Source organism: Trichosurus vulpecula, chromosome 8, assembly GCF_011100635.1.
Source record: "Trichosurus vulpecula isolate mTriVul1 chromosome 8, mTriVul1.pri, whole genome shotgun sequence".
In the NCBI taxonomy this organism is placed as follows: domain Eukaryota; kingdom Metazoa; phylum Chordata; class Mammalia; order Diprotodontia; family Phalangeridae; genus Trichosurus; species Trichosurus vulpecula.
Genome location: NC_050580.1, coordinates 76,737,620 through 76,809,708, shown reverse-complemented (window position 1 = coordinate 76,809,708; position 72,089 = coordinate 76,737,620). Strand labels below are relative to the sequence as shown.

At 39.9% G+C, this 72,089-nt stretch overlaps 1 protein-coding gene across 1 annotated transcript; it reads right to left on the bottom strand.

Moving 5' to 3' along the window:
* Positions 1 to 32,853: 32,853 nt before the first annotated feature.
* On the bottom strand, positions 32,854 to 71,173 carry PYROXD2 (pyridine nucleotide-disulphide oxidoreductase domain 2). The gene is made up of 16 exons (XM_036735608.1): positions 70,998 to 71,173; positions 60,470 to 60,489; positions 59,412 to 59,505; positions 59,255 to 59,328; positions 52,959 to 53,114; positions 51,007 to 51,160; positions 49,356 to 49,417; positions 49,110 to 49,207; positions 45,744 to 45,885; positions 45,281 to 45,415; positions 44,579 to 44,651; positions 43,994 to 44,150; positions 38,036 to 38,190; positions 35,495 to 35,601; positions 34,519 to 34,639; positions 32,854 to 33,604 (listed from the first exon to the last, which is right to left on the bottom strand). The coding sequence occupies exons 1-16, from the start codon at positions 71,122 to 71,124 to the stop codon at positions 33,534 to 33,536; spliced, it is 1,746 nt and encodes a 581-aa protein (XP_036591503.1). The 5' UTR covers positions 71,125 to 71,173; the 3' UTR covers positions 32,854 to 33,533.
* Positions 71,174 to 72,089: the final 916 nt, after the last annotated feature.

The window sequence follows — 72,089 nt, the reverse complement described above, 5'->3', positions numbered from 1 at the left end:
ATTTCTGAAGGACTGACAGCTTTAAATATGTTAAAAGACATTTCTTGATCTAGCAAGACTATAGAGAGAAATTAATTAAATGCAACAAATCATGTATTGAGCAACTAGTATATACCCATGACAGTACAGAGTTCAGTGGGGAATACAGAAGAAATATGATAGTCTCCTTTAAGAAGCTTATCATTTCGTTAAGGAAAAAAGACTTGTGTATAACATGAAACAATGAGGGAACAATATAGTATAGAATCAGGCCTAAAATTAAATATAATCTAGTCCCACAATATAGGTCTCAATGGGTCTCAACACTGTGGGTCCCCCTCCCTCCACACCTTCTCATTCCACCTGTAAGATTCTTGTCCATATCTTTCCATAAATCCTCTATGGAAAAGTGACCTAATGAATGGAACCTTTCCTCTGGTTCTGTTAGTCTTTTGTGTATACAGGGCAACACTCAGGCTGTTTGTTCATCCATTATCCTTCACTATGATACTGTTTTATCTCCTCTTGTGTCCTCAACATTGTCAGATTACACAAGGTCTGTAAATGCTTCGTAAAGTACTCTATGCATGTTATTTATTTACAACACTCCTCAAACACAAGAGACTATAGTGATACAGCAAAGTCTACTTCCATCCTTTGCCCTTTGGTCCCTGGTTCACAGATATATAGCATCCCTTGGGACACAGTGGTATTTAAAAGATCTGCTTTTGTAGTGTTGAACAGCTTGGAATCATAACATGTTTCATACGCATCATAGGCAGTTTCCCTAATGCAATTTAACTTGACCTCTTCCTTCTTATTCGATTATGATTGTCTTTCTCAAGTGCATGTCATCTGTGTGTATGTACGTAAATCTATGACTGGACATATATTTCATATGACACATATGTACACATACATCTGAAGTATAAGTCACATTGTGTGATGTGACCAGGCACACATTTTCTAAGAAATATATGTGCATATGTTTATATTGTGTACATGCATAGGTAAAATTGATTTATATACATACATGTATATATGCATCAATATATGCACGCATCTATACACATACACGTATATAGAAATTCTATCTACCAATTAATATTGGACACCTGCTTTGCAGCTTAGTCTTGGAGAGTTTCCTGGGATAACAAGAGGTTACACAACAAGTATATGTCAGATCTTGAACTTGAATCCTGATTTTCCTGACTTCAGAGTTGGGTCTCTAACCACTAGGGTTACACAGCCAATATGTGTCAGATGTGGGACTTGAATTCAGGTTTTCTGATGTCAAAAGCCAGGCTTCTATCCAAAATGCCTCACCTTCTCTAGATATAGAAATAGATATTCATAGCTATAGTGATATGTATGTCTATACACATACATCGATGGAATCAAACTGACTGCATATTATAAACTGGGAAACATGCATTTTTTTATCCTTTTAGGTTTTCTTGTTTTTGTTTTTTTGGTGTAGGTGGCTCTTTTGAATGACCATGCACTTCACTAAGGTGGTCCCAAAGTGTTCCAGGGATTGATGCTACCAATATAAGGTCATGTACAGACAGGATGAATTAGAAAAATCTTGATATCAATATTCTGTTCTATTCTACCCTATTCTATTAGGACTCTGTGCAACATATATGGCTTGACACTGATGAATACCATCAGTGAGCCTATGTCTGTCTCCCTGTTTTATGCCTCGCTCAATGTTGATCCTATGCAGATTGTTGAACAAAGGTCCAAAGGTCCAAGATCACATCTGTTATACTATTATATGATTTTAATGTGTGGGGGAGACATCTTGCTTTAGGAAATACTTTAAGGCTGCATTTTTTCTACCAAGTCAAATACTTTTCAAAAGTCAACCAACAATAGCCATAATATCATCTTATATTCTCTGCATCTCAGTTGTGTGACTATGAGGATATATTATTTGTTGTAGAAAAGAGTCAGTGAAAGTTTACCTATTCCCATTATCTTAACAAAGGATAACCTGAATGAATGTATAGACCATTCACATAAAGATTTTAGAGAGATGAGAGAGCAGGCATATGTTCAAGTCTTCTCAGGTTTTTTGGGGGGGGTGCAAAAGTATAATCCGTAAGAATCAAGTGAGACAATGAATGTGAACTCACTTTGTAAAGTGTAAAATGCCGTATAAATGTGAGGGAGTAGGAAAAGGAGAAGAAGGAATAGGAGAAGTAGTAATATATGCTCTGGGAGCTTAGGTGTAGAATGACCTTGTTGGCCAGAAATATCCATGTTGAACATAATTCCTGGGGAAGATTCATAGGACTCATAGATAAGGTGAAACATGATGGGCCTAAAAGGATTGGTAAAATTTGGATTGAAATACGTAGATCATCCAGGGGTAGATGGTGGTGAATTCATGAGCAAAGACACAAAAGTGAGTTAGGTGGTGAAAAAGGTATCCAGTATATCACATGATCACAGAACTATGTAACATTAGAGCTAAAAAAGACTTTACCCAGTATAAAATCATATTGTGCCCTTAAGAGGCAACAGCTTTGCTAGGAGCATAATAGGATGCTGCACACCAGAGCTGAATTGCCAAATGAACCTCATTGTTGTAGGACATTAGCTCCACGGTCTTTTAATATCAAGGTTAGGTAAGAGATTAGCTGCTATACAGCAAATATGTCCATCATTTTCACTTATTTATATTTTTTCCTATTCCTTTTACTTCTAATTGAGAGTGAAAGGTTTAGAGAGGAAGCAAGGTTTCCTTTAGCCTTTTTTTTTGTATTATAGACCCCTAAGGCAAGCTGGTGAAACCTAGTCTGGGAATAATGTTTTTAAAATGCTCAAAATAAAATACATAGGATTATAAAGGAAACCAATTATATTGAAACAGTTAACCAATTATATTGAAATAGTTATCAAAATAGTTTTTTAAAAAAAACAAGTTCAGGGACCCTAGGTTAAGGACCCTTTCTCTAAACTGTGTGGTCATTTGGATATATTCAGCAAGGACAAGAACAGTAGTAACTGGAGGTAGAAGACCAAGGAGGCTATTTAGAGTCACTGGAGACTTGAAAAGGACCACAGAAAATTAATGGAGCAGGATGGCATGGGGACTAAATAGTTTCAAAATGTGCGCAAGATGAAAAAAACTGTAGTTGCACTGCAATCTTTTTACCTCTACACAGAAGACAACAGATATTGGTTTATATAACAAAATTCACTTTATAACCAGAAGAAAAAGATGAGATGGAACACTGGGGTTATCAAGCCATATCATATTCAGGTAGGCCTTTTTTTCTAATTCAATTACAAAACTACAGTCCCAATAAATCATAAACTAATTTTATATCCTCTAAAAGGACTCCTATTGACAGGTTGTAAAAAATATCAAGCATCAAACCCAGGTGTTCAGGAGTCTGCTAAATCAAATAAATATGAATAAAAAGAGGGCAGAGAAAAAATAGTATACCTAAGGCCGCCAATTACCTCGACCAACTAGGGAATGACTCTGGATATTGTATTTTCCTGGTAAATACATTTCTCTTCTACTAGATTTCCCCTCTCTAACTGGATCTTTGCCATCAGAACTTAAAGTTAACCTCAACCTTTCAAAGGTTCTAGTCATGGATTGTGATCAGAAAATGATACCCCAAAATCAGTATCTAACAAGGCATGAATGGAGGAGGAGTGGCATATGGGGATGGAAGCTATTTTGCCACTCTGGGGACCTAAATCTATTCTACCACTTTTTTTGATTCCTAAGATACTTGCCTCTCTCCTTTAGTTTGGTGGCTGGAAAAGGGAATGGGAAACCAAGAGGGTAAGACTGATGGTTAGGGCCTGTGGCTAGGATAAGGTGGGGGGTTTAGTGGTTAGGATAGAGGAAAATAGAGAGAAAGACTGTTCTCAAAACACTACTGTTCCTCCCAATTGTTCCCCTACCCTAGTCCTGACCTCATACATTGCTCTTTGGTGTGGGCACAAGTCACAAAAGTACCTACCTAGGCTTTCACCTGGGGTCAAATAAGCAATGGGCACAAATAAAACACTAAACCAAACAGGTTGTGAAATTTTCAGATGACTCTTGAATAGTTTAAAACCTACTGATACAGGACTTGAATTTTAGCATTTGCTTCGGTAAACTCAACTATATGTACAAACTACTGACATGAAAATTAACTGGCTGCAAGGCCTTGAAAATGAAATAATATCCAAATTAGCTATAAACCCTAAATTGACAAAGGACACAATAAGAAGAATTTAGATTCCTAAAACAGCATATGAAAGATTTGACTATATTTATAAGCAGAAAGAATAGTATGGAAGACACATTTAGAGGAATTAGCCTGGGTAAAAGAAGGATACTTTTTTCCCTTTCACATCTACCTATAGCAGCTATTTGAGTTCTTGTCTTATCTTCCTAATAAGATTATGAGTTCTTTTACAGCTGTGTCCCCTTTGTAGCTCTAACATAACACCTTACACAATGCATTGTACTTAGTAGGCACTCAAAAATTATTTGTTGAATGGATAACTAAGGGAAACATCAAACAACTTGACATTCCAAGCAAAAAGCTTAGCTACAGCTATAACACAGTTCTTTGGATTTAAGTCAACTTTTAATTAAGAACTTAGAAAAACAGCAGTATCAAAGTAAAATAAAAGAGGAGGAAGTAAAAAGCACCAAATTATTACTGCTTAAAACAACAGAAAGGGGGCAGCTAGGTGGCACCAGCCCTGGAGTCAGGAGGATCTGAGTTCAAATCCAGCCTCAGACACTTGACACACTTACTAGCTATGTGACCTTGGGCAAGTCACTTAACCCCAATTGCCCTTCCTTCCCAAACCCTCAAAAAAAAAAAAAAAACAACAGAAAAAGGAGTTAGTGAAAGGCAAATGGGAAGATAGTACCTTTTTATTTCAGAATTGTAATAAACCAGTCACTGAATTTTTATCATACTTATTTGCTTCTTTATGTATAAATATAGCACTTTGATCAACACATCATTCCAGACAATCCACAGGGGCAAATATGCAGTTACATGTGACAACTCCTTCCACACATTTAATGAAACATAAAATGGCTGAAGAACAGCAAAAATCTACTTAGTTTAATAGCCTATCCACTTGGAGCCAGCCCAATGTAACAAGAATTTCCTACTTCACCTTAACCTGCCTCTAACCTTTTCACACACAGTCCCTTCTTCATCTCAAAATAAAGACAGGGTAGACTTGTCTGCCACACCATGTTTGCTCTTCTTTGTTGAAATTATTTCTACTCCTATTCCCTATGTATTACATAGTACTTAATATAATCCTCGACACTCAGTAATCTCAATAAATACTTACTGAATGAAAGATTTCAGATATTGCTTTATTTCAGCTTTCCTCCCCTAGAAAAAGAAGTTTCTCTATCAACGCTATGAATTACTTCTTTAAACTTCAATCTTTATTTACCTTAGACCAAGGTCTCTTTCTGATGAGGAAGCTACTACTTTTGATTTATTTGAAGGGGTATGGTCTAGCAATGTAGAACAACAGAATAGTTGGAGTAAACAGGGCAGACTTGATCAGGGAAGGTTATTTAGAGGAATTTAAAGATGCCTCTGGAAGAAGATAACTGACTGATGAGCACAGGTGGTGGGTTTGCATGACTGGAGTGGGGGTCAGGAAGAGAAAAATCACAGGCACAGAGGTGGAGATGAGGAAATGAAAGAAGTAAAATGATGCTGAAAAGGTATAGAGGTCTGACTGATAGGATTGTCTGGAGCAGTCTGGAACTTCTTTTAATTCAAGTGACTAAGCCTTTAAGCACTTACTGTGTGCCGAGCATTTGGGGAGACAAAAAACGATTAGGAAATACAAGGTTTCTGTTCTCATGAAACTTACAGCGTAGTACATATGCCGCAAGTAGCATTTTGCCTAAAGAAGACCTAGAGATTTTACTGGGTAAAACTTCAATGAGCCCACTCACTCCTACCTTGCCACAGGCAGTAAAGAGAGTAGTGAGGAAGTAGAATTATCAGGGGTAAATTCCTTTTTTAAGAAGTTTGTCGATAAACGTAAATAGATGGGAAGGTCTTTCAATGGAGTAGAAGGATAGAAGAAAGAGAGTTTTAGAACTGGAGAAACTTGAACATGTTTCTAGGCAGATGGAAGGTGTATGAGAGGGAAATGGAATCAAGGACTCAAGAAAAGGGATTAGTTTTATAAAGCTAGGGTCGGGATAACTCTTACTCTAAAAAGAGAAAAAAATCAATCATAATATTGAAAAGTTTTGAGGAGGATAAGCAAGTAGTTAAAGGAACTCCCACTGGATAGTGTCAAATCTTAGGGATGAGGAGGTTAGGTCATACCTAGTACATGTGGGAAACAGGTAGTGGGAGCTTGAAAAAAGAAAAAAAAAGCTTGGAACAGTGCCTACAATCCATATGAAGAGTGAGATACATAATTAATAATAACAGGAGTGCTGGGCAGTACTAAACACTGATGAGATCATGTACCTCAAGGTTAGAACAGGATTTGATACATGGAGGAAGCTTCTGGAAATTCTTGGGCAGAGTGAGATGACGAAAGTTGTTAGAGACAGATTGATTATTCAGGTAGCTATGTATAAAATTAATTAAAGAAGGGAGAGATTAGAGACAAGGAAACTAGCTAGGAGGCTTTTGCATTAATTCAGAGTTGAGGTAATGAAGAATTGGCTTATGGTTAATGGCTGTGGAAATTAAAAGAAAAAAGCTAATCCATGAGATAACAAGAAGAATGGTTTAATAATTTAGCTTGTTGATCTTCTAAGCTAACAAAACTAGTCTTTTAAATTAGCATATCCAAATACCAGCAAAGTATTTTTGCTGTATCTAAATAATTGCCTTCATCTTAAAATTCAGGCATTCTACTACTTATAAACAGTTGATATGGACTGCCTCTTTCTGATGGACCTCTGGCCACTTCCACTGTCGAAAGAGGAATCTTATACAATTCTAGCAAAGACCAACCCTGTCCCATCCCCCTACTTTCTCCCACCCTGGTAGCCACTCGGCAGATTGCCTTCTCTTCTGGTTCACGTTTGAAGATGTGGTCATAGCAGTGGCTGCAGTGGTGGCAGTAGTGAAATGAAAAACGGAACAGTATTGGCAGCAGTGCTGTTGAAAAACATGTAAAGGACAGCAGAACCAGGGGCAGGGCTGAGGTGTGACTGGAATTTGGTGCTGGATCAAGGCTGGAATTAGAGGTCAAAAGGAATGGAGGTTGGGAAGGGAAACATGAGAGGGCTGAGTCACAAATGTTATTTCCCAAAAGTCTTCATTTCCACCTTTGCCTGAAAAGGTCCAGATGTTCTGCAAAAAAACCCTTTCTCTTCTTGTTCATGGGTCATGGTTCTGTCCTCTCTGAGGACAGAAGGGCATGTATAGTAATCAATTCAAAAAACATTGATTAATTTAATAAATCCATTTATTAAGTTAATTAGCACATTAATATGATTTGTTAAGGCCTAGTTCTCTATTAAAAAATATATTGAAGTAAATAAGTGCTCAACATAGGCCAATCAAACATGAAAGTGTCCAATCAAATTTCCTATTCTCCTGACTTTCTCTGAGATTCTGAGTTATTCTTTCTGCACTGAGTCTTCTCTTCTATGTGGCTTGATCTGCTTTTACTAGAAACTCATCTAATTTTGACCCAGTTCTTATTTTGATTACTATTAATATCCCTATTTGCTAGCTCATTTTTGAGATTTCTTGGCTCATTCCCCTATCATCAGATTGCCGAAGCTAAGAAGGACTCCAGCTATTATCTCAAAGGCATTAAACTCTCATCCAGAAAAGGGACTGAGAACTGGAAGAGACCATGGCAGGTACCAAGTCCAACCCCCTACATTTTACAGATGAGGAAACTGATACCCAGTGAGGTTAAATGATTTGCCCAAGGTCATGCAGACAGTAAGTGTCTGAAGTGGGATCCAAATTTAGGTCCTTCTAACTCCAAGTCCAGTATTCTATTCGCTATATCACATTGCCTCTCAAAAGGGCTCTGACTAAAGAAATGAGGAGCAGGCAGACTTCAGAAAAACCTGGAAAGACTTATATAAACTGATGCTGAATGAAGGGAGCAGAACCAGGAGAACATTGTACACAGTTACAGCCATGTTGTGCGATGACTAACTTTGATACACTTGGCTCTTCTCAGCAATGCAAGGTTCTAAGACAACTCCAAAAGGCTCATAATGGAAAATGCTGTCCACATACAATGAAAGAATTAGAGTCTGAATGAAGATCAAAACATACTATTTGTCCTCTCTCTTTTTGGTTTTGTTTTGTTTCTTCTTTCTCATGGTTCATTCCATTGATTATAATTCTTCTTTACACCATGATTAATGTGAAAATATGTTTAATATGAATGTATATGTAAAGCATGTATCAGATTCTGTGCTGTCTTGGGGAGTGGTGAGGGGAGAAGAGGGAGAAAATTTAAAACTCAAAAGCTTATGGAACTGAATGTTGTAAACTAAAAATAAATAAATAACTTCTAAAAAGAAGAGAAAAGAAAGGGGGCTGTGATATTTCTCAGTTTGGTCCTGCTTGACCCTTCCACCAGGGTCAATTTTAGCAGTCACCAGAGAAGCCTTCTTACAGTTTCTCCTATCACATAATTCATTGGAGTTCCTGCCCCTGACTCTGAATCAAATTAATTCCCCATTCTAGGGGCCTATCATCACCACAACAAGGGCAGTAGAAGGGTGAGAGAAAGGTAGTAGAGAAATGGAAAATTCCTATTATTAGGACACATATTATTGGCATTCTCAGCTGGAAATGGGGATGCATTTCCACAAACAAACAGTGAGTAGGTAGGTACTATAGAACTATTAGCACTACCTACAGCCCTGCCATAAGGCAGAGAGAGGGTTAGGGCATGGACCTTATGATTTCATCGGTACAATGAACTCCTAGAGGAGGAAACACCCTCTACTAATACAGTTTGGTATCTTCTCTGCAAGTTATTGTCTCAAGAGAGTTGCCTAGGGCATTGAAAAGTGACTTGCCCAAGGTCACAAAGCTAGTGTATGTCAGAGGTTAGACTTGAACCCAAGTATTCCTGGCTCTGAGTCTAGGTCTTTATACTCCATGCCATGCTGCCTCTCATAGTTCATCTACCCTATGCATTAAATGTGCTTTTGCGGGCTGGTGTGGATCTATGTAAATATGGCATGATATGATTAATACAACATTGACACAATGCTTCTGAAGGCTGGTGTTTACATGTAATGTATGTATACACACACAAACATACATACAGATAAGAATTTCATCTACCTGGCCCCATACCACTTGGATTTTGCAGAACGTCAGGACTTTTTTTGGAGCAGAAGTGGAAATGAAGACTTTTGGGAAATAACATTTCTGACTCAGCCTTCTCATGTTCCCCTTCCCAACCTCTATTGCTTTTGACCTCTAATTCCAGCCTTGATTCAGCACCAAATTCCAACCACACCTCAGCCCTGATCCTCGTTTTGCTGTCCTTTTCATGTTTTTCAACAGCACTGCTGCCAATCCTGTTTCCTATTTCCTTTCACTACTGCCGTCACTGCAGCCACTGCCATGACCACATCTACAAACATGAAGCCAGGGAGCTGTACAGCAGACGTAGACAACAAAGGGGAATGGCCTGGCAACTGCGACTAGCAGTAGCATAAGTGAATGGTCTGTGTAGGGTAAAGGGAGATAGTTTGGTAGCCAAAGGACCTGAATTTTCGAATTGTTAACTATTCTGACTAGATTAAGCTCTAATGAATTAGTATATCCTGAGGCCAAATGGAAATAGAATTTAACTGTTATAAATTTTATAAGAAATTCTGGAAACCCTTATACAATTACCTCTAAGCTTCAATGTTTACATTGTGAACATAGGTATTGGAATCTGTGTTTAAGATCCTACGGGCCTAGGACTACCTGTGCTGGTCCTTATTCTCCAAGCTTTCTTTTCCATAAGCAAAGTCTTACAAAAAGATAGAGTATAATGAACTACTACCAATTCTTTTGTACAATAGCATTTTACTTTTTCCTGCAGCTATGCGCAAACTCATATGTCTATTTCAATCATTCTTCTCTATTAGTTCAATCTCTCTTTATCTATGAGGAAGTGAATTTCTTAATTTTATAACCATTCACACACTCCAAATAGCATTTACCCAACACCTCGATAGTTAAATCCAATCAAACTTTGAAATCTCACTCAAGTGTTCTTTACTATATGTTTTTTAAATTATCTTAAATTATAAAAATGTCAATCTTGTCTTCAATTAACTAAAGCACTTCGCAAACTTTAAAGCACTATAAAAATGTTTCCTCCCCCTTCCTCCTTTTTTTCCTCTCCTCCTTCTCCTCATAACATTTAAAAAAGATGCCACAGAATTGGTCTGTCACTGCCCCCACCATCCAACTCCACCCTCATCAATCCTTATATTAATCTTTCCAGTCTTGCTAACACTCTCTACAGTAGTTATTCTGGACTTTCTGTTCCAGCTTTAAACTTCTAGTCTTCCCACATACATCATCTCTTCAGTGGATGACCTTTGCTTCACTCTGAAACTCCTTCTAGTTACACCCCTTTATTGTTCCTTTCAATCTCAAACTACTCATTGAACGTTTCTAAGACCAAGTACTTTGTGCTTCCTCCTCCTCCTTCTTTTGCAATCCCTAAATAAACATCTTCTCCACCATCATCAGAACGCTGAGAGTCTTTCTGCCATGATTATAAGATTATAAAGATCATAGGATTTAGATTTGTAAAATATCTAAAAGATAACCTAATCTAGTATCCTCTTCACTTTAAAAATTAGGTAACCTAGGCCAGGGAAATTAAATGACATAGCCAGAGCCACACACATATTAAATAGAAGAACCTGATTTGACCTCATGTCTTTTGTAATCCAAGGTTCTTTCTACTGCACTGCACGGACCTTTGGCCCTTAAAGGAGAATCCAACAGCTAAAGAAAGGAGGAGGGCATCCTAAATGGGAAACACTATGGTGGCTGCTGGTGAAGTCAGGCTGAGAGATTCCTTCATTGAGGACCTCAAAAAACAAGAGTCCATCTTCCCTCTCTGATTTGGAGAGAAAAATCTGCACAAGCCCTCTGCTCTTACCTCTTTTAACTTCCTCCTTTGCTAAGTACTTCTGTTCTTTTGGTGATATCCCTACTATCACCTCTACATGGATGATTTCCACATCCATACTTCTAGCCTTGACCTATCAGCTAGTCTTCAATACCTTATTTTCAACTACCTACAGCACACTTCGACGTGAATGTTCTCCAAAGTAAACATTTCCAAAACTGAAATTATCTTACCCTTTAAAATCAGTTCCTCTTAACTGTCTCAGTTCTGCCGATGCCACTATTCTTTTGTCCTTGACAACTCCCACTCCCACCACAGCCAGAAACCTTGGAGTCATCTTTAATTCTCAATTATTTGTTCTTTGCTACCATGCCATTTTTTTGTGTGTGACTGGCTAAAAAAAATATCACAGAATATTATAGCTTAAAGTTAGAGGAGAGATTGGCTAGTTTAAACTCTCTCAGTTTAGTGAAAAGGAAACTTTAGTCTAAAAAGGCAGTGATTAGCTTAAGGTCACACATCTTTTTAATGTGAGAGTTAGGACTGGAACCTAGGCCCTGAATCCTAGGCCTACTTTCCTGGATCTTGCTTTTTCTATCACAAAATGCTGCCTCCAGGCATCTTTCCCATACCATACAGATACGAAGCCTACCTTTTGCTCTGGGGTTACAACCTTTGTTTCTGGCACTACGGCCTGACCAGAACTCTCCTTAGGTTCGTTTTGCATGCTGCATACTAAAATAATGTTTTCTATTGTCTTTTCCCAACGGTACATAGTTACATTGTGTGAAGTTGTTCTTACAATATTTCTTTGGTTCACTTTTCTTACAGCTACCCTGATTGGAGATCCTACAGTTTTCTTTACTCTGTAAATGCCCAGTCAGCATAGACTGTGATGTAGCAAGCACTGTTTCCATGCTAGTATGTTGGCTGTTTTCCAGGACCTTGCTGTTCAAGATCCTGCCTTGTCATTTAAAGTTAAATACGGCTCACGGAGGACTCTGGAAAAATTATTAGAGAAGACACTTGTGATTTCTGTAGCAGGGTTAGCTTTCAGATTCATAAAATTAAGACATTACTTCCATCCTATATTGTTTCATGTTATTCAATTATTTACAAATTCAATTCCTTAATTTTTGCAAATAACCACATTATGATTTTTACTAAATTTTTTACTCTAAAATTATTGAAAAGTAAAATTTAGATTAATAAATTATTGATTTTATAGATTATTCGATCACACTGTGATCAAAGTTCCACTCTGGAAAGGGGACTAAAACTGAGATGTGTCAGTTTTTCAACTTGACAAAGTTGAATTTGCAGTATAAAAGCTATTTACTTGCAAAGATGGAGTTTTAACATATAAAGTCAAACTCTACGTAGAATATAAAATATTATATTCTGAATATTTGTCTTTGCAAATTAATTACCCTTTTACAGTAAAAGATTAGATAATCAGTAATTCACCACAGTAATTCCTTTGCCTTAGTTGGCAGCTTGCCACCTATTTAAGATCTATTTATTACCACAAAGCTAACATTTCCCCAGCTCCAAACCACAAATTTTCATGCACCAGAAACCCCTTGTCCCCTGGACCACCCAAATGATTAAGTCAAGACCAAAGTAGCAAATGCCCAAGGATCTTCTGGCTCAGGCTAGTTCTGGAGGACTCTGGGGAATGTGGTGGTTCCAGGGCTATGATTCAAGTTCCAAAAAGCTCTGATGGTCCTAGGAAACCCTAGTATAGTTAGAATAATTCAGGACACTTCCAAATTAAAAAATCTGATGTCCTAAAGATTCCTTACATATTAATCCTACAACATGTCCCTGAGGTATTTTTCAGTTCTCAACTTTTATCCTTGAAACTGTCTCAGAAATTTTGAATGTTACTATAGATCTGGGAAGCAAAGATAGACAGGGTGTGATAACTTCTGAGCAAGCAAGCATACATGGCCATAAAGAATACAGGAAGCTCCAGTGTCCTCTGGGAAGCCTGTTACTGCACAAAGAGAATTTCATCAGTATTATTCTGGGTTGATGTTATTCTCCCATACAATGATGTGGGTACTCCCTCAACTGGTGGAGAACAGACCCCTATGCCTCTCACCCTGTATTTTTCTCATCTGTGGCTTTTTATAAATTCTCTGAAGAGGATGTGCTCAACATAATGGTGGCCTTTGTCTGGTTCTTCTGACATTTCAGGAAGTCAGTGCAGCCCTCAGGCTGTCCATTTCATATCCCTCATTCTCTTAAATGACTGACACCTTCCCCCGTACCTTCTTTTCCAATCTTAAACATTCTCAGTGGCATATTTTACACCATTTTTCCAATACATGTAGTTATTGGCATCATGCAGCAGACAGCTTACAACCAATGCCCTTTACCACTTGCAATGTTGAGTCTTATGAAATTGTAATGTTTCATGGTTCATAGCATTACTAGAGCACTAGTTTTAAAATATGAATTTTTGAAACAGGAAGCAGTTTGAAATCACTGGAAGCAGAGGACGGCTTCCCTAATGCCAACTCAGCTCACTCTATTCCTCCAATTCAACTCTGGGTCCAGCTAATTAATTGTTCATCTGCAGCGTCTCTCCTTCAATCTCTCCCTCAGTCTCACTACTCCTTAAATCTATTCTTCTTCCTCATGATCTCCAGAGCCTCCATCCCCGTGCATTCTCCTAGTCTATCACTGCTGTCTTGACTTCACTTCTTTCCCTTGACCGTCTGGTCTTGACTCTACAGCTGACCAATCCAACCAGACAGTATCAGCTACCCTTGAATCCTTTGATCCTTCATCTTGTCTGGACAATAGAATGTGTGAGGCATGTCTTGTCACATGCCAACCCTAGGTTATCCCCACCATCTGTGTTCTATGCTCCTACATACACGATGCTGAATGCTGCTAAAAGGAAGAAAACAAGCATTATTAAACACCTAGTGTGCTTTGTACTAATCATTATCTCACTAATATTAGCACTTCATGCTAATATCATCTCACAATAACCTAGCAGGTAGGTGTCATTATTATCCATATTTTACAGCTGAGGAAACTGAAGCAGACAGAGGTTAGGTGAACTGTCCAAGGTCACAAAGCTATAAGGGTCTGAGTCGGCATTTGAACTCAGGATTTCCTGACTCCAGGCCCTGTGGTCTCTCTACTGTACCAATTAGCTGTTAGAGAAAGTTATGCAACTCTGACAACTGGATTCACCACAAAGTGTTATTTAATCTCTAATGGAAACTTCACTCAGGTCTCCCGGACTCCAGGCTCAGCACTGTATACACTGTGCCACCACTGCACTCTCTCTTTACCTCTCACAGTACACTCAAAGCACAGCTCAGGTGCCCACCTACTACAGAATTTTCCTGGTACCCTCAATTGTCAGGGTTCTCCATTAAAATTACTTTGTATTTTTTATCTATGAATAAGAGAAATACAAATTAAAACAACTCTGAGTTTTTATCTCATAGCCATTGGATTAGCAAAGATAAAAAAGATCAAATTGCAAATAGTGGAGAGACTATGGGAAGTTAGAACACTAATGCCCTGTTGCTGGAGCTATGAATTGGTCCAAATATTCTGGTAAATGATTTGGAACTACAGAATGATACTAGAAAAATGATACTAGAAAAACTAAGCTATACACACCATTTGACTCAGGGATCCCACCAGTAAACTTATATCCCAAGAAGGTGAAAAACAAAGTTAAAGGTTCCTTATACAAAAAAAATATTTATAGCACCACTTTTGCACAGTGGATAGGGAACTGACCTTGAAGTGGGGAAGAACCTGTTTTAAGTCCCACTGGGGAAGTCACTTAACTTTTCAGTGCCCCAGGCAGAAATCCAAGGCTAAAATTACAGAACAGTTGCAGAACCGGACTAGATCGAGTTTCTTCACCAGAGGTTCCCTACACAAATGTTATTGGGGGAGGTGGGTACTGGAAGTAAAGTGGGTGCCCATCAGTTACGGAAGTGGACAAACAAGGGGTACCATACAAACAATGAATGTAAAGAATTCAGAGACACTTAGAAAGATTATTAAAGAATTACATAAACTGAATTAGGAAAATTACTTGAACATGATCAGATCAGGGATCAGATCATGCAGCCCCAATCTTGATTTCAGAAGACTGACAATGAAGCATGTCTCTCTTCCCTTGAGAAAGAGGTGGTGGGCTACAGTGAAGAATGAGGCATGCACAACGCATTGGTTAATTTTCCTTAGTTACACTTTGTTACAAGAAAGGATTCTATGGGTGCAAGGGACCATTAGAAAATCACAGCAAGTTTTTTTTTAAAAAAGTGTAATTTTTTATCTTCTAAAGAAGAACAAATTTATCTGTATAAATGTCATACCCCTGTGGCAACAGGCAATAATCCTAACCTGCTTCGTGATACAAAAGTACATCTAGTTAACAGTCATAACTTCTTGATGTTATATAACGATGAATTATAGAAGAATCAAAATTGCAAAGGGATGGAAAGACATAAGTAGGGTGTAGCAGATTACTACTGCACATAAGAAGTGGCAAAAATGTAAGCACCTTGAAGATGGGGATAATTTAATTTTGTCTTAGTATTTTCAGTGCCTAACAGTGTCTTGAACTGTTTCAATTGTATTGTTTAATGTATATTAGAACTATCTTAATAGGCTGCCTGCCCATGTTGTTTTCCATTCCTGGATTCCTCTGACCCATCTATTTGTTTAGGAGACTCTAAGACCTGAATTATTATGCTTAACTAGAAAATGCTAGTTTCTATTAATGTTCCCTTCCTTCTTTAACTGTGCATTGCTACTGATTTCTCACCATGTAGACGACATGTATTCTTCAACCATTTACATGTGGATGACTAGGTCTTACTCTTTCAAGTAGATTTTCATCTCATAAAAGGAGTCCTTCAAGTGTTCCAGGATTAATGTAATCTACAATCTATAAACAAAGAGCATATGGAGAAACTCAATAGCTATAGGAAACCTGTCTTCTATTTGGAGTTGGCCTCAAAGTGCCTCCATGACACTTGTAAACACTTTTGGCAAGCACATAGCTTCCAAACATTAAGAGACATATTCACCAAAGGGTTCATATCATTAATTATAATAATGCGTAAGTAATTTGTTTTGATTATTGCCTAGCTTATTTAATTGGTATAGTATCTCACAGTAACTTTTGTTGTTGATGTTCATTCATTTAGCTGTGTCCAACTCTTTGTGACTCCATGGACCATAGCACACCAGGCCCTTCTATACTTCTCTTGAAGTTTGTCCAAGCTCATGTTCATTGCTTCATGACACTATCTATCCATCTCATCCTCTTCTGTCCCCTTCTCCTTTTGCCTTAAATATTTCCCAACATCAAGGTCTTTTCCAATGAGTCCTGTCTTAAGTATTTAAATTTCAGTTTCAGTATTTGACCTTCCAGTGAATAGTCTGAGTTAATTTCTTTAAGTATTGACTGATTCGATCTCCTAGTTGTCTAAGACTCTCAAAAGTCTTCTCCAGCATAACAATTTGAAAGCCTCAATTCTGTGGGGCTCAGCTTTCCTTACAATCCAACTCTCACAGTCACACATTTCTACTGGAAAAACCATAGTTTTGGCTATGTGGACCTTTGTTGGCAAGGTGATGCCTCTGCTTTTTAGCATAGAGTCCAGATTTGCTATAGCTTTTCTTCCAAGAAACAAACGTTTCTTAATTTCATGGCTACAGTCACCATCTGCAGTGATCTTTGAGCCCCAGAATAGAATCGGACACTGCTTCCATTTCTTCTCCCTCTATTTCCTAGGAAGGAATGGGACCAATTGTAATGATCTTAATTTTTTTAATGTTAAGCTTGAAGCCAGTGTTTAACACTCTCCTCTTCCACTCAATCAGGGCAGCATCTAGACTTAAACATTCATCTTTAAGCAGTTTCCCAGAGGTCCCTGGAGTTTTATGGTCCTCCTGTGGCTGCCCAAAGCATGGATGCTTTCTCAGAAGTTGAATTCGGGCTGTTGCATTCTTTCCCAAATCCAAGGTACAGTTTTACATCTGAGGAAGACCTGGGAGAGCTGCTCTAGGAGTGATACCATTTGGAGTATTTTTTAAGGCAGATTATATGGAATGAGTTAGGTTTCCTTAGGGCCCTTCAGTGGTAATTAGAATTTAGGAAGCAGCTGTGGTGTAACAGAAATGCAATAGACTGACAATCAGGAAATCTATGTTCTTTTCCCCAGCTCTGCCTGCCACTAACTAGCTCTGTGGCCCTCGATAAATCACTCATTTTCCTCCTATAGTCCCTTCCATCTCTGAAGTCCTATGAAACTATTCTATAAAATCATGTGGGAAACCTAGAACTACAACATTCTCTTGAGTTTCTTCATGTTACCTCAAAGCAACATGAACCTGGAGAAGACAGTATGAAGTTGCTGATTTTATCTTGTCAACTGGTTAGTTGGTTTAATGACATATTTGCTTGTGTATTCCAAATACAGTCTATAAGAGTTTAGAAAAAATTGTCTTGAAAATGGTTTCTTTCCATTTTGAAAGTCCCTCACACTAAGATATTTGTGAAGTGCCTTCCAGGTGTTTATCACTCTTCCTTTTTAGGGGAGTAACTGTCAAAAGTGTGGTCCAGGACATTAGCAAGAACATTTAAGGCAGTTCACAGCTGGATTTTTTGGTGGTATACATGTTTATCAGTTTAATAAGTATATATATGGAATGCCTTCTATGTGTTAGTAGACCAATGTAGGCTTTAAAGAGTTTATTTCACTGCAAGAACTAGTTAAAAATACAATTTACAATACAGCCATCCTTATACCTTTTTTCTAACATGGTAACTGTTTAAGAATACTCAAAAAGCACTTTTTGTTTTACTTGTTTAGCAGCATAAGGGCATTTGAGATCTTTAGACAGGTTAGATGGTAGTACATTAAGTTAATCCATCTGGACAAGGTGCCAAAGATGGCAATAAGCTGAAGCTAGAATCAAGTAGGAGGAGATAACACTGGATCACACTAAAGAAAATGCACACTGCTTTCAGTAATCCTAAATGGCTCCTTGCTGCAAAAATCCAACTCTCTTAGGACCATTAACTCTCTGGTATTATCTGATTATAACAATACCACACTCTAATAAAAATATAAATCGCAAAGAATGAAAAGATGTTTAATGGGTTTAAGCAGGCTATAGTATATTACCAGCATTGCACATAAACGGTGGCAAGAATAACAAAAGTTATCACAAAGGACACGTGTGACTTGATAAAGAAGTGAGCTAGTTATGGAGCAAGAAAGAAAGACAATGAGATATACCAAGTACTACACTGGGAAAGATTTCCACACACTGAATCAATCCTTTATGAAAGATTAATGGAAAAACAAGGACAAGAGTTTTTCTTGTATAGTTCTTCTGTATATTCTTGTCACCTCTTCTTAATCTCTTCCACTTCTGTTAGTCCCTATCATTTTTGTCCTTTATCATACCCTTTATACATGAAACATTCCCATGATATCTCTAATTTTCTTGAAGCGATCTCTTGTCTTTCCCACTCTATTGTTTTCTTCTATTTCTTTGCAATGTTCATTTAAGAAATCTTCTCATCTCTCCTTAACAATAAGGCTAGTAGAGGTGATGGAATTCCAGCTGAGCTATTTAAAATCCTAAAAGATGATGCTGTTAAAAGTGCTGCACTCAATAGGCTAACAAATTTGGAAAACTCAACAGTGGCCACTGGATTGGAAAAGATCAGCTTACATCTCCATCCTAAAGAAGAATAATGCCAAAGAATGTTCAAATTATCAAACAACTGCCCTCATTTCATATGCCAACAAGGTTATGCTTCAGATCCTAAAAGCAGCCATATGGGAACTGAAAATTACCAGAAGAGCAGGCTGGTTTTAGAAGAGATAGAAGAACTAGAGACCAAATTGCCAACATTCACTGGATTATAGAGAAAGCAAGGGAGTTCCAGAAAAACTACTTCTACTTCATTGACTACACTAAAGCCTTTGAATGTATGGATCACAAAAAAATGTGGCAAGTCCTCAAAGAGTTGGGAGTACCAGATCATCTTACCTGTCTCCTGAAGAACCTGTATGCAGGCCAAGAAACAACAGTTAGAACTGATCGTGGAACAACCAATTGGTTTAAGATTGGAAAAGGAGTACGACCAGGCTGTATATTGTCACCTCATTTATTTAACTTATATGCAGAGTACATCATGTAAAATGTTGGGCTAGATGAATCAAAAGTCAGAATTAAGGTTGCCAAGATAATATTAACAATCTCAGATATGCAGATGATATTACTCTGACGGCAGAAAATGAAGAGGAATTAGGAAGCCTATTGATGAGGGTGGGAAAAAAGTGTAAAAGCTGGCTTGAAGCTTAATATTAAAAAAGTTGAGATCCTGGCAACTGATCCCATTACTTCCTAGCAAACAGAGGGAGAAGAAATGGAAACAGTGTCAGATTCTTTCAAGTGAACAAATGAACAACAACAAATAACAAAAGATGAGAATCACAAAGAAACTATGCAGAGGTTGTGATCTGCACCAGCAGAGGGAGTAAATCTACATCCATGAGATTACAAATCCATCTTAACATCCCCACCAGGTCTTTGACCCTGGGAAATGGTCTATGGATAGGAAAAACTAAAATCCTTGAGATTTTTACATCTTCAAAGCAGATCTATGAAGGAATTAGCAGTAGTCTTCATGCTGCCCCAACACAGAAGAGTAGAGATGAGAACAGAGGTTGCTCATTCCTAGACAACATACAGAGGAAATCATTGACTCATTCCACCAGGTTCTTTTCTAAGCACCCTCCCCAAGTAAGAAAAGACAGGTGAGAGAAATAAATACCAAACTCACGAGCATTTCAAGTTGAAGGCTGCTAAAGAAAAAAAATAGTAGGTAGCAAAACAAAGACAACATGCTTTCTCAACTAGCAAGTAAGTCCCTTCTTAGAATCCCTTCCTTTCAACACAGGGCGAGGATTCATGAGAAGAAATCAGTCTCTAACCCTCAGCAGACAGAAGTTAAGCAGGTCTGTGAGATTAACCCTTTGGCTCCTAAGTAGCTAGTTTCTTGCTTCAAGTGGTCATCGTACTCTCAGGATAATAACTACATATAGACAAATATATTTACAATTCTACAAATAATCTTTCAGTGCCCTAAATCCTCAGAAATTTTTGGAGTATTTCCCTTTGACTTAACATAAGAAAATATTAAAAGATGAGCCAGTGAGGTATGGTGGGCAAAGTATGGCATTCCTAGAGTCAAACACTACATTTTCCATCTGCTTTTTACCTGTACAACTTTGGGCAAATTCTTTCACCATTCTGGGCCTCAGTTTCCTTATCTGGAAAATAAGGGAATTGGACTTGATAACCTCTAAGGTTCTTTCTAGATATAATTCTGTGATCTGTAATTTCATAAATATAGAGAACTCCCAGGTTGGTACTTCCCTCAACTAAAGCAGATTACAATTAGTCTATGATTTAGTGGGTAAATCCTAGGGAGTTGCAAGAGACAAACAAGCTAATTCACTTGTCTAGGGTCACGATGTGGCGACTAAATTAATTTAGAGTAATAAATGGATTCAAACTTCATCTCCTGATTTGCAGGATCCATTCTACGGACTATCTCTATGGATGGAACTACCTTATAATGTAATTTTGGTGTGTTTTAATAACTTTTGAACCCCTTTGGATGGGGTCCAAGAGCAATCATTTTATTCTGTTTCACAGTTTCAGAGTAAGATTCCAAATAACCTAGCTTCCTCTTTAACTAATTAACAGAAACATAACAATGCACGGTTAAATACTAAAGTAAATAGGTACTGGGAATAGAAAAATAAAACATTTGCTCAGCATGTACTAAAAACTCCTGACAGATTGTGACTTTGTTCCTCTTCAAACTGCAATGGGCCATCTACGTTACCTGATCCTAAAGGGTGATGTCTTCATTCCTCTCCAGGCTCTGACTTTCTCTACCACTCTACGCCTCCTTCTCACACTACAGGTATACTCTGGCCCTGTGGCCCCTTTTGACTGCTTGGTTCCTCCCAGAACCTCCATTTTAAGGACAGTGCCCAGGCCAGTCATGTCTTCATTCCTCTCCAGATTCTACTGCCGATTCTCCACACTTTGCCTACCATGGCCCCATCTAGTTTGCCTCTGCTCCACCTCAGCTTCTTTTTATATGCTGTCTTCCCCCCAATAAAATATAAGCTCCTTGACGGCAAGTACCATCTGTCTTTCTTTTGCTTCTCTCTGTATCCTCAGAAGGCTTGGAATAGGAATACAAATATTTTATTAAGCATACATAGTAAGCACTTAATGCTTGCTGACTTGACTCAAGTAGATGATGATTTTCAAGTAATTAGTTATAGGCAAGTTTTCTCACTCATCACCACTTCATCTCAAAAAGAAAATATTTTTAAACAGAATTTTGCTTCCATACATTTCCAGAGCACTGTTGCTCTATGATAACTGGTATGTGGCTGAAGTTCTGAGGAGATTCAAATGCAAACTAATTCTTTTTTATTATTTTATTTTTTTCACAACTGACAATAGCAATCTAACTTTTCATTCATAGTTACAGATTGTATTGCTATATATATATATATATGTATATATATGTACCATAGATTATTGCTTAAATATGCCTATTTATATGCGAATTCTACTTACATGAGCTTAATTTATCCTAATAAAATTAGCCTTGTTTTTCTTCAATTCAATCTTGTAATTTACAACATTTTGCATTTAGCTCCTGAAAGGCTGGAAACTGTCATGAGGCAGGAAAAATTTGGAGGCTGACCTGTACATAAAAGAGGTTTTCTCATTATAAACACAGGGTGGTTATTTTTAAAACTAACGTATTTTCTCACATAAACAAATTCCCTCACACCAAGAATATTCCAGGAAGTTTGTATACTATTATTAAGCAACTATGTAACTCTATAATCTTAATTCAAATAAAGGCTACACGTTGTCCTGAATTAGATTATAACAGGCTGACTTTTTTTCTGTCAAGGTAAAAGAATCATTTATTTAATTGTTCTTCTCTCTTATCCCGTAAATGTCTTTATCCCTTTTTATAACATGTTTCTAAAATACTGTTTAAGAGTTCTGATCTTTCACTTGTTTATTTCACAAAATAATTCTGGCTCAAATTTTCAAATAATTAGGAACCTCCATAGGCTCGGAGGTTTTAAAGCTGGAAGTAACTACACAGGTCATCTAATCCAAACTCAGTTTATAGATGAGGAATCAATTTCAAGTGGAAGAGATCTCAGAGGTTAGCTAGCCATAAAATCATAGCTGAAGCATTAGAAGGAGCCTTAAAGATCATCTAATCCAACCCCTTCATTTTACAGATGAGGAAACCAAGGCGCAGGGAGATTAAATGATTTGTTAAAGGTCACAAAGTTAAGTTTCGGAGGTGAACTTTAAATCCAGGTCCTTTTTCCACTGTACCACACTAGTCAAATCCATCCCTGGGCAAGAATCCCCTAAACAACATCCTCCAGTAAATCGGAACAAGGGCTGGATTTGGAGTCAGAAGATGCAGTTTCAAATTCTGGCTCCAGTTCTGGGACTCTGAGTGCTGAGTCCCTCATCTTTAAAATGAGGATAGTAGCATTCACATTCTGTACATATAGAATGACTGTCATATAACACTTTTGCCAAGTGTTCTGCATAATCTGACATAACTGCTCTCTATGACAATCTACTGAGATAAGAACTGCTATAGGTATTACAATTTCTATTTTGCAGATGAGGAAATTGAGGCTCAAGAAAATATTCCCTAGGTTGTTGTGAGGAAAGTGCTTGGCAAACTTTAAAGATATATATATACATATATATATATATATATATATATATATATATATATATATATATATATATATATATATGTGTGTGTGTGTGTGTGTGTGTGTGTGTGTGTGTATACATATATATGTGTGTGTGTGTATATATATATATATATATATATATATATATATATATATATATATATATATATATATATATATACACACACATACATTATTCCTGCTAAGTGATTGTGTAGCCCTGCACTTGAAGACCTCCAGGGGTCTTTAAAAGAAGTGTTTCTTTATATTCAAAAGAAGCTTGCCTCTAACGTCTATCTTCTATTTCTTTCCTCTCAGGAAAACTCAAACAAGTTGAATCATTCTTTAGCAATGAGCCATTTTGTAAGGTCATCAATGATTCTGAACGTGGAAGGCGATTTATGTCTATGCATCTTGGGATACAGGGTTTTTGGTGAGTGAACAAGAAACCTTTGGTAGAGGCTGGTTCCCCGATGTAATGAATGTAAAAAGATTAGTGGATTTTGAATCAGAAGGATGATTTTTAACGGTGCATTACTATCCTGTGAAGTCATTTATTAAACTTCTCTAGATCTCTATCCTCATTCGTAAAATAAGGGGTTCTTCACCTGGGGTCCAAGAACTCGTATTTTTAAATATTTTTATAAACTGTACTTCGATATAATTGGCTTCCTTTGTAATCCTATGCATTGTATTTTGTGCATTTAAAAACGTTGGGAGAGGGGGTCCAAAGGCCTCACCTGAGTTAAGGGGTTCGCGACACACAAAAAAGTTTACTGGTCTACGGTATCTTTCCAAACCAAATCCATGATTCCATCCAAGGATCCTGGGCCCTGGAAGCACCTAAGGCTCTCCTAAGAGTCAACTCTGTTACTGAGCGCAACGAATGAATGAACGAATGAATGGATGATGGATGGATGGATGGGAGTGAGTGAATGATGCATACACGGTGGAGGGGCCAGCCCTGCCCTCAGCGAGCTCACATTTTGGGACCGACTGCGTCGCGTTTATTCCGCGCAGGCCGGCGCCCCGGGCTCCACTCCTCTTCTACTCAGCCCAGATTTGGCCGCCGAGCCAAAGACCCCAGCAGGCGCCTCCGCCAGAGGGCAGCCTCCTAGCTGGGACCGCACCCGCCTCTCTCCTTCCCCTCCCCCCGCCCCTCCCAGCCCCATCCTGCCCCAGCCCAGAGCGCGCACGCGCACCTCCCCCTCTATCCAAACCCCTCCCCCCCCACCACTCCCCGCCGCCCTCAGGCCCGGCCTGTCCCGGGGCTTCCCGCCCACTCGTAAGGGGGTCCACATCCCGGCCAGAAGGAAGGGCGATGCTCGGCCGCTGCCGGCCCGGGGCTCTCTCGCTCTCACCGGCAGGTGGCGGTGGACGTTCCCGGAGAGTCTGGGGCGGCTGCGGCCTACCAGACCAGCTCCCTCAGCGTCCGAGCCAGAGCCGTCACCACCTGAGCCGGGACCGCGCCTCGCGGGCGCGCGCGGGCGCGTTCTGACGCCGGCCGCGAGCCTCTGGCTCCGGACCAACCAGGCTTGGGGGAGGAGCAGGGGCGGGGCAAGGGCGCCGTGACGTCACGGGAGGGGTCCCGCCCTCAATAGCAAAGTTCTTTACCTCTACTTGAGCTGGTTATGGTCAGTCAGTGACCCATGATCACACAGATGGTTTCTAAGCCTATAAAATAATATTCAATTAATCGACTAGCATTTATGAAGTGCCTACTATGCGCCAAGCTCTGCACTCATCACTAAGGGTACCTAGAAAGGCAAAAGGCAGTCCCTGCCCTCCACAAGCTCGCAATCTAACTGGGAGAGCCGACATGAAAACAATTATGTGAAAACAAGATAAACCCTGGGTTATAATTATCCCCATTTTACAGAAAATACGAGTAGTGACCATTACCAGTGTTCACATGGCACTTTAAGGTTTGCAACGCGATTTAAACACAAGCAGGCTGGGGGTGTGGACGCTGAGCTCATTGGTCAGTCCCATTCTTTAGGCTAAACTGCCTTCTCACGGTACCCACAGCAAGTTACTAAAAGAAGAGTCAGGCTTGGGGAGGGGGTTTGGAATCAAAAAGCTCGGAGGCATGAGAGTCTTGGTCCTCCTACTTACCTCAGTTTCCTCACCTGTAAAATGAGGTTGGAAGACTTTGAGCTGGGAGGGACCCTCAATTGCAGAGAAGAAAAGTGGGAGAGGTCAGGTCCTCTCCAGACCCTTCCATCATCTCAGAGTGATTTTTCAGAGAACATTCCTAGAGCACAATGTATTGTATTTTATATACTCACCTGTAAAATGGGGATAATAATAACATCAACTTCCCAGGATTGCTGTAAGGATCAAATAAGATACTTGTAAAGCTTCTTTGCATACCCTAAAGCATTAAATAAATATTAGCTATTATTATATTTGACTAATCCAGGTCATAGTGATTTATTTTCTGAATGAATCTGTAATCTTGAAAAGTTTTTTATTTAAAATTTTTATATCAATATCCATTAATGAAATTGGTCTATAATTCTCTTTCATTGCTTTATCTCTCTCTGGTTTGGTGTCAGGGCCATATTTGTCTCATAAAAGGAGTTTATTTCCAGGTTGTTTTTTTTACATGCAAGATTTATTATTAGGCATTTATTACTGTGCCCTTGCATTGACACCCATCTTTAATGTACATATACCATCTGCCATTATCTGAGCTTCCTGAAGGTTAACTTTGACTAATCTTATACATTTTTGTATACATAGTAGAAGTTCAGCAAGTGTTTGTCCTTAATGATGCTAGTGTGGTAAGCTGATTTCTAGATTTAGACCAGCTTCCAATCCTACAGCGATAGACCTGGAAGGAAATTTAAAGACCACCTTTTACAGATGATGAAACTGAAAACTAGAAGACTAGAAAGACTTCCTGTAACCATGCTGGCTAGTGACTGAGCCACGATGAAAACCCAAGTAGGCTGACACTGCTTCTATCTGTGCCTGTTTTATCTCTGCTATTCTAGCGTTCCGAAAATGTAGCAAAAATAATATTAATGAAGATATTGATTTTAGCTAAGTCAACAAGCTTTTATTAAGTGTTTACTATGTGCCAGGCACTGTGTTTCCATCCTTTAGATGAAAGAATACAAGATGTAGGGGTGTCAGATCTTGAGACTAGTGGAGAACCAGGGTGGTACCATGGAAAGAACGCTGGATTGGAAGTTAGAGAACCTGGGTACATATCCTGGCTCTGTCACTTGCTACCTGTGTGACATTAAGGCTAGTCGCTTAAATTTTCTAGGTCTTTGCATAAAATGAAGGAGGTGGATTTTAGGGCCTTCAAAGTCTCTTCAGGATCTAAATCTGTGCTCCTATGAGGAAGAAATATACTTCTCCCCGCAATAGGGAGGGTCATTGACTACAGATGCTGAGTTATATGATGTTAACTGTGATCAATCCGGTGGTCTCTTTTGCTTCTTTGTTACAAGGGAGGGGTCTATATCATGGGGAAGTGACAGTGATGTTTTAAAAATCCCAGGAAGTATCACTAAAACTTTTTTTTTAAATAACAGATTTTTTTTTAAACAGAGTCTCATGTTTGAAAAATAAGTTAGAAGTTAATCCTCCTGAACCTCATTGAATCTGATGAGTAGCCCGCTGATTGAGCCTAGTTCTATATGCTTCATTGGTGTGCCTAGAGCATGGTACCTTATACATCCAGACCTTTTCCCACAAGCAGGATGAAAAGTTACCACACACAAAACACCTGAAACCTGTGCTTGACACTGAAAACCTGTGTCACAACTCATAGCCCTTTCTAAAAAAGGCCGCTTGTATTATAGAGTCAAAAGGCTGGTAGAGAGACCTTTCAAGGTGTATTAGATTACCAGAGAACCCCAAATATCTCAACAAGCCACCTGAAGACTTCCACCACTGGCACAATTCAATGCTCTCCACAATTCACTATTCATTCATTCAGCTGTTCCTGTTCGCCCACCCTCCCCCCGCCCCTTAAAATTCCCAGGCCTCTTTTTCTAATCTCTGCTTTGACACTCCACACCCACCCACCCCAGTACTTTTTATTATTCTTGTATTCATTCATGCTGTATTCCACACACACCCCCAACTTACACACCTTGAGGGTACAGATTTTTATCTTGTCTGGCACTTAATACAAATTTATTGAATTAAATTGATTAATTCAATATATTAAGCACCTACCATACACAATGTACTATTTAAGGTCCTGTAGAACAAGACTTAAGATGTGTCAGATAGTCTCTGACTATCCCCTGGAGTATTGGTCAATGTAAGTTTGTAAGACACCATGTTTGTTTCGGAGATGTCTGTGGATAGTGCCTTAGAGCAGAGGGGTAATTGGGGTGGGGTGTCTGCAATGCTCCTCCTGGTGTCCACTTTCAGGCCACATATCCCCTTATCCAACACGCTTTTTCTCCTTCCCTCCTTCTTGACTGGTCGAGGCTTTGAATGAAATTTCAGAACCCTAGAGACGTTGGGTATTGGGCCGAGAGTTTTTGCCTAGATAATTTTAGGCATGTCAATGAATTTATGTCCCAGTTCATGGGAGCAGTATAATAAATTGACTGAACTATACCCTAAAGGCTTGAAAGAATTCTTGGACCTCTTCCTCACAGTAACAACTGTTCCCCCAGGAAGTCAATTAGTCTGAAGCAGGAACTAGGTTAGAGAAGGTCACTCAGGGCATGAGTAGCAGAAGCAATGATAAAACTGAGGGGGTGGAGAAGGAAGATTAAGAGATAAATAAAGAGCCATAGAGAACCAACCGAAAGTTACTTTTCCATATTGAGAATCACATGTTTTTGGGTCCCTGAGAGCAAGAACCCCTCTTGCAAGAAAATCTCCTCTCAATATTTCAGTCATATAATAGGTCTCATCCTTAAAATTTGGCCCTTCACAAATTAGCAAAAGGGCTCTCACCGACAGGAATTTTAGATCCATTGACATGGATCCATGAACAAAGAATTTAAGGGTTCTTTGTTGTTTATTTTTTTTAAAGAACATTGGACCACCATGAATCAGGAGACCTGAGAACTGGTCCTAACTCTGCCATTTAATAACTGTATGAACTTGGGGAAGTGACTAATACTGAGTTTCTTTGTCAGTAAAATAGGAGAACAAGGCAAGACTAGATAATTGCTTACTCAAACGTTCTATGATCTAGGAACTCTGTTTCAGGCTCTGGACTATATTGTTGGTTACCACTTGGCAAATCTCTTTCCTTTGAGCACCTCAATGTCTCCCATAGGATCATAGGATTTAGGACTGAAAAGGACCTTAGAGGTCATCTAATCCAGTAGTATTCAAAATGTGATCTGGGGACCCCTGGGGGTCTCTGAGAGCCTTTTAGAGGATCTATGAGATAATAATAATACTAAGAAATTTTAATTCTTAATATGGTAAATGTCAACAGATATAACCTACATCAACAAAAGCTTTTTGGGGTTCTCAAGTTTTAAGAATGTAAATAAAGGAGTCCCGAGGCCAAAAAATTTGAGAACCACTGATATAATCCAATGCCCTTATTTTATGGGGAGAAGACCTGAGGCCTAGAGGGATGAGGTTACTTGTTCATGGTCAAACAGCTTGTTGGTGAGAATTTAGAAAATCAGAATAAGATTGACATTCCAAGGAAAAGCTAACAGGTAGAGATCCCAGTGCAAATGTGATATAGTTCAGTTAACAAGGCTTGCAGGTGGTTCTGTCAGCAACATCTGTCATTCCTTCATCCAGAATATTACTGAATTCCTTCCAAAGCGATAAACCTCCCTCCCCTCTCTCCCAGACTCTGGACAATGTCACTTAGGAGCCATTACCTCAGGCAGGGAGCTGGCAACTTTACATGAATGCATAACCAGACTGGATTAGCTTCCAATTCAAGAGATAGGTGGTTTGTGCTTGAGGGGGAAGCTTTCCCACTGCTTTGGGGAAAACAAGGAACTATAAATCTGCCTCCAGTTCTTCAGATTTCTGGTAAAAAGATGTCTCTGACTTGTTTATACTTGTAAGAGTTTTATATGCCAGAGGTAGCAGGGGACACATTTGCAGCTATTTCTTTCATTGCCAAAGTAATTGCTTTGCAGCAAGTCAGGTGCTTCTTTATACAGGAAGTTTCCATACATTGGTATGTCTAGTACCAAACAAAGGTCCTGGCTAATTCTGGAAAGACAGAGAATAGACTCCATCCATTCTAATGGCCCTTCCTTAGAAATCTTTCCAATGGACTAGAGGTGTTGCATAAAACCTAATAGTCAGTTAGTCAGTGGTCAACTAACCTCCCATGAGATACTTCCCCAAAGCAGTAAGAGTCACTTCCTCAGAAGATAACCTGTGCCCTCTTTCCCACTCTGCTTCATGATCTGTCTTTTCCTTGAGATTGTACTATCCTGGGAGTCCCGATAGTCATAAAATATTAGTGGGAGCGGAGACTTTGGAGATCCTATGGTCTAATCCTTTCATTTTACAGAAAAGGGAACCATGAGTTGCCCTTAGAACTCGACACTTTCCCTAAATCACACAGAAGCTCATGAACAGAATAGAGACTCCTACTCCCTAGCAGGTCTTATCATTCTAAGGACAGTGCTCTCCCTATGTCGCAGGACTCTTGTCACCAATGGAACATAATTGTAAGGTGGCTGGGTTAAGAGTAAAGGTAATAAGAGAGAGTTGGGTAAAAAACTGTGGACCAGTGCTGATTAGGAATCAAGATAGAGACTGAGGCACCACCTAAGCTCCACTGCCTGGCTATTTCACCTCCTGGTCCTTGTTACCTGCATTCTTTCATATGGGCATCAGGGTACTAGATACCAGTGAGAATACTATCTTGAGGAAGAGTTCTGAAAGATATCACTATCACAAAAGGACTATCTATTATAGCCAGTTGTATCATTCTGAAGAAATTATTGCCTGCCCACCCTTCTCTTTTAAACACTTTTCCCTCATGCTTTTGGGATAAGCAAATCCATAGATAAGAATATTCCGGCAAGAAGAGATTTGTCAGAAACCAATGTAAAATTCTGCTGTAGGATCAAAAGAATCAGTTGCCACAGTATAGAACTGGGGAGACTTGGTTTGGCAAGAGTTTATAAGAGAAAGACTTAGTAATTTTGGTTCACTCCAAGCTCAGAATACTCAGAATAAAACTCAGAAGTACAGTGTCCAGATCATGAGAAACAATAGTCCTATTATACTCTTCATTTGTCAGGCCACATCTGGTGTGTTATGTTCAAATGTAAGTCTTGCATTCTCAGAAAAACCAGGGCACTTATAGAGAAAGAGGAGGGCCAACACAGCGACTAGTCTAGGAAAGGGTCGTGTATGAGGAACAATAAAAGGAACTAGTAATGTTTACTCAAGGTTACCCAGGGGGAAAAACTAGGATGAGTGAATGGAAGTCAGAAGGAGGAAAAATTTGGCTCAATCTAAGAAAGAACTTTCTAACCTTCAGAGCTGTCCAAGAATGGATCAGGCTGCCGTCTGATCTCCTTGTCACCGCAAGAAGACAATCAGGGTCTGGATAAGGGTCTCTCAGCGATATCGTAGAGGGGCTTTTGGTAATGCCCTATTGTGTGGGTTGACTGATCTCTATAAGTCTATAAGATATCTTCATTTTTTTAAAAGCACAAAATAAAATTTTCCTCTCAAAACATAAGGAACATTTATAGTAGAACACGGTGATAACTAGGAATTTTCCAAGAGGGAGAAAAATTACTCATATGACATTTTCATTTCCATTTTTGAAGCAAAAATAACACTGCTACCATCCATGCTGTTGCCTGTGGAAAGAGAGACGAAAGGGCAAAGAAATAGTGTGAAAGGGTTAGAATATCCCTGTTTTCTAAGGATGGGGAGAAGAAGAGGAAGTACCCACCTTTCAGTCCTGTGTAATCCCAGCTGGCTGAGTCTTTTTTTTTCTGACGGAGTTCTATTTTTCTGTTAGCAAGGAGTCATAACTTCATCCAGTTGTAGAAATTAGAGCTAGAATTAAATCATTTCACCTAAGCCCCCCATTTTACAGATGAGGGGAATGAGGCAAAGAAATGCAAAACGACTTGGCCCAAGGTTATACAAGCAAGTTAGGGGCAAAGCTCAGACTAGAACCTGGCCAGAGAAAGCATTCTGAATTCTTTTGTTAGGGCCCAGACTTCCAACTTAAGCCACTGTTCCTAGCCATCAGCCAGAAGAGTTACTAAGCTTAGGTCTAGGCTCTCTGGGTCCAATATATTGAAAAAGCATATAGTTTCAAATATAACAAACAATACAGGATTAATGTGTTTGAGGCACTCTCACCATCTCTCACATCCCTGATGATTCAGTACTTCTTCCTAGTCTATTAAAAAGCAGGCCAGCTGCAATGACCAGGGTGCTCTCTGATCAGAGAAGGGTTGCTATGGAGACAGACAAGTCTTTCAAGAGAGGCTCTTTGGAGGTTTGTCCATGTCTGCCTGTGTGAGAGGCTGCCCTCACAAATAAGAGGCCTTGTACCCCCTAGTTCACAGGGGTGCTATAAGGAGAGCACTCTGTAAACCATAAAACACTGTTTTAGAGATGGGAATTGTTATAATTATTATGAATACTCCAAAAATATTTCCACTCCATTCTTCATGATGGCTGAAGTTCAACCATAAGACATGTAGTCCCTTGGGTATTAAAGGCTTTCCAGTAATCAAGAGGCCCCTGAAAAGCTATAAATACCCTCAGGAGGGCTAAAATCCTAAGAGTCAATGTGATATCAGGGTAATAGCTCAGGATCTGAAGGATATGTTTTAAAATCCTAGCCCTGTTACTTACTTCCTGTGTGACCTTAGGCAAGTCACTTAAACTGTCTAAGATTCAGTTTTCCTCATCTACAAAAATGAGGGGACTGGGCTAGATGCCCTCTGAATTCCTTTCCAGCTCAAAAAATGTGAATGTTTATCATCTGCACATTAGCCAGAATCTAGGCCCTTCAGCAATAGGAAGGGGATAGGTACCTGGGAGACTGAAAATGAAAGATGGATCGTGAAAGCGGAAATAAGAGGGTCTGTCCCTAAGATAAAATCTGATTAAACTGACTTCATGATCATGCCCGAGCCTGGCCCTGTTGTCGTGTGCCTTGGAAAGATTTTCGGTGCTCTATTACATTGATATAAAGAGAAAAAGGTAACAAATTATATCAGAATAATCTTTCTAACAAATTTCTATCACAAAGGAGCAGTTCTACCTACGTATCCTTTTATAAGAGTCACAGCATGCTGCCATCCTCTTGCCAGATGCCTTTGGGAGCCTGGCTCAATGTGGGGAACCCGGTACCTCCTTGAAAGTTCTTCCCTTTCCCCAGGTACTCACATTTTATTTATTTGTTTGTTTCTGATACTCCCATTTTTATATATCTGATGACTAAAGTAATTATATTTTCTCAACCAAAAATCAGGACATGTGGTCTAACTAAAGATACTCCTTTGGCACAAGTTGGTGTTAAGTGTACTTTGTTTTCTGAAAACTGGGACTGAGATTATAGAACCAATAAGCATGACTAGGAGATATTTTGCTTTGCTTTTTTATCAATTAACAAAATCAGAAACTATTGCCTAACCTGCTCAAAAAAAGAGAAAGGAAACTAAACTTAAAATGAATGAGGTAAATTCACAACAGAGAGGAAAGAGAATTATCAGAAACTATTATGCCAACAAAACTGAGAATTCAAAAGAAAAAAGTATCTACAAAAATATAAAGATACGCAAAAACAAGATGCAGAAATCTTAAACAGCTCAATCTTAGGAAAAAAAAATTAAGCAAGCCATAAATGAACTGCCTAAGGTAGAGGAGTCCTTAACCCAGATGGATTAATCAGTGAATTCTATCAATAATTTAAAGAGCAATTAATACCTATGATACCAACATTATTTGTAAAAAACAAAACAAAACCAGGAAACAAAGTCCTTTTATGAGACAAATGTGGTCCTGACATCAAACCAGAGACAGACAAAGCAGAGAAAGAGAAATATAGACCAATTTCACTAATGAATATTGATGTAAAATTAAAAAAAATTTTTCAAGGAGATTACAGATTCATCCACAAAATAAATCACTTTGACCTTGTATTCATAATAAGAGTTCAAGGATTGTTCAACATTTGAAATTGGATCTCTCCCAGGATATCTGGGACATATGATTGCTGTACCTGTAACTATATTTGGGGTCCCACTGTTATAAAATTCCTACATATTCTCCTTATCCCACTAGAGATCTGTTCCAGTAATAGATGACATTTTGCATAGTACTTTTACATACATAACCACGTTTGATCCTCTCAACAATCTTGTGAGGTAGATACTACAGGAATTATTATCATCGATGAGGAGATTAAAGCTAAGAAAGCTTGTATACCTTGCTCATGGTCAAAAGGCAAGTAAACCTAATACATGGGATTCTAACCTAGGTTTCTTTTGTCTCCAGAGACAGCACTCTTCATTATACCGCGTTGCTATAAGGTCTTGAGAGCCCAGATGTATATCGGTTTAGAGGAGAAAGTCTTGTAAAGACTTGGGTAGACTGGGGCTTAAGAGCCTTCACAATAGCCCTTTCTTAAGATAGTTCTGTGGCTCACATGCTCTTGAAATCTTCAAAGGCCACTTGGGCTGCATTGTGTCCTGCTGCTCCCATGACACCTCCTCCTAGAAAAGGAAAATAAGTCCCCATTTCTCAAATGGCTTGGAGAAAGGAGCAGGCAATATGCATACAGAGACCTCAGACTGTCCTACTATATCATAAAATGTCCATTATATCAAACTAGAAATACCAAGAGAAGAGAAATGACTGAAGATGAGATTTGGTGACATAGGTCCTGGATCCTCACTGGCACTTGTGTATCATGAGATGCTTAAGGAGGCAGCAAGGTAGTGGTGGAAACCATACCGGACTTGGGAGTTAGGCAACTTGCAGGTCCTTGTCCCAGCTCTGCCACTAGCCAGCTATAAGGCCTTGACCATGACACATTGCACCTCTCTAGCCCTTTACTTCCTCTTCTATGAAATGAAGAGGTTGGGCTAAAGATCTCCTCTTAGGAAATCTTTTGGCTCCATGCTTGTCTGAGGATTTGTTGGTGGTGGTGGTGGTGATGGTCCATGGGAAGAGATGACAGGGAGCCTAGGTTAGCAATTGGAAAGTAGGTTCCTGTCTTTCTAGAAGTCCACCATCTAGGTCAGGAATGCTTAACCTGGGGTCTGTGAACTCGCTTTTTAAAAAATATTTTGATAACTATTTCAATGTAATTGACTTCCTTTTGTAGTCCTGTGTATTTTATTTTGTGCATTTAAAAACATTATTGTGGTAATGGATCAATAGGCTTCACCAGAGTGCCAAGAACATTAAGAAGTAATGATCTAAATATCTCAACAAAAATTTTGATATGGAATTCCAACACCAAAAAAGTTCATTCATACTAGGAGTGTGAGCATTAAAAAAATTCAAAACTCTTATGCCCCTCACACATCAGTCCATTCTCTTTTCTACCTCTGAAAGGCCTCCAACCATCGCTCACCCATAACACCCACACCCACGGAATGCATGGGGAGCACCGATCACATACCAGGATGAGCTCCACTGCCACAGAGGTACAGACCCCGGGTTGGGGAGCGGTAGTTGGAGTGTGGCGGCAGCGGTCGGGCAAAGTAGAGCTGATCCAGTGACATGGCTCCATGGAAAATGTTCTGTAAGTGACAGACGAGGGAGTCGCTGGGCAACTAGAGAATTAGACTGACCTCTGTTTTAATGGCCTTGTCTTGCATACAGTTAGGTGGCACAGTGGAGAGGGGGCTGGGCTTGGAGTCAGGATTAGTCCTGAATTGGAAGCCAGCCTTATGCACTTACTGGCTGTATAAGTGGGTGAGTCACTTAACGTCTCTCTGCCTCACTTTCCTCATTCATAAAATGGGGGTAGTAATAGTGGCACCCACCTGCAGGGTGCTGTGAGGATCAAACGAAATAACAGCAATCAACAAGTATTTTAAAGTGCCTACTACGTACAAATTTGCATTTCGCAAACCTTGAAGTGCTATAGGCATGTTAGGTCTTATTATTATTGGATCGACACCAGGCCAAGAAGGGAGATATCTTATGAATGAGGAGAGTGACTTGGTAGGAAAAAAAGAGACTAAATCTAGCTCCACAGGGACAGAAATCCAGAGGTGACACGGGATCAGAGGACCCTCCCTTGGACAGTGTCAGACTAAGGAGGTGGATATAGGTGTTTAGCAGGGAGAACAAGACACACTTAAAGCTTTCAGCTGCTGACTTCTACTCCTGCCTCCTCTCACCATCCTATGCACCCACAACGGTGCCCGCCCACCCACCTTTCTGGTGCCCTTCCAGCTATGGCCCGTGCCACTTCTGTGTCTCACTTTGTATGCCGTTCAGGCTTGTAGACCTCAGGGAAGGCCTAAGTGTCAAGATGAGCTTAAAGGAACAGAAGATAGATAAAGAAGGAAGCTCCAGGGTTGACATGGCCTCTTTAGGACAAGTTGAAGGGAAGCGGGGCTGGGGAAAGATTTTACCAGCATACTCACCCCCCCAGGAAGTCCAAAGACCCTCTCAAGATCAGGTGGTGTCAGGATGTCTCTGCCGATCACAGATTTCTTGAAGCCTGGGGCATAGGCCTCAATGCAGTCAAACACTAGGAATTCCAAATAGTAGGGGAACAAGAATATATTAGGAGGAAGGTCCACAAATAAATGGCCATGGGAGCTTCCTGGCTATAGGCAAAGGATTCTACAAGGGTTAAATACATTACCTAACAAAAGCCCTTGAATGAATAACAAAGCATTTATTAAGTGCCTACTATGTACAAAGCACTGTGCTAAATACTGGTGATATTAACGACTGGTGATACAGTGAAAAGCAATAGGGAAGGAGATCGAGGTCTATATCTATATACATGTGTACATGTATACATATACATAAATATATGTGTGCATATGCATATACATGACTATATACATGTGTATACAAACACATACCTGCATTGCTGCACATGTGTATATATACAGATATTGTGCATATATATACAAGTGCACATGTAGAAACAGTATGCATATAGAAACAGTTCTATATATATGCACACAGATGCATGTAATGCATGCATATGCATAAACATACAACATAATATATACATAAGACATATTTATATATAACATAGCACACAGTTATACAATATAATGACATATGATAATCAAATGAACAATGTAATAACTATCAATAACATGTAATTATACGTAATGATCTATTATATAATATAATACACAAATTAAATATAATATGATACATGAATTATGTGTATGCATGTATATGTATATATATATATATATGTATATACATAAGGTCCCATGGACTTCCAGGTGCAGTGTCAAAGCCCCTGGGACTATTATAGAATGAATTAAAAAGCAAGCAAGCAATTAAAGAAAACTAGTTAGTACAGGCTGGTTTGGTTTTTCAAAATGTCTTCTAAAATAAATCAGGATTGATGAAACATATTTCCCTCTTTTTATTATAGAAGCAGGGAACTACCAATATGGAATGTTGTGTTGCATGGCTTTGTTTTTTTTTTTCCTGATATCATAAGGAAGGGTTCAGTGGGGTGGAAATATATTTGGAAATAACGGTGATGGAAAAACAGAAGGCATCAATAAAACTTATTTTTAAAGAGATTAATCAAGGTAAGACAGGGGCCATTTGGGGCAAAGTGAGTGTTGAGAACCATATGCTTTGTGTTTGTTACAAGAACGTTCTTGGGCTTTGTGTCATCTTAAGTAAGTTTCTTCAGATTCTTACATCTCTCCTGTGTTGTATAAAACCTTGCCAGGAAACACAAGAGGAGTGCTCTCTGTGTCCCTGTGTCACACAAGGCCAACGCCCCTGGGCTTATTTTCTTCTTTAAAGAGCTTGCCTTGCTCCAAGATAGACTAGGAATCTGATGGTAAGAGATAGCACCACATAAGGATTTGACCCTCATAAGATTCTCTGCTCTGGACTGTGGAGAACCTTGTGCATAAGCCCAGGATCTCCGAGTTGGAAAAGACTTTAGAGGTCAGCTATTTCCACCTATAGCTGAACCCTTTCCAACTAAAATGTGAAGTAATCAGCCAGTCTCCATGTAAAGACCTCTAATGACAGGGAACTTACCCTGTGAGACAGCCCACGCTATTTTTGGACTCTCTAGTCATCTATGAGGAAGCTTTTCGTTATACCCACTCTTCAATTTCTAACCATTGCTCTGTATTCTGTCCTCTGGAGCCAAGTGGAACAAATCTAGTCTCTCTTCCACGACAACCTTCAAATCCTTAATGACAAATGTCATTTCCACCCACACTCTCCAATCTCCTCTTTTCCATGTTCACATAATGAATTCTAATCCTCTCACAAACCTGGTTCTACCCTCTTTGGACACACTTCCACTTATCCACATTCTTGGGGAAATGTGGGGTCCAGAACAGAATGTTCCAGATGTGGTCTGATCGTGGCAGAGTATAGAGAGACTGTCATCACTTTCTTTATTCTAGACCAAAGGTTCTTAACCTGTAGGATACAAACTGGATTTTTAAAAATTGATCACTATATCTCGATATATTTGTTTTCCTTTGTAATCCTAAGTATTTTATTTTGTCCATTCAAAAACATTATTCTGAGAAGGGGTCTGTGGGCTTCCTCAGCCTGTCAAAGGGCAAAGGGGTCCATGACACTATAAAGGTTAAGAATCCCTGTCTACGCACTTTGAAGCCTAAGATTGGGATGACCTTTTAGTTTGCCATATTTCCCTACTGACCCATATCTCGAGAGGCTGGTAAGGAATGATTCCTATCTATGGAGATACTTTCAGCAGGGAACCAAAGTGCCAAGGAGGAGAGGAAGGAGAGACAGATAACCAGGAGGCTCCCAAAGATCTTGATTACCCCTTTAGGTGGGAGGGGAAAAGTCTGAGGAGGGTAGAAAAGTAGGGTGAATGGAATGCCAATGAGAGAAGAGTAGGGCTTGGGGTAAGGAAGAACGAGACAAGGTTCTCACTCTGTAGGCAGCATTCTGGAGACAACGACCGAGTGTCTCCTTTGCTTTACCTCTGTCAGCATAAGCATTTTTCTCTTGCTCATCCCAGACCTTTCCGCCTGTCATGGTATAGGGAGTGTATTGAGTGAAGAGCGAGATGACATGGCAGCCAGGAGGAGCCAGGGTGGGGTCCAGTGATGATGGAATACAAAGTTCAATCATGGGCCTGAGTCAAGGGGAGAAAGGAAGAGAAAGAATTAGATCTCTTGAGAAGTATGAGATTCAAAAGAAAACTTCAAGGAAATATGGTCTGAGATCACTCTCCTGGAAAACTACTAGTATTTTAGAAGATCCTACAAATCATTTTAATTTTACTTGGATCCTTAAAGCAATTATCTTCCAGAGACTCAAGGGAGTACATCTCTTATAGCCTATGCATGTCAGGAAGCTATCAATGAATCTCCTTGTTAGTTCCTAACTCCATTCTTGGATCTAATTGGTTGCTACCATTTCCATCCTTAACTATAGAGGAAATGACAAAGCAGGTGAAAAATAGGTGTTAAGAATTTTTCCCTAGTAAGCATTGTAGGGATTAGGGAAAGACACACTAATAATAATATACTGTTAATGGACCTATGAATAGATTCAATCATTCTGGAAAGTAAATTGGAATTATGCCCAGAAAGTGAATGTCCGTGTCTTTGAACCCAGATATCCCACATCTAAGGGGACTAAACTAAAGAGGTCAAAGACAGAAAGAAAGGTCCCACATATAATGAAATATTCATACGAGCTGTTTTTGTGATTGCAAAGAATTGGAAACAAGCTGATGTTTATCAGTTGAGGAACAGCTGAACAAATCATGGGACATGGGATTATTACAGTGTAGAGTGGTAGGGTAGCCGGGTGGTGTGGTAGATAGAGCACTTGGCTTGAGATCAGAAAGACTTATCTTCCTGAGTTCAAATCTGGCCTCAGATACTTACCATCTGGGTGACCCCAGGCAAGTCACTTTGCCCTATTTGCCTCAGTTTCCTCATCTACAAGATGAGTTGGAGAAGGAAATAGCAAACCAATCTAGTATCTTTGCCAAGAAAAACCTCAAAAATGGGGTCACAAAGACTCAGACATGACTGAAACAACTGAACAACAACAAAAATGTAGTGTTGTAAGTAGAGAACTAGTTTCAAAACCAGGAAAGCCTGGGCTCAAGTTATGCCTCTGATACATACTGACTGTATGACCTTGGGCAAGTCATTCAACCACTCAGTGATCTAAGCAGCTCTCTAGGAGGGTAAGTCACAGAAAAAATACTAAGGAGTTTTTCTCACCTGGAAGTTCCCCATACGAATGAAACCACAGGTGAAGTATGATTATACATCTAGACCTAGGAGGGACTTCAGAGGCAATCTAGTTCAACTTCTTCATTTTATACCCGAGAAAATTGAAGCCCAGAAAAAATTAAATGACTTATCCAAGACCACATAGGAAGTATGCACCATAGTCACATTTGAACCCAGGTCCTCTGACCACAGTGCCCCACACCAATGTGATGGAATGTTACTTTGCTATATAACAATGAGGAATAGAAAGAATTTGCAGAAGTATGGGAAGATATTTAAATTGTTACAAAGTGAAGTAAATAGAACCAAGAAGACAATATTTTAATAGCTACAGCAATGCAAAAACAAAAAAATTAAAATGAACACTGTAATTTTAATGGTTGTGAGAAGGAGCTGAGAAAATGCACCTGCCTCTCTTCTTGGAAGAAGTGGGGGATGCCAGACAAAGAGGACTGACTGAACTGTCAACCTTGGTTGATGTGTTGGTTGGTTTTGCTAATCTACCCTTTTTCTCTTTCTTTTTTATTCCTTGTTACAAAGAATGGCTCTGTGGGCAGGGAAATAGAGAAGAATATATTTGGAAATGGAAGTGATATAAAAGCAAAAATGATTTTTAAAAAATGTTAAAAGAATTTCCCCCTCACCTCTTTTTTTTGTGGGGAGGGACGATGTTGGGGAGCAATATGGAAGCAATCTATTACCTGAAGGAAGAACAAATAGGATTTTAACATTAACCCTTCCAGGCTTCAGTTTCCTCTTGTGTAAATATAAGGCAGTTGGATCAGACTATTTTACAATGCCTTTGAGATCTAAAATCTATGGTGCTGAGGAAGGTCTGTGTGTGTATATGTATGCATCTCGCAGGAAGGGATATAGGGATTAGCGTTATGAAGCTCCAATGAAATAAGTCACGTCAAACGCTTTGCAAACTTTATGTACATGTCGTTAGTTATTATTCTTGTTGTCATTATTAAAAGGGAAGTAGGTGGTTAGGTTCAAGAGGTACATTGCTATAATAATAAGAGTAGGTGGCATTGACATCAGACTTTAAGGTTGACAAAGCACATTACATACATTATCTCATTTGAGCTTCCTTCCAACCTTGTCATATAGATACCATGCGTATTAATAATCCCCATTCTACCAGTTAGGATATTAAGGATACTCAATTGGCCCATAGTCACAAAGCTAGGAAGTGTCAGAAGCAGACTTCAAATTAGGGTTTCTCTGGATTCTCAGTCCAACACTATTTCCCTTATAAAGCTGGGAAAATGTACATATCTATATCTACATCTATAATTATAGACCTTTATCTACAGATATAGATGTTCTATGTAGGCCTACAGATAGAAAGATAGACAGAAGATAGATAGGTAGATAGATAGATATGAACAAGAGATGAGAAAGGGTCATTTGGAATAGGAAGTCAACAACAGAGTTCAAGAAGAACAGAGAAGAGGGAATTGATTCAAGAGATATTATGGAGCTAGAATCATTAGAATTTAACAACTGATAGGATTTATGGAGGCAAGGGAACAATCAAAGATAGTGCCAAGGTTTAAAGCTTAGGTGAATGATATTGTCAGTCAGGTTTGGGGGAAAAGATCAATCAGTAAGCAAGTAAGTTTACACTGTGTGCTCATACTATGTGCTAGGCACTGAGGGATACAAATAAAAAAACAAGCCAGTCCTTGCCCTCAAGGAGCATACAATCTACTGGGAGGAGGAATACTTCATGTTCCTAATTAGAGGCTACATATGAAATCAGTGCACTGTGACCAACACCTGGAACCAAGAAAGCCATCTTGAAAGTAGTACTTGAGTTGAAGCTTAAAGAAAACCAAGGGTGTAAGTCCAGTCTGGCCTATATTGAACCTTATATTCTATTGGGACATACAGGTAGAGATGTCCTATGGACAATATGAAAGTCACAACTGACTTTTAGGAGAAAGGTCAGTGATGGAGATAGTAATGTGTGAGTCATTTGAGTAAAGGCGATTGCCAACCCAAAGGAATGAATGAAAAAGACTGTAGCAAGAGGAGAAGACCAAGGACAAAACCTTAAGAAGGATCAACATCAAAGCGTTGAGGAAGAAGAGCCATTCACTGAAGTTAGAGAAGTGAAAGGAGAAACAGAACACCCCTTGGGAACCAACGGAAGAAAGCTTATTCAGAAGAAGGGTGGTCCGCAGAGTCCAAAGTTATGAAGGAGGTCCTGGAGGACAAAGGCTAATTAAAAACCTTTGGAGAGGGTAAGAAGGATGCCAATGGTGACCTTTTAAAAAGTAGTTTTCATAGAGTGGTGAAGATGAAAGCCAGGTGGCAAGCAGGGAAGGAGAAAGAAGGTGGGTGGTGAGGAAATAATGCGCTACATTTCTAGAAGTTTGATGGCAAAAGGGAAGAGATATGTGGGTGGTAGCTTGATAGGTTTGAAAGGCAGAGGGAAAACTTTTTCAGGATGGGCAAGAACCTAACACATTTATAGGAAGATGGAAAGAGATCAGGTTAGAGGGAGAGGGAATGACTGAGGATGAGAGAGAGAGAATACAAGTTCATTTTTCCTTTATATCCCCAGCAGCCAGTACACTTTTTTTCCATGAGTAGCCACTTAATAAATGCTGGCTAGATCACAGTGGATTGGATTAAATTGGAGAGGCTGTAACAGAAGGACCAAAGGTCCTAGACAAGGCAAAAGCAGATGGAATCAAGGACACAGGGTAGAGACTTGTCAAAGAATAGGGATGCTTTAAGCTCTAAGAAAGGAGGGAAGAAGATAACAGGTAAAGATATCGACAAATGTTGAAGTATGGAGGGAGGGGGCTGAGGGAGCTCCCACCAAATAGCCTCAATCTTCTTGATGAAATTGGAAGCTAGGTAATTTACTAGGTGAGGGTCGGGGGCGGGGAGGAGGAGTGTTGGGCCTTGAGGAAAAGAGAAAAGCTTTGAAATACTTGCTGCAGGGAATAATATAAAGAATCAATAAGAGCTGAATAGGATTGCTGAGCAACTGTAAGGGCCCACTCGAAGTTATGCACCATAAATTTATAATGGGTGAAATCAGCACAATTCGGTGACTTTTTCTATTGATGTTTGGCAGCTCAGGCACAGGAGGGGAGAAATTGGTTGGAGACAGGTTGCCCAGGGTTGAGGATTAGCAGGTTAGGAACAGAAAAAAAAATCTGAGGGTTTGGTGATTATAGAAAAGTGGCAAATGAATCTCTGAATTGCTTGACTGGTTATGGAGGCAAATGAAGCCAGAGGCGAGGAAGAAAGACAGGGTGGATGGAAGAGAGTAGAGGGATGGAAGTCATTAGCTGAAAGAACAGTTTAGGAAGGGAATGTAAAGGGTACAAGGGTAGGAGACTAAAGTTAGAGACTGGAGCTTCAGGGTCCAGGACCTGGAAGGTGGTGCTGTAATAGATGAAAGTCATCAGAGTTAAGGAAGTTAGGGAATTAAGAGGTCAAGGTGTTAAAAGTCATAAATATAATTTTAGGATCATAGATCCAGAACTGAAAGGTTGCTAAGGGGACCATTTAGTCCAGCAGCCTCATCATACAGCCCAGAGGTGACACTTACAGCAGGTGGAAAAATCTGGATTTGAACTCAGGTCCACAGGTAACAAATCTAGTGTTTTTTTCTACTGTGCTATCCTGCCTATTTATGGGGATGATGAGAATAGTCAGAAAAGAACTATGAGCCAGGTAATAACGTCATTGAGAAAGTTAAGCCATAAACCAGTTAATAAGCATTCATGAAGCACCTTCCATGAGTCAGGTCCATTGCTAAGTGCTCAGGATACAAGGGCAGACAAAAAACAGTTCCAGCCCTCAAGGAGTTTACGTTCTATTGGGGGAGACAAATAGGTACATTTGCAGGCATATACAAACCATGTACTGAGCAGTTTTTGAGGAACAATGACCTAGCAGCTGGAGGGATGAGGAAGGAGAGGAAGCAGTGGATGTGAGAGATGCTATAGATGGCGAAATTGGTAGAAATGATAACATTAATTAATGTTTGATGAGTGAATGATTGAATAAATAACTTTATTACATTACAAATTGGGCCTTAATTGCTATTCTTTTAGAGAGACTCCCTTAGCAATCTGGCAGTACACTGTAAAAACAATATAAAAATCCTACCCTTTGACCAAATATTTGGGAATATGCATCAAAAGTATTACCAAAAACAAACAAAACCAAGAACTCTGTTTAAATGTTTTCAGAGCAACAGTAGGTATGATTATAAACATCCTTCCCCCCAACTGAAAATAATCTAAATCTCCACCAATAGGGGAATGATTAAATAAATAATGGTACATTAATGTGGTGGAATTCCATAAGGCTAATACCAACAAGTATAAGGAATACAGAGAAATCTGTAGATATTTTTATGAGATAATTCAAAATGGAAAAAAAAGCAGCCCAGAAAAATGGACCGCATGCTGACTGTGATCATAAGTGAGGAAAAGTAAATGATAATAAATAGACAAAAGAAAAACAACGAGGAGGACTTGGGAGTCACTAGAAAGTTGTTATAATTCTTTATGCACTGAAATTAATTAATTCAAATGTAAATAGTTACAAAACAAGTTTTCAATTGTAATGGATCATTTAATAAAACTATTAAAATACAAAGTGTCTCTCCTTGTAATTGGGCCTAGGGAAGCAGCTTAGTCACTGACCCACCTGTGAGAAGGGATCCCCTTGGTGGCGTCTTCGAAGGCCTGGTGTAGGACTTGGGTATCTTCACAGTTCAGGTGGATGGAACACTGGTGATGGGGCAGGGGTCGACCACTGGTACCATTTGGTGCAGCCAAGAAGTTGGGCAGCTTGTCAACAGCCACTGTGGATTTCCAAGAATCAGCCAAAAGAATAGTGTTACTAAAGGAGACCATAGCTTCAGTTCTCCAAGCTCTTTCCTGTGCTGGTTTTTTCCCTCCACAGTGGGTGGGGAACACATAAGACTAGAAAAGTAGAACATGGAATCAGGGCAGAAGTGTTTCACTTCCCAAGACCCTGAAGCTAGGCTAGGGAAAGGAGGAGAAAATGTTGGTGAATCTGCTTTAATAGAAATGATAAGGCACTATAATTATAAGGGACAAATTAAAGTAGAAATTTAGTAAAAGACTACGCCATCCAAGTCATTACCCTCCAGCTAAGCTTCTAAGAAACTTAAGTTTGCAATGTCAATGGGAAGCACTCCACAGAGGGAAGAGACTCAGTTGCTTACTTTCTGTCTGAGTTCCTTGTGATCTAGGCTATCACACCTACCATTAATCTTGGTGACTGGTGACTGCGTGTCCAACTGTGAGATTCTCTTGATGAACTCCTCAGGGAGTTGCTCCTACAAAAATACACACAGTGAGCTGTGGGGGACGCTACCCTGGGAATGATAAACTGACATGTTTTGAAGCAGCTTATATACTAATGGAGAGCTGGGGATGCTCAGAGTCCCTGGAGCTAGGCCTCCAAAGCCCAAGAAATAGATAAGGCCTCTTTGCTCCATTTTCCCTTTCTTGATTCTCTCTAACTGTCCCCACCCTCTACCTTACTTTGTATGTATTTTCCATGTACTTATCTGCATACATGTTGTTTCTGCTCAGTGGAATGCAAGCTTCTTGAGAGCAGGGATTGTTTCATTTTTGTCTCTACCCCCAGTGCCTGGCACAGTGCTTGGTGCATAGAGGTGCTTAATAAATGCTTGAAGTGAATTGAATTTCATATTATCCCTTCCTTTGAGAAAAAAAATGTTCAGGGCACATACGAGGGGGAGAATGGTACCTATATCATCAGGATAAGATGCCGAGGGGCTAACTCCAACTCAGGAAGCACCTGGAGTTTACCTGTGATAACTATCCAAAGTTTGTCATTTGCTGCTTCTTTTTTCCCACTGTGGCCACCTACTTTTTAGCTCTTTGTCCTCTTTTCTTCTCCCCTCCCCCTAGCCTTAACCTACACGCCACAGACTCTCACCTGGGGTGCAAGCTTCAGGAAGGTGATCTGCGGAGACGCGTTGGACAGCACCAGTTTGCTTTTCACTTCGGTCCCATCCTTTAGGACCACTCCCTGGACTCTCCCATTGCTGTTTACCTGTACTTTATCCACAGTCTAAAGACCAGCAAAGAACAGGGACCCATTGGGTAAGGATACCAATATTGGACTCCGGGGAACCACCATGGGGGTTCTTGCAGAAGCGTCAGAGGTACCCTCATTTGGGATTCATCATAGCTTTCACCTATAGTTTTCATCACCCCTACATTCAAATGCTACCTGTCAGTCTCTCCAACCCCCAGTTCCTTTACTAACTCTTTGTGTACCTAGCTTTGAGGTGGCTCAATGGTATATGCCAACAAATTTCTACCTGTATATGGGCCATGATCAGAATAATGGATTGAGAATTTATAAAGGGGTTTGTTGGGCATCAAGAGGAGCTTACCTTTTCTGTGAAGATATTTGCTCCGTGTGCTTCTGCTGCCTTTGCAATAGCATGAGAGAGGGCACCCATGCCACCTTCTACGTACCCCCAGGCCCCTTTCTTCCCCTCTAGGCCTCCCATTACATGGTGTAGCAGCACATACCTAGTGGGGAGATTGTTGTTGTTCAGTCATGTCTGACTCTTCATGATACTATTTGGTATTTTCTTGGAAGAGATACTGAAGTGGTTTGCCATTTCCTCCTCCAGCTCATTTTACAGATGAGGAAACTGAGGCAAACAGGGTTAAGTGACTTGCCCAGGGTCACATAGCTAGTACATATCTGAGGTCAGATTTGAACTCAGGTCTTTCTGGCCCCAAGATCTGAACTTCTATCTACTATGACACCTAGCTGCCCCACTGGGTGATACCAGGAGTTATTTAAAGGTATCTGTGATTTCATCATCATTGGAACTCTCACCATTAAAGTACACTCTCTTTTTCTTCTCATCTCTGTAATTCTTATACATATCTTTTTAGACATCCTCCATAGAGAATCAATACAATGCAGAAGAGGCCTTCCTCTGGTTCTCTTAATAACTTGAGGATGCCAATGGAATGTCCATTGTCTTTCATATTACATGACCGGCCTGCATCATGTTCCAGTCATATTGCTTTTTATCTTATATCTTATATGATTTCTTCCCTTCTTGTGCATCAGTCAGCATTGGTAATACACTACAGTCTACATACACCTACCAGGAGTGTTTTCCTTGAACTTGTATTCCTACAAAACTGTCATGTTCCATAACTCACAACCCTCTAGCACCCTAGCAGAATATCAGTCAAAGAAGGGGACTTTGGGGCCAGCAAATCAAGACCTAAAAGAGTTCAGTTCTCTTGAGTATCTGATTGACCAGGAGAAGGATGAGAAACACCTAGAGATCAGGGGATCTAAGTCAGGCACACTAAAAATATCCTTCTTAACACAAGCTTCATAATTTGTAAAAAAAAAAAAAATGGGTGGATATTTTGAGTCATCATGACTATGTCACTCCCCTACTCAAGAATCTTCAGGGGCTCCAATTTTCCTTTAGGAGAAAATACATACTCTTCAGGTGAGCATTTAACCTCCTTCCCAGTCTGGTTGTTTCCAGACTCAGTTCATTTTATTTCCTTTCATGAACTCCAAGTTCCAATTAAACCAGCCGACTTGCCAGTCCCATGTAAGACTTTCTAGCTTCTTTCTCTGGATCTTTGCCTATCCCTGGAAAGTCCTCTCTCTTTTCCCTAGCTTCCTTCAAGGCTCATGTCTCAGTTGGGATTACCAATCTGATTGCGTTTCCTGATCAATCTAGGGAATTAATAATCTCTACCCTCTAATTAACTGGTGTTTTCTTAACTATTTTTTGTTTACATTCCCCATTAAAATGCAGCCTCTTTGCTGGCTGCAATAGCAACCACACTGACACACCCAGGATGTCTCCTAGCACAGGTTCTTTGATCTGCTTTTCTAAAGTAAAGCAACTTTAAAGGGCTCAACAATCTTACTTTAATTAAACATATATATCATTCACTTAGTTCAGGGAAAAGTCAGCACCCTGGACTTCAGAGAAAATACAGAGATTACAAGCAGAAATTACAAGCAGAGAAAATAGCACAGATCAACAGAGAGGGCTTCTAACAGTCTGAGAAATTAGCACTGATCAACAGACAGATCCAACTGTACGTACATAGCTACCAGAGAAGGAAGTGCCAACATCTGGGTTTTCAAAGCCAGAGGGCTCCTGGCTACCCAGAGTCTTATCTGGCCAAATCACATGAACACTCTTCCAATGAATGAGCCCCAAAGCAAAATGCTAACCTCAGAGTATATATATACTTCTCGGAGCCAGAGGGCATCACAACCCAGTGCCTAATTAGAAATTAGCAAAAGGTGTGGGCCTTCCTACAAACAAGCCTCCCCTAATCAATCTTCCCTGAATGGGCTCCACATGAGACCTATTAATGGGCAGGGAAGATCTTCCCATTCTATTAACCTTAAACTGGCTGGGCCTGTTTTTCACCTTTGTTCTTGTATCACCAGGGCTCACAACAGTGAATTGTTGTTGGTCCTTCATTTTTGAAGAGGACCAATGACATCACAGGGTGATGTCTTGACTTACTAGTGAGATTTATTTAAGTGAGGCAGAATTGCCCAAAGTTGTCAGCCTCACTCTCTCTTCCAGAGTCGTTGAAGTCCAGTAGCAAGGTAGAAGTCAAGATGACTGGTGATGACTTGGGATGCAGTGGATGACCTTGAGGTCTTCAGTGTCTAATCAAGCTCCAAGCACTCCACAGTGCCTGTTTTCCCTGCCTTCATGGCCCATTGGAACAATTTTTTCTCATTTGTCCATTCCTTTGGGGGAAATCTTCACATGTTTGGGGCAGACATCCCCCTAACTCATCGACAGATTTGAGGCACATTAGCTACCCTCAATCTGGTGTAGCCTGGCTGCTGTGCAAACTACGGCTTCTTGGAGTCACAGGTCAGAGTTGAGTGAATCAGGGGGACACCAAAGGTGGACGAGCAGCTCTGAAAAGGCCTCATCAAGCCCTCGCACCAGGGGCGCTAGTTCTCTTGAGCATCCCATGCACCATGTAGCATCTAGTAGGTGCCGAGCAAATGTTTGTTTAATTGAATTCAATTGAGATAACTTATTTTTCAACCTTTTTTCTCCCTCCCAAGTAGATATTCTTAGAGGTGAAGGATGTTGAATTGAAGGGCCCAACAACTACGACCTAAGCAACTGTTTGATTGCAAAGCCTGACCTAGTCAGGGTAGGCTAATTTCTAAGGCCCTATCCAGCTCAAATTCTTTGGTCCTCAGACTTGAACTGAAGGATGACAGACAGCTCCTGTCATGGTTTCCACCCTCCCCTCAGTCCTCAGGAATGTCTAACCTGGAGGAAAGCAGCTGATCCCTCCCTAGCTTAAATACTTTAAGGTTCAGAAAACCGACCCAATGCAGCATCTTTTCTCAAGACTTCCTTCCCATGGGAAATAACTGCTGCTTCACAGTACCCTTCTTTACACCTTGTATATACCAAAGTACCTAAATCCTAGGAAGAAGTAATGGCTAATTAAGTAATAATAACATCAATAGGAATTATTATGTCTGATTGCCCCCTCATGGATTTGACTATCAACCTGTTCTTAGAGAAAAGGGTTGGGGACCCTGACATTGAAGATGTCCTTAAAACAAGGAAGAGAGAAGAGAGGGAGAGGAGAGGAGAAAGAGAGGGAGAAGAGAAAAGAGGGAGAGAAGAGGAATATAATTTTAGTTAAGGTTTTTGCTTAACAATTAAGTTCCCCCATCCTGTGCACCAACATTGGTTCCCCTCACTCACCCACTTCCAGGAGTATAGGGACTTGTCATGGCTCCAATTACAGCATCCGTGGCAAGAGTTGCTTTCAAGGGCTCAGACTCAAACCATTCATCCAACACCTAGGACAGTAAAAGGATGGAGGAATTAATGGCAATCACTTCTCCTCCCAGACTGTTTTCATCATGCCTAGCTCAGATTAAGGAGTTGGAGATTAGGCTTGTGGAGTTCTGATGGGAACAGAACCCTCTGGCCAAAAGTATCACCTACCTTGGTAATTGGGCCAGTGATAACTTGGTAATACTGGGGAAGCTGTGTTCCTAAAATTAGACCTAGAAAATAAGACCAAAAACAAACAAAAAAAGAAATTATTATCTCTGCTAATGCCACACTCTTATAATGCTGCATTGTAGTATGAGAGTGATCCTTCATTCCAAAGGCAATGTTTTCTTGCTATTCATCACATATGACACCCACCTACTGAGTCTTTGCGTTGGCTGTCCCACATGACTAGAATGTCCTCCGTCCTCACCTCTACTTCAAGACTCAGATCAAATTCATACCTTCTGAGATTTACTTCCATTTATACTACATAAATTTATGTCTACATAAAATCAGTTTGCAGTTATCTCCCCCCCCCATATATACATACACCTTGTCCCCTTAGAAGGTAAGTTCCTTGAGGGTAGGGACTATTTTTTGCCTTTCTTTCTATACACTTAGCACAGCGCATGGCACATTATTGTTGTTTTTACAGATGAGGAAACTGAGGCAAACAGGATTAAGAGCCTTGCCCAGGGAAGTGTCTGAGGCTAGATTTGAACTCAGGAAGATGAGTCTTCCTGACTCCAGGCCTGGCACTCTCTGCACTATGTCACCATCTAGTTGCCCACATAGGAAGCACTTAATGAATGTTTGTTGACATGACTTGCTGGCAGAACACTAATTCTAGCAGCCTACCAAGCTAGAAAGGCTTAAAGTATGGATGCAGTGACTTATCATATGTGTTGTCAAAAGACCAGCCTAGCTAGGTTTGGTGGGGCTCAGCATGTTTGGTCACAGTGTGATGACTGTTTAGGTCAAGGCAACTGTCCAAAGACTACTGAGTTATATTTTGTCTGCACTGATGGAGGAAGTGCCCACTCCAATGAATGTATAGATTCTTGAAGTGGAAGAAACTAAAGAAAAACTCTGACCCTAGTATTTCAGGATAAGAGAACTATTGGAAAAGTATGGGTGAATATTTGATTTTTTTTAATTTTAAAGATTGGATCTCCTTACATTCCCCCAAACTGAAGTATAGGGTCTACTGATGCATCCCATCTCACTGGTCAAGCCATTGTCCCAAAGGCTCACCATGTTAATGCTGAACTTAATTTGGATACCTGGTTGGCTCAGCCCTCTGCAGCTCAGAACTCCTGAGCTCAAGAGATCCATTAGCCTGAACCTTCCTGTAGCTGGCATTGTAAATAAGCATCATGACATTGAGCTGAATCTCTGATCTTTTAAACTTTCCTACTGCCATCCTATTGCTGTATTTTGAATTTGGAGAGACATTTACATGCTTTTGCTCTAACAGGGGCCAATCATTTATTCCTTGATTCAGAGTTAGACCATTTTAGAGAATTTATATGAATTTGCTTGGTAATGGTCTTTAGGTTAATCAACGCTTTTGATAATTTCCCAGGGGATAAGAGGAATGGGAATGCCTGCTCTTCTCTTAGAAGTTTTGGGCATCATGGAAATTTGCCCAGAGCTTTAGAGCTGGAAAACACCTCAGAGGTCATCTGGTCTGTCCCCCTCATTTTACAGATGAAATACTCCATGGAAGTTAAATGATTCACCCAAGGTCACACAGGTACCATCACACATCAGTGGTAGGATCCTCTAACTCTCGAGCTCATACACCAGTATGACCTACCTGCCTGTAAAAGGGGTTTGAGCGTGAAGATAGCCCTTAGTCTCTGATTCAGGGATCCATGTTGAAAAGCACTCATGTCCACTGGGGAGGAATCCAGCAATGGATCAATTGCTGAGGCCAAACGATTCATGAATATTTCATATTTGGGAAAAGACTGAAAAACAGGAAGACAATATAGAACTATGGCTGAACTGTGAGTGGGCAATCCCCACATGTTTCGTTCTATTCTTGTACTTCCTACTCATTTGGCCTCTAACCATTTCCAGTTTTTTAATACTGTCATTTCACTGTGGCTCACTTTTCATGCAGGCTGGAAGTACAGTGGCTGCTCACAGGACGGATCCCAATGATCCATCATGGAAACTTTGACCTATTCCACTTGGGGCATCTTGGTGGCCCTGCCTTCTTGCTAATGTGGTGCCATGTTCAGTTGTTTCTGCATAGATAAATTTCTGCCAGTCTTGTTAGATTTTGTTGGCTCAGGGCAAAGTCCCAGTTACTCTATCCTGGTTATAGCACTGAGAGAACCAAAGACAATTGATTCTATAATCCAAGGTCAAGAAGTCTGTTTAGTGGGCCAAATATGATCTTCAGCCAGTCTCTGGCCCACTGCACTTTCATAACACCTGCATCAGAGTCATTTTGTTTTAATCCAGATATTCCTATGGGTTAGAAATTCTATTCAGGCATTGCTCGTCTTCCTCTTTTCTTCCAATGGATTTGAAGTCTGCTTACTGTGAGCCCAGAAAGGATTTTCTGCCTCATCAGAGACAGAGATATGCCCAATATGTCCAAAACAGATAGTTACTGTGGGGTGGGGGGAGAGAAGCATTGAAGCCTTGATTTCATTATTTAACAGATGGTAATAACCAAATGGTACCTTAGACCAGTGGTGTCAAACTCCAAATAGAAACAGGGACCACTACACCATACATAAGAATCCCTATGGGCCATATATTGACTTAGTTTTAAATGTAATATTATCTACAGTTTATTGTACTCTTATTTATTTTGTTCAATTACATTTTAATCTGGTCTGGGTCACATGTTTAACCCCTCTGTCTTAGACTCATAGAATCATAGATCCTTAAGAATGGGAGGGTACTATAGGGATTATGTAGACCAATCCCCTCACTTTATAGATGAGAGAAACACTTATTAATAACTAAGGACTGGGGGAGATTCAGAGTCCCCTCTTTTTCTATTTTCAAGACTCCAGTCTCTGAGGATTGAGTGAACCCCTATCTGACCCCATGCAACCTTAAAAGGAATCTCTAAGGTGAATTCCTTCAGTCAAGCTTGGGTGGAAATAAACCCTTTTGTCTAAATTGCCCAAGGCTGGGGGTGGTTAGGATATAGAGATAGTCTGTCTGTCCAAGGGTGACATAAGGTCACTCTCAGCCCCTTATTTTAATATTCATTCTCTCATTAATTGTTAGCCAGCCAGGATTCCCTGGGGAACACCTACTCTTCAAAGTGTATATAAAATACGAGCCCACAACCGTGATTGTCTTTGGTCTAAGAAAGAAATGGCCAAATGATCATCCTTTTCATTAAAATACTGTCATTATTAATAAAATGTTTAAATTACCCAGGAATTATGTCTCTTGAAACTTTTTAATCATCATGTAGCAAGTTGAGGCTTAGAGAGGTTAAAATAGGTTCCCAAGGTCACATTACAAATGAGCCGGACCTAGGTTTCCAAACTCCATGCAATCAGTCACTGTCTCTTATTGCCCATTGCAGTTCTTAACTTAATGCCTCAGGTAGAAAGAATAGTATAGGGATGAATGTCCCTGCAGGGAGTGTGGTGTAACCTGATGTAAGAGTTACAGACTTCTTAAGGTTATCCAAGTCACTGTGATCTACAGACCAAAAGGCTCCCAAGAAATCCCAATTGCCATTATTCCCAACACAGACCCAGCTCCAGACCAGCAGGGAAGAGGCTGTACCTGAGCATCCTTTGGAGAAAATTGGGCAATCTGCTTCTGGGTTTCAGCCACGTCCGTTCCTAGTAAAAGTGACCTCGGGGGTTTGCCTTGGATTCCTTCTTCCAGCATAGGTGTGAAGGAGTAGGGGTTTCGAAGATACACCTTCAGTCCGTGTTTCTGCAGAAACATAAACAGTCATGGCAATATTACATGGTGCCTTTTATCTTTGTGAAGCATCCTTTTTGGACTCTGTGGTTGTGGATGCATGCTTTCCCCAAACCACCTCAGCCACTTTCCCCTTTTCGTACAAGTGTACGGGGAAGCTCTTGTGTCTCTGCTATTGATGGTCTCTGTAAACTCAATAAATAAATCTTATTATGAACAAACTTCTTTGGAAATGTGTACAGGTGGGCTCTCAGTATGAAAGAGCCCAAATTGTGCTAGAAGGGACCTCAAAACCATGCTTAGGGATGAAGGCTAGAGAAATTAAGCCCAAGGTTATTTAGCTAGTTAGCAGCAGAGCTGGGTTAAGAGCTTATCTCTGATGCTTACTAATTTTGTGACTCCAAATAATCTTTTTGAGTCTCATCATTCTTATTTTATAGAGAAGGAAATCAATATTTGCAATATTTACTTTATAGGGTGGTTGTGAGGAAAGCTTTTTCAAAACCCTAAATGGCTGTATAAATGCAAGTTATTGTTTTTATTATTATTTGGGAGAGGGAGAATTTGAACTGAGGTCCTAAGACTCCAACTCCAGGGCTCTTTTCACTACATGGTGCTAAAATTCTCACTGTAAAAGTCATTTATTTGGGATAAGGCATTGTCAGCCCCCAACTCAAACTAAAATGTCAACATGTCATCAGGGAAGGGTAACACTCACCTATTGTCATGTAGCATGGGGCCTGGGCTTCTGATTTCATTAGTATAGGGAATTCTTGGGTGAGAAACTCCCTCTCTACCAGGGGAAGCCAGTAACTTCTTTCCCATGCTAGTTTCTGTGCAACCTGAAGTCTTAGAGAACTGCTTAGAACACTAAGAAGTTAAATGACTTGCCCAGGGTCACACAGTCAGTAGGTTTCAGAGTCAGGTTTCTGCAATCTATGTCACATGAATGTGGATAAATCTAAACAATTATCCCTAGATGACACATAATCTGAAAGCGCCAGGGGACCTTAGAGGTTATCTAGCTCAATTCAATTCAATAAACATTTGTTAAGTGCCTACTATGTGCCATGCTAAGTACTGGGGATGCAAAAAGAGGCAAAAGTTAGTCCTTGCCCTCAAGAAGCTTATAATCTAACGGGGAGACAACATGCAAACACATATATACAAAGCCACCTATATACAGGATAAATAGGAAATAATGAAGAGAGGGAAGGCACTGGAATTAAAGGGAGTTGGGGAAGGCTTCCTGTAGGCAGTAGAATTTTAGTAGTGACTTAAAGGAAGCTGGAGAAGTTAGTAGTTAGAGCAGAGGAGGAACGGAGGAACCCCTTCATTTAACGGATGAAGAAATATAAGTCTAGAGAGATTAAATGACTTACTTCAGGCCACAAAACAATAGCATTAAAATGTTCCCTATAAGGGGGGTTGATTTTTTAGCATGTACATACATACATACATATATATATGTACATATATATATATATACATGTGTCAGTGTGTGTGCATGTGTATTTATCTCTACCTCTATATTCGTATGTACAATTCCCTTTTGAAGGGAAATTTCAAGCCTCATTTTAAGGCTAAAACCTATATTCAGAGCTGCCCAATATTTGGACCAATTTGTCTCAGAGCTAGGATTAGAAGTCAGGTCTCCTGATTGCCAGTTCAATTCTCTCTCCCCAACACCATGCTGGCACTATAGGATATAAACATTTTGTTCACATTTGGGGTAAGAGGAAAGATAATGAGAAAGGTTTACAAGATCTTGTGCTGCCTGGGAAACAGAAGTGGCACAGCGGGTTAGTGTGAGATTTCTAGGTACCTGAGGGAGATAAAAAGATGAGAAACCCTGAAATGGAAAGGATGCTGGTAAATTCACAATTCCACTAAGTGCTAGTCTTCAGTGACAACTGGGAGTATTAGAATCAGTCAGTTAGTCAATAAGCATTTATTAAGCACCTACTATGTGTCAGGCACTGTGCTCAGTGCTGGGGATACAAAGAAAAACAAAAGACTGACCCAGTCTAATGGGGGAGACAAGATGCAAATAACTATGTATAAACAGGCAATAGACAGGATAAATGGGAGATAATAGAGTGGTTAATAAAGCAGAAAATGAGGTAGGGGGAGTTCTAATATGGGCTGCAAGGTGCTACTATTAGAACAATTATGAGGCATGAAGAACTAGCTGAGAATCACCAACAAATAGCCTATGAAAAAGCATGACTCAGCAGAGGAAGGAGACAGCAACTGAGATACCACATCAGGAGACCATCATGGCCAGACTTTAATGGAAGACTGAAGGTTGGGAAAACGAGAGACATAGAAGAGAGCCCGAACTTCAGCGAACCTTGAGAATATCTGGAGGATAAGCATTATATTTAACATGATGTAGAAAGGTCTTTGTAGAAGGGCTATAATCTCTGGGCTGGCAATGGAATCAGGGTCCATTTAATGTCTTATTTCCTGGGCATGCGCCTCCTCTGTCATCCCAGAGGTTGGGACCAAGGCCAGCTTTCTAAGCCCTCACTACCATATTCTCAGGTTAGGATCATTGTGACATAAGAAAAAATCAAACACAGCAAAACCATAAACTGAGAATCACACAAATAACAAACAACCTAATTTAGATTTGTGAAGAAAGAAATGGAAAATCTTTCTTTTACTCCTGAAATTTTAAGGTGAACAGGGAACATAAAATTCTACAAATACAATATTTTATCTAGAATATGGCCAGTTACCATTCATTCAGTCATATATTAAATTCCTACTTTGTGCAAAGCACTGCTGTCTTTCCTTCTCTTTGTTATAAAGTTCAAAAACTATTTATTTCTCTAACTTTAATAACATTCCATTACAATGTAAATATATAATATGTTTAATTACAAATGTACTTTTAGGAAGATTTCCTAGTATTGATGCAATTAATTGTAGAGGTGGTCGGGGGTAGTGGAAAAAGCTTTGAACGGGGTGTTCGGAAGCTTCAGGTCTGATCTCAGCTTTGCCACAAATATGCTCCATTACCTTGGGTAGGTCTTTCTCTGGGCCTCAGTGTCTTCATTTGGAAAAAGAAAGGGCTAGAAAGGATGATTTCTAAGGCCCTCCCAATTAAAAAATTTGTATATATGGAGTTCCTAAGCACCTTTTTTGGGGGTCTGCAAGGTCAAAACTATTTTCATAATGTTTTAATTTCTCATGAGGTAAATACCAATAAATATAACCCACATAAACAAAAGCTATTTGAGAGTGTCCTTAGTAATTTTTAAGAGTATAAAGGGGTGAAGGGACCAAAAGATTGGAACAAAAAGTTATGTGAGGTCAGAGGAAGGGATACATTTCTGACAGGACAGGTGGGGGAATTAGTTCAGATTTCAGTTCACTTAAAGGAGGAAATATGCTGATTCAAGGGAGTAGAAATAAGGAAATGAGTGAATTAGTGAGAAAGAAGGAGAGGGGGAGAGAGAGAGAGAGAGAGAGAGAGAGAGAGAGAGAGAGAGAGAGAGAGAGAGAGAGAGAGAGGGGCGGGGAGAAGGGGAGAGGAGAAGACAAGAGAAGGCAAGAGAAGACAAGAGAAGAGAAACAAACAGAGGTAAACTCAATAGATTCTGAATTTACTATATTAGTAGGAGGCAAACTGTATTGTTCTTCAGCTGAACTGTGGGCATTACGGTGAGTCTTTATCAGTTAAAACTGCCCTTCAGAATTCTAGTTAGCTATTTACCTCAAAGTACTGGGCACTTGGGAAGCTGCAGGTCATGTGGCCAGTACAAGCTAATTTCTGAACTGAGTATTGGCTTTCCTTTTTCAAAATTTCCAAACTTCTGAGTTTTTTTTACATAAAAGTTTATTCTTTCTCAAGCAAATCTGAAATTTGCATGCAAGTGACAAATGATGGGTTTTAAAAATTTGTTTTAAAAACAAATCAGCTTAACCATCTATGCCATCAAATTCCCAAATTATCTAATTGCCTTACCTTTGCTGAATTGTCAAGGCTGCCTATGTCACAGTGCTTTAAAGCTAGACTAAAATTAGGATTTGTTTCATTTTTCTATGTTACGTTCCCCATCCCTCTTTTTTTTTGTCTTGTTGAGACTTATTGTGCATTACAAAGAAATCCTCAGTAGGAAATCCTCTTTAGGAAAAAGCAGTTTGCTATTTATAGCTTTTCATCTTTTTGTTCTTCCTAATCAAACCTTCAGAAGTTTCATTTTGAATAGGATAGCCATAGCGACCCACCAAAACCAGAATTATTATCAGGTTTGTTTTGCATCTTCTGTGCTTGGTCAATGAAATTTAAACTGAGGGCCACATTTGATTCATGGGAGATTCCCCCCCACCCTTGACACACTTTCATAAGACAGCTATATGAATTGGGTAGAAACCTTGGTTTCTGGGGAAACTAGGTAGCATGGTTGATAGTGCACTGGCCCTGGAGTCAGAAGGAAGTGAGTCCAAATCAAGCCTTAGACACTTGACATGTAGCTGTGTGACCCTGGGCAAGTCACTTGACCAGGATCGTCTCGCAAAACAACAACAACAAACAAACAAAACACACAAAATCTTGGTTTCTAAGCTATTTGGATAATACCTGATGTGTAAGTCTTATTTCATGTGGCTAAGGGAGGGATGGGAGGCAGGTAGGTCAAACATGGAGGGGATGGATTATGAAGGGAAACTTCTGTACTGATGAGAAGGGACTAGAAAGAAGCAGTTGGGCCAGGGAGCAGTAGCAGGTGGCAGGACATGATCAGAGCCTGGCCACATGACCTGCAGCTTCCCAAGTGCCCAGTACTTTGAGGTTCTCATCAGACGGTCAGAGAAGAGAATGGGAGACAGTGGTAATGCTGAGAGTGAAGAAGTCTCTGCTCCCTACCATTCCCAGGGAACACTGAAAGCTTCTGCCCAGCTGGCTGCAGGCCTCTGCTCAGAGGCACCAGGAGCTGAGCCATATCTGCAGCTGGCCTGGTGATGAAGCGTGACTGGTTGTCACTAAGTGGCCTGTTACCACAGTCAAAATTCGTGGTGGCAGAAGATAGATATAGGTGTGGGGAAGTGGGAGGGGGGCAGAGCAAACAATCTCTGGCATTGGAGGGCACGTGTATGTGTGTGTGTGTGTATGTGAAAAAGCGTGCAACCTTACAACATCAATCCTTACAAGTTACCACCTTTCAAAGCAAAATCTGCGTTAATGTAACAACTGCCTGTGTAGATTCAGGCTTCTTATCTCAAAAGGTTATAGGAGCAATGAACCAAAAAAGTCAAGGATTGATTCATTCTTTGTATCTGCAGATTCAGAGTCTAGCACAGTGTCCAGCACATAGTCAGTGCTTCACAAATGCCTGTTGTCTCATCGATTCATTGAAAGAAATTGTTAAATGTTAAATGACTAATTTCCTAATGTGCACAGTATTAAATAGGAAGGCAGAGAGGGAGGCAGAGCTAGTCTATGGCAGTGGGATCAAAGATGAAGCTTTTTTGGAAGGAGGGGAAAAGAGTCAGAGTGGGGTGGGGGGAGGAGCTGGGAGAGAGATTGAAGTCTTGTGGGGTTCAGACTTCCTGTCCAAGGAAGTTAGCAGTATCCAGAGTCATAATGAGGTCAGAAATATGCTCGGGACATGTAGGGCAACTACATAGTAGAGTAAATAACAGGGGACGAAAAGGAGGAGGCCAGGGCACAGTCCTGAAAAGTGAGAAAACAAGCCCAGAAAAGTGATGAAGGAAGTAACTAACAATTTATTGTCTAATATTAATAATAATGGTAACTGAAGTTCACAGTTTCTTATACACGCCTCGTTCTCATCATTCTTTGTATATTGAAATGTTTGTGTTCGTTGATGATTAAGCCCATAATGAAAAAATTAAATTTTTATTTTAAAAAAGTGATAATGGGAAAAGAAACCCTAGGCCTCTTGGTTCTCCTCTGAGATAAGCAGGCAGGCTGTTGTTTGGGGATAAATTCTGCTACCTCTGTTCTTCAATTTTTCTCCCCTCAGGAATGAGATAATATGTGCAAAGTGTTTCGTAAACCTTAAAGGGCCACATAAATGTCATTCTTATTCTTGTCGTCGTTATCATCCTGAAACTTCATGACAGTCAGCACTTTGTGGATGCAGTTTTGTCTGGGTCTGCATTTTATCTGGGAACGTTACCTTCAGCTCCAAGTCTTTGTAAATCTGGGGCCGCAGAAGGCTGAGGAGGTAGGAAGCTCGAGAGAATTTAAAGCCTAGAACAGAAGCAGACGGAGATGAGTAGGAGCTGCCACCCCTCTAATCACCCCCAAACCCCCACTGGCTCCTCAGGACTGACCTGGGATGAGCTCTTCAGTGACAGCAGCACCTCCAATCAAGTGACGTCTCTCTAGGACAGCGGTGTTTACCCCCAACCTCTGCAGATAGGCGGCCTATGGGAAAACATACTGTGTCCTTCCTCGTCTTTTTTGTAAAATACTTCACATCTCTCCTGGGAAAGACTTGGGGTTTTGATGAATGGAGTTGATGTTCCATGAGCATCCTGCCAGCAGCGACTGGGTGTTTGAGGGACATCCCAACTCCTCTTAATTCTAGTGCCTTCCCTCTGTTAATCATTTCCTATTTGTCCCGTATATAGCTTGTTTTGTATGTATTTGTTTACATGTTGTCTCCCCCATTAGATTGGAAGCTCTGTGAGGCCAAGGAGCAAAGTCTACCCAGGGGACATTTCCAGAGACACATTTCTACCCATCACAGGTTGTTAAAAGGGGACATCTAGTCACCTTTGGACAGCTCTAATTCTTCCTTAATTTTTTGAGGGGGGTTCTTAGAAATCAATTGTGAGGGGTCAGGAATCCCTGAAACCTCTATGATATTTGGGGTCCTTAATGATTTCTGTTGACGCTCAAGGGTATTCCCTATAGGTTAGCATAAACCCACTATGGATGCCATATAGGTGAAATTGGTAACTGCTTTCTAAACTTTCCCTTCTTTCTCACTATCTGCCCTTCTTGTCCATCAGCTTGATATCTTCCACTGAGTCGTCTAGGGACTACCTGCCTTCAACTCTGTTTGTAATTCAGAAAAAAGAGGGAATAGAATGCCCTAAGCCATACTATTTCTCCTTTACCCCTGGACACATTCACTGGGAGTCTGGGGATTTTTATCTAAACTGTCTCATGCTAATCTTTTGGACTAGAATTTAACCCACTGTCTGGGGGCTGGCTTGGCAGTCCAGCACCCTAAGGAGAATCCCACAGGCTCCCAGGAAGCTGTGTCTTTTCTCTCACTGGATTCATTCTATATTCTTCCTTTCCCTTTAGCTCAGCTCTCCACAACTAGAGAGGCCTTTGCCTAGGTACAGGGTGAAGGTAGTTGGAGGCAGGTGGTACTCACGGCAATCAGTCCATTGTGTCCTGCAATGAGAAGGTGGGAAAGGGAAGAAGAAAGGGAATGAAAGAAATGCGGGTCAGACGACAGTGAAGCACTGTCCTCAGGGTTCTATGGAGCTGTTCTTGGCCCAGTCATCACTAAGAGCTTTAGAAAGTGACACACTTCGGGGAGGATCCAAGATGGCAGAGTGAAAGCAGGGACTCCACTGAGCTCTTCCCCCAAACCCTTTCACAAATACCTCTAAAAAGTGAATTTGAACAAATTCTAGAGCTGCGGAATCCACAAAGAGACAGGGTGTGGCAGAGTTTCAGCCCAATACAACCTGGAAGGTGGACAGGAAGGGTTTGTTGCACGGGGCTGCACCAGTGCAGACTGACCATAGAAAAGCCAGAGCAGACCCCACCTCAGAGGACCTACAGGAGATCCAGAGTTCCAGCGTGGAGGAGCAGGCAAGCGCCAACACAAGGCACACACCAGCCATCACCACCACCTCCAGCTCAGCACCAAGAAAACTACTAGACCACTAGGACATCCAGTTGCCAGCACCAGAGGCCCCAGCGCACAAAACCAGTAACCAGGTCCTTAGCCCCCAATACAAGAAGTCTAGGACAGTGCCCCCTGGATCCCAGAAGCAGAGATCAAATTTAAAAGCCAGAAAAAAGGCAAACAAACACGAGCAAGAAGAATCAAAGAAGAATAATGACCATAGAGAAATATCTTGGTGACAGGAAAGATCAAAACACAAATTTAGGAGAGGACAACATGGTCAATATACCCATATCTGAAACCTCAAAGCGGAATATGAACTAGTTGAAAGCCTAAAATGTCTTCTTGGAAGAGCTCAAGAAGGATTTTAAAAGCCGAGTAAGTGAGGTAGAAGAAAAATCGCACAATTCCTTTAAAAATGCAGTTGACAAAATGGGAAAAAAAAGTACAGTGAAGAAAACAACTCCTTAAAAAGTATAATTGGCCAAATGGAAAAGGAAGCTAATTGAAGAAAACAATTCATTGAAAATCAGAATTGGGTAAGTAGAAGCTAATGGCTCTATGAGACATCAAGGATCAGTCAAACTAAATTGAAAGAATGAAAGTGACACAGTCTCTGATCCCTCATTACCCCAAGCCAAAGGTGAGAAAGCTGAGTTCTAGTCCAATTCTCTCACTTTACAGATGAGGAAACTGGGGCCCAGGAATGACAAGTGACTTGGCCAAGGTCACCCAAGTAAAGGACATCAGAAGAGGGATTTTTAAAAATTCAGGTCTTATGATTCCATAACTTGTTTTACTGTACCTTTCTGTCTAGGTCCAACTCTCACCTATCATACATTTCTAGTATTCCTTACTCTGGGGGGATGAATGGGGAGTGGGACTGCTCTTGGGGAAATCTACTTTCTTTTAGAAAATGGCACCCCTTTCATGCTTGAAGTGTGTTTAGTAACAGTTCTCACATCTCCATCCAACACCAGAAATTTGGGTAATTTTGCTGGGTTTTTCCCTCTTGTGATCAATATTCTAATTTCTTGTTTTAATCTGAAAGCAGATGACCAGTGCTCTGAGATTATCCCCGTTTATCTTGCAAATATCGTTTGTACATAGTTGTTTACATTAGAATGGGAACTTCTTAAGATCAGGGCCTTTGCGTGTGTGTATATGTGTACATATGTATAAAGGGAAATGATTAAAAGAGGTAGAGACAGAGGGAAAATAGCATTTCTAAAGCTCGAACTATATCATAAAGCATGGGCAGAGCAATATTATATATTGTATATGCACATTATATACATATAATATACACACACTTGTAGATGTCATAATTTCATGTCATGATCTGAAAATAAGCATTGATCATCCACTTGGTTTTACCTATGTTGATGGTTAGGTCAAATGCTATTTAGTGGTTAAAGACAAAGCTGTGCTGTTAAATATTTAACAACTATCTTTTTTTAAAAATGTACACAGGACACACTCAAGTTTAATCTGTATCATTAACATTTTCTCCATCATTTTCTTAAGACTAGACAATCAACAAAACAATAAAGCTAGCCCCGATTTGTGGTATTTGCTGATTCCTGAGGTGTAAATGCTTACACCGAAAAATTTAACAATCAGTTCTCTCAAGCCCATTCAAGCTGGCTCCAACACACCCCTGGATTTAGACTTACAGACCTCTTCAAGGAGGTTCTGTGGTACTCAAGGCTTGATGAACCCAGAATGATGCCATCTTTGAACAGGGACATCTGGAGGACAATAGCATTTAACATCCCTAGGGAATCCTTCTTTAGCTTGGACTCCTCACTGAGTTTCCTTCACGTCAGTGATGAACACCTCTCCTTGCTTTATGTCTTACCAGATATTGAAGGTCAAAAGGACATCAGAAAGATTCTCTTTTTTGTTATGTCTTCAAAGGATCTTAAATAATTTGATATGTGGATGAGAGACCTTTTGGAAGAGAGTCTATTTTTTAAAATAAGTTTTTGTTGCTGTCTTTCTTTTTTAAAGACCATAATTTCCTTCAGTATGCCTCCTACTTCCCTTCCACAGAGCCATCTCAGAAACAGTATTTTTTAAGGAAAAAAGGGAAAAATCAGCATAATTAGTTAATACATCAAAAAAGTCTGTAAATATGTGCAATGATCAGCAATAGTGGACTTCCCACCTCTGCAAAGGAGTGGGGTGGGGGAATCATCTCAGAGCTTTTCTTTGGAGTTATGCTCTTTCTTTACAATTTTGCAACATTCAATTTTGACTTTTTTTGGTGATTATTCTTTCCACTTACAATGTTGCAGCCATGTGTATCATATTCCTGGTTCTGCTTACTTTACTCTGCATCAGTTCATGTAGAGCTTTCCATGTTGTTCTGTATTTATCATATACCTCATTACACTCATGTAGCACAATTTGTTAAACCATTCTCCAATCAATACCATCTACATTGTTTCCAGTACTTTGCTAACACAAAAAAGTACTGTTATACATATGTATAAACTCTATCAAACTGCCAACCATTTTCAGAAGAAGGGGGAAGAGAGGGAGGGAGAAAAATCTGGAACTCAAAATCTTGTAAAAATGATTGCTAAAAAATTTTCTTGACATGTAAATTGGGAAAAAATTAAATGCTATTAAACTTAAAAAAGTACTGTTATAACCATTTTTTTTGTATTTGAGGACTTTCTTCTTATCAATGGCCTCCTTGGGGTTTAGGCCTAGTAATGGAATCTTAAAGTCAAAGGGAATAGATTTTGGAGTCACTTTATTTGAACAACAATATTTGCTTTCCAAAATGCTTGTCCCAATTTTCAGCTTCACCAATAGTGTACTGACATGCCTATCTTCCCATAACACCCCCGACATTGATTATTACCATCTTTTGTCATTTTTGCCACCTTGCAAGGTGAGAAGAGAAACCTCAGAGATGTTTTGATTTGCAGTTTTATTATTTTCATATGACTTTTAATAGTATGCAACTCTTCTTTTGAGAACTGTTTGTTTTATCAGTTGCTAATAATCTAATGAGTAATATCTTTTGGTCTTATATTTTATATCTATTAATTATTTATATATCTTGGGTACCACACCCTTAGCAGAGAAATATCTTTGATACAGAAATTTTTTTTCTTGTTTGATCACTTCCCTTTGTATTCTAGGTACATTAATTTTTTTACGGAGAAGTATTTCAATTTCATACAATCAGTTATATCTTTTAGCTTCTGTAACTACCTCTAGGTTTTGTTTGATTAAGAATATATCTCTTACAAAAGAACTGATGGAGTCTGAATGCATATTGAAGCATACCATTTTTCATTTTGTGTGTATATGTTTTTGTCTGTACTTTCTTTCACAGCATGACTAATATGGAAATATGTTTTGCATGATTGCACATATATAACCCATAGCAAATTGCTTACCATCTCATGGTGGGGGAAGGAGGGCAAGGGAGAATTTGGAACTTGAGATTTTTAAAAATGAATGTTAAAAATTGTGTTGACATGTAATTGGGAAAAAATAAAATGTTATTAAAAATAAAGTGGGAATAATAATAATGAAAGAATATATCTCTTACTCATAATTGTAAAAGGTATACAATCTGTTTCTCTTTTTTTTAAATAGTGTATTCTTTAATATTGAAGTCACATATCCATTTAGAATAGATTGTAGAGTATGGTATAAGGTGTTGGTCTAAACCTAGTTTCTGCCAGATTACATTCTTTCATAAGTAATTTATGTTTTCTAGTTTATCAAACACTGGGTTGAGTTCCATCGTTTTGGATTCTCCTTTGTCTAGTCTCTTCCATTGCTTTACCTGTTTTTTTTAAGCTAATACCAGATGGTTTTCATGGCTGCTGCTTTATAATGTAGTTTGAAGTTTAGAAATGCTATTTCTTCTCTGTCCCAATCTCTTTTACTTTTTTCTTTTCATATTTAGACCTTTTATTTTTCCAAATGAATTTTATTTTATTTTAAATTTTGAATCAATATTCATTAGTAATGTGGTTTACAGTTCTTCAACTGTGCTTTATCCTTCCCCAGTTTAGGTATTAGGATTATATTTGTCTCATAAAAGGGAATCTGGTAGGGTGTTTTCTTTCTCAAATTTTGAGAATAATTTGCATAATATTGTTGCTAATTGTTCTTTAAAAGTTTTACAGAATTCTCCTGTGAATCTTAGGATCAAGAGGTTTTTTTTCCCTTTGGTAGTTACTTTAGAGCTAATTTTATTTCCCTTTCTGAGACTGGATCCTTTAAGATCTCTATTTGGTCTTGTTGGGTGTTTTACATTTTTGAAGATATTTCTCTAGTTTCTTTGTATTCTCAGCTTTGTTAGGATATAACTGTGTATTGTGGGTTCTAATAGTTTTTTTTCTGGTGTGTGTGTGTATGTCTGTGAGAGAAAGATAGAGAGAGACAGAGACAGAGACAGAGAGACAGAGAGAGAGATTTCACCTTGTTGATATGTTATTTGTTGATATCCTGCCCTCTTATTTTTTCATCAGATTGGCTAAGGTCTATTATCAATTTTATCAGTCTTTTCAAAGAACCAGCTTTTAGTTTACTTCATCACTCATATAATCTTTTGATTTCCAGTTTATTTCTCCTCTAATTTTTAATATCTCTTTTATGCTTATTTTAGGTTTGTTTATTGGCATTTTAATTTTTAATGATGCATATTCAGTTCATTAAGCCTCTCTATTTTCTTGATGTATATTTGCCAGGGATGTGATTCCCTGCCCCCCATAGACTTCTTTAATTGCACCCCAGATATTATGGTAGAAGAGAACCTCCAAGGCAATTTTGCTCTATCGAAACAAATGTATTTTTAAAATAATCAACAAACACTAAAGCACAGTGGGATGTTGTATTCTCTACATCTTTCAGTCAATTGTATCATGGTGAAGATACATTCTACTCTGGAATATTACTTGTGAAAGCTTGCCCATTTTCTACTAATGCCTTTACTGAGGATGCCCTTGACGCATTATTTTCATTACAATTTTATAGAGATGGGGAAGTAGGCATAGAAGCTGGTAGCTGTTGATGTTCTCTCAGGAATCTTTTTCACTATTAATGAGGCTAATAACTTTTTTCCTCGTGTGCCTCTGGTATCTTCACATCCTCCATTTATCTTCAAATTAATCTCTCAACACTCTCTCACAATTGTGTTGTCTCCAGAGCAGCCCTCCTGCTCACAAGCTTGATCTAACTCAGCTGCTTTCTCATGTTTGTTCTCTTTGGCATCATCCCAGTTCTTCTAGAAGCATATCCATGACTGTGATGGCAGAGTCCAAACTCAGTAGTGAAAAAAGTTGGATATGAAAATCTTTTTAGATTTTTCCCATTTTTACCCCTCCATTCACCATTTTTCTTTTTCTTATTGTCCTCTGTCCCTTTACAACTTTAAGTGCCCTCAAGATGTCTGCTTAGTTGGGTCTCTTTGGCAAGCTTTCTTTAAACTAATTTTACTCTTCATTGCTCCTGTTTCTAGAGGCAAAACTGAGGCAATACAAATCTTCCCTTTTATCTATAGGATTTGACAAACAAATTTATATTATGAACTGGTGTTACCTTTGGATGTCATGCCTCCCCATTTGGCCAGAAAGTCAAGTGTTTGCTGACTCGGGTGTCTTTAGGCTCTTTGGGTTCCTTTATTGTGGTAATTGATTAATGATGGCTAAACTTCTGCATGAGATTATTATAGCTATTGGTGCCTATGGATTTTTTCCATTCATTTTTCATTATCAATAACATGTTTAAAGCTGAAATTTTTTATATCTTATCTTTTTCTCCTTTTAATTTTTTAGCTTTATATTAATTTTGATTTTTGCACTAGTAAGTGGGTGATCTATCTATAACACTTACAACTGATTGAGAAATGACTTCTACACTGGGAACAAGTAATTGATTATCTTCCAACATAAATAATTTCATTTTTTGTGATATTCTTTGGTCTTTGACATATCCATATTCTGCTGAATTCTTTCTTTAAAAAAGCATATGTAATTGGCCTATGGACACCAAGGGTCTACTAACCTTTGTCCTTTTTCATAACTTCTTTCTGATCCATGTTGTGCAATATATTTCTCACCCTCTTCATCTATTTCTACTTTTTCATTTCAGTATTAAAACATATATTGATTTAGTTTGCAGGGTCTTATCAAGTTTGTTGGAGAATTGCGCCACCTCTTCATCCTCTGCAAAGGATGTTGGTATTAATCTGCAATTATTTTCATGGTGGTCCTTTTGCAAATACCTGTCATGAGCACTTCAAATACCAGATGACCAAATGTTCCATGAAACAATGCTTTTTGGTTTCTTGTTGCCTTTGTATGACTGATAAAACCAACTCATACAATTACATAATTAGGCTCCCTGTATCTTTTCATTTAACTACAATTTCCCTCCTTCTTCATTTAATTTATAGTGAGAATGCCAAGACTGATCCAGGTAAATTCCTCCAGTAGCATGTTTACTTTGGATGGTGAGCTCATATTTAGAGCACCAACAAATAAGTTAATGTTCATAGATGGTCTAAAAACCATGTGGTTCTTAGCACCTCTGCCCCCTTTTCTACCACTCAGTTGCCATCACTATAGGAGGAGCCATTTTATATTTTTATCATTATTTGCCATGGCCAAAGAATCCATCACCAAGTGGCCAGCCTACTAGTGATGAGTTTCTCCATACTTAGCTAGGCACTGGTTTAAAAGATAAAGCCCTTACCTGGATCTAATGTCATATAGCTAGCTCTAAGTTCATACATATCTTCCTCCTGCTACCAATGGCCCAGGACTAAGGCTTCCTATAATATTTTTTATTCCAACCCCACTAATTCAGGAAGACTTGAGGAACAGGCCTATCAGCTCTCTCTCCCTCTCTCTCTCTCTCTCTCTCTCTCTGTCTCTGTCTCTGTCTCTCTCTCTCTCTCTCTGCCTCTCTCTCTCTCTCTCTCTCTCTCTCTCTCTCTCTCTCTCTCTCTCTCTCTCCAAGTCCTGGAACTTGGTTCAGCTGAAACTCAGAGAGAAACCTGAGATGCTAAATGTCCTGCCCCAGAAATGACCAAATTGACAAAATGTCACCATGATGTAGGAGTGAGGTAGGGAAGGAAGAACCAAGCCATGAGATAGAGAATCACAGAGGTCATAAAACCAACCCAAACCTAAGCAGGAATCCCTTTTACAACACAGATAGACAGACAGATGGATAGCTAGCTAGATAGAGGCTTTATTAAGCATTTACCATGTCACAGTCAGTTGAAGTGCTGAGGATACAAATACAAGATAATAAGGACTATTATTTCCTTTGTTCTTTTTAATGTAGCCTAAGACCCAATTAGCTATTTGACCCTGGGCAAGTCATTTAACCTTGTTTGCCTTCTTTTTCTCATCTGTAAAATGAGCTGGAGAAGGAAACAACAAACTACTCCAGTACATTTGCCGAGAAAACCTCAAATGGGGTCACGGAGAGTCAGACATGACTGAAATGACTGAACAACAACAGATACACACACACACACACACACACACACACACACACACACATATATATATATATGTTCGATCCACTTTTTGCATGTTCCACTGTTAAGTCATATTGAGCAAAATTTCAGTCCATTAAATGGACTGAGACCTGGGAACAATGAAAACAGGTTCTTGTTCACAGCCTTTGAGTTTATGTAGTCTAACTCTCTCAATGTGCAGATGAGGAAACTGAGGCCTGGATAAGGGAAATTACTCACCCAAGGTCATATAGCTAGCACATGGCAGGACTGGGAGCTGACCTCAGCCTTCTGACTCCAAGTACCATGCTCTGGCATCCGGATGGACATGTTGGGGCTCAGGAAGGACAAACATTAGGACTAGTGGAAGGAGTGGGGGTGGCCAGGCTCAGGCAGGGAAGAAAAGACAGGAGGGAATCCTCATCATGCTGGTGGGCTCTAGGTTCTGAAGTAATGGCCATAGGAAGCTGAGGATGCTCAGAAAGTTTCCTCAGACTACATTGTACCAGGGTATGAACTTTCAGATACTATAGCTAGTCCAGCCCCAGTTTTAGGGGAGCATCTGCACCAGAGACACTTAGGAGAAGAATTTGTTCTCCGGGTCTCTCTTCACCTGATTGCTAATACTCAAAAAGCCTTTCAGGTAGAAGAAGCATTTTGTCCCATAATTAGAGAGAAAAGGCTGAAAATGCAAGCATGAAGGAGAGGTAACCATGGAAACCGCCTCAACCATGGGTGAGTACAAATGATGACCTCGGCTCCTTTCCTCTTTTCCTAGAGGGAGAGGATTGGGAACCAGAAAGGCTCTAAAAGGAGGGGACAGGAAGAGAGCAACACCTTCATAATTCTGTCTGGAGGCAATACTCCCACTTCCCTCCCACTATGTAAATACAAAAAAAATACTGTCCTCCATAGGCACCATTGAGTGGCATTTTAGGAGTATCCTGACTCTAATAGGAGCTCTGGGTTCCTAGGTTAAAAAAATTATGTTTGTCCTCAATTTTCTCCTCTGTAAAATGGGAATACCAACTCCTTCCTCATGGAGTTTCTGGGGTGCTTAAATGAGATCATGCATATAAAGCTTCATATATGTCAGTTATTATTCCTAATAATAATAAATGTGAGTTATTATTAATAATGAACAGCCAAGTTATTAAGAACCACCAACATTCATAGAATGCTTTAAAGTTTGCAAAGCACTTCATTTTCTCACTTTATCTGAGCCTCATAATGACCCTCCAAGGGAGATACAACAGCTTTTAGCACGGGAGTGCTGACTGCGCCCTAAGCCTGACGCTGGCTGTGTGATCACACACAACGTTTTTGGGGGGATTTGGTTTTCTCATACATAAAGTGGAGATGGTAATGAGTTCCATACTTCCCTCAAAGGGCTGTTTGAAGTTCAAATGAGGTAACGCATGGTCAAGCACCATACATATGTCAGCTATTATTAACAGATAATAACCAAGATATTCATAACAACAGATACTTCTGCAATATTTTAAGGTTTGTTGTTGTTCAGTCATGTCTGACTCCTCATGACTCTATTTGGGGTTTTCTTGGCAAAAATACTATAGTGGTTTGCCATTTCCTTCTCCAGCTCATTTGACAGATGAGAAAACTGAAGCAAATAGGGTTAAGTGACTTGCCCAGGGTCACACAGCTAGTATGCGTTTGAGGCTAGAATTGAACTCTGGTTTTCTGGACTCCAGACCCAGCACTCTATCCACTTGGTCACCTAGCTGCACCTATTTTAAGGTTTGCAAAGTATTTTACTTATCTCATTTAAACCTCATAATTACACTGAAGGGTAGGTACAGTCAGGCATTATCATCCTCAGTTTAAAGATGTTTAAAGAGTACAGGAAAGTCACACAGCTAGCAAATATCAGATGTGGGATTTGACCTCGGATCTTCCAGACTCTAAATCCAACACTCACTCTCCAATACCAGTTGACGGAGACTCCTTAGTAACCCTGCCACGAATGCTTTGAGAGAGGGAAGGGTGCCCCACTTGGCAAGTGAAAGCCTCTTGGCGCAACCTCCTTAGGAACAGCCCATAGTGCTCCAGGGGAATTTTTTCTTGATGTGAAAAAAAGCATCTAAAGAGGAGATAACTTAGGCCTGCCTGCTTCACCCATCTGCCCACCTACCACCCCCAGGTCTTTATGAGAGGTTAAGTAACCCACCTAATGTCACAAACTGTGTTAATAGCAGGCCTGGGATGAGAATCCAGGTCTCCTGCCTTCCACCTCAATGCTCTCTCCACACTGTCCTCTGATGTTAGAAGCCGAGGGGTCCCAGTTTCCAGCTCACTGTCAATCAGATTTTCCAGGATCCTCTTATTCCAAAGAAAACAACACTAAAGCATTGGGAATCTCAGGAAAATGGCCAGTGACTTTTGAACCCAGATTATCTTCCCCAGACTCTGTGCAGGGTTATTGTACATTAAAGGCAGAAAGGAACCAGGGAAAGGAAGCGTTCCAGGGCTTTGCTTTCCCCAGAAGCTTCCCCTCCAGCCCACCCCCGCAGCTGTCTTTACCTGCTCCTATAATCACTGCGTCATATTCTGGCTTCAGGTGGCCCCCAGCCACAGTGGCTGCTGGTCTCCCTCGAAGGTGAGTAGAGGCAGCAAAAGCCCTTCCTAACCTCTGGCTTGTGGCAATCATTTTCACCTTGGTTTTAAACTCCAACAGGTTTCCAGCTGCAGCCGCTGATAGGGCTGGGACTTTGCTTTTTCAGATTGTCTTGGCTGCAGACAGAGAGGGGAGTGGAGAGAAAAGCAGGAAGGTGGAGCTCCGAGCCCAGCTCTTCCGGGCCTTGGCCTCCCAGATCTGGCTTTGGGCCATCTCTGAAAAGGAATTTGCTTTCCTGGGTTTTCTCTCTCCTTCTCCAGCGCCTCTTCGTCAGGCCTCCATGAAGTGGAAGCTGAGTTGAGATTACTCATTAACTTGGCAGAAGAGGGGTTCGCTCCCTAGGGTTTATCATTAAGGAGGAGAAGCTCTGGTTTGCGTATATGTAGGAGTTCCATAAAGAATAAAATCAAAGTAATAATGACAGCTCCCAATCACATAGTGCTTTAAGGTTTGAGAAGACCTTTGTATCTATTATCTTATGTGATCCTCACAACACCCCGGGAATAGGCGCTATTATCCCTGTTTTACAGATGAGGAAACTGAGGCAGGCAAAGGTTAAGTGACTTACCCAGGCTCTCTCATCTGCACGGAGGCAGACCTGATTTCGAGGCCAACACATTATCCGCAATGCCACTGCAGGTAGTTTGCCCTGCATAGAATAAAGAGAATTTAGGAGCTTATATCTGAAGAAGAAAAGCCATCAGCTCTCAAAATGAAATGTTCTTGGGTAGTCTCTACTCTCCTTTTGTCATCATTAGTGTCCAGCTCTTTGTGACCCCTTTTCGGGATATTCTTAGCAAAGACACTGGAATGTTTGGCATTTCCTTCTCCAGCTCATTTTACACGTGAGGAAACTGAGACAAACAGGGTAAAGTGACTTGCCAAGGGACATACAGCTAGCAAGTATCTGAGGTCAAATTTGAACTCAGATCTTCCTGACTCCAGGCCTGGCACTTTATACACAGCACCACCCAGCTGCCACACTTGTAAGAACTTGC

Bases quoted from the DNA above. Each gene is read 5' to 3' on its own strand.
- PYROXD2 (XM_036735608.1), bottom strand. From the start codon at position 71,124: ATGATTGCCACAAGCCAGAGGTTAGGAAGGGCTTTTGCTGCCTCTACT. The intron at 60,490-70,997 runs GTAAAGACAGCT...TTCTCATTGCAG, and splicing joins CGCAGTGATTATAGGAGCAG to GACACAATGGACTGATTGCC. The intron at 44,652-45,280 runs GTGAGAGTCTGT...GTATTTTTGTAG, and splicing joins TCCTGAAGCTTGCACCCCAG to GAGCAACTCCCTGAGGAGTT.